The sequence below is a fragment of the Miscanthus floridulus genome, chromosome 9, assembly GCF_019320115.1.
Source record: "Miscanthus floridulus cultivar M001 chromosome 9, ASM1932011v1, whole genome shotgun sequence".
Classification (NCBI taxonomy): Eukaryota; Viridiplantae; Streptophyta; class Magnoliopsida; order Poales; family Poaceae; genus Miscanthus; species Miscanthus floridulus.
In genome coordinates this window covers 2,589,181-2,661,269 of record NC_089588.1, presented here as the reverse complement: position 1 = coordinate 2,661,269, position 72,089 = coordinate 2,589,181, and the positions used below count along the sequence as shown (strand labels likewise).

The 72,089-nt window shown below is 47.1% G+C and overlaps 3 protein-coding genes across 3 annotated transcripts; 2 read left to right on the top strand and 1 right to left on the bottom strand.

Annotated features, from left to right (window-relative positions):
* The first annotated feature begins 40,549 nt into the window (after positions 1-40,549).
* LOC136481202 (chitinase-like protein PB1E7.04c) lies at positions 40,550-42,349 on the top strand. The gene has a single exon (XM_066478559.1). It carries the CDS (start codon positions 40,991-40,993, stop codon positions 42,236-42,238), a length of 1,248 nt encoding a protein of 415 aa, XP_066334656.1. The 5' UTR covers positions 40,550-40,990; the 3' UTR covers positions 42,239-42,349.
* A 12,692-nt stretch (positions 42,350-55,041) lies between these two features.
* On the bottom strand, positions 55,042-56,323 carry LOC136481201 (transcription repressor OFP8-like). Its single transcript, XM_066478558.1, has one exon. The coding sequence runs from the start codon at positions 56,155-56,157 to the stop codon at positions 55,345-55,347; it is 813 nt and encodes a 270-aa protein (XP_066334655.1). The 5' UTR covers positions 56,158-56,323; the 3' UTR covers positions 55,042-55,344.
* Positions 56,324-68,359: 12,036 nt separating this feature from the next.
* LOC136479051 (uncharacterized) lies at positions 68,360-69,493 on the top strand. The gene has a single exon (XM_066477040.1). It carries the CDS (start codon positions 68,360-68,362, stop codon positions 69,491-69,493), a length of 1,134 nt encoding a protein of 377 aa, XP_066333137.1.
* The last annotated feature ends 2,596 nt before the right edge of the window (positions 69,494-72,089 follow it).

Below are 72,089 nucleotides of genomic sequence, written 5' to 3'. Positions count from 1 at the left end.
TCGAGATAAAACAACCAATCTAGTAGAATTAATCATCAAAATAATAACCAATCGTGATGTACCAAAAAGACGATGAATTAATATGATGAGGTGCTGATCTATCTCGGTCTTGATCAGGTAAATTGGTGTGATATTGCTATAATTGGTAAAAAGATACTAACAATAGCAAGATCCGTAACTGGTGAATCTACTAAAAACAGCAAGGAAGCCTTACTAATCTCTAATAGATTCGATAACTTATGATTTGATCTAAACCAAGCAGTGAGGTCGTAAAGATGCAGCTTTACTTGATATAGATACAAATCAATAACTAACTTATATCAAACTCACAGTGGAGGTCAATGATGATGCAGCCGTACGAGGTAAGATATAAGTCATGACGGTACTCACAAACAAACCGGAGGTTGGCTCAACCGATGCAGCCCCACTAGTTGAAAAACTCACCGAGATCTACCTTACTCCTACTCCTAAGGGTGGCGTGAAAGCCAAAAAGTAACTGAATGGGTTTGTGATTGATTGATTGTTCTGTGGATTACAATAGCTGGGGTGTACTATTTGTACCCAAGGCCTAAAACGTCCTAGTCGAACAAGACTCTTTTATAAACTTGGAATAGAAAAAAACATCCTAAATTAAGATAACTTGGACTCCAACCTTTCCTTTTCGTGAAGTCCGACACATCTCTTGCTTCAATTACTGCCATCTTCTCGTCGGCAGAGTCCAACCTCAACTCGATGATTCCGATGGCAATCCAAGTTAGCCAATTCCGCAGATATCACGGCTTCATAACAAATCCCCCAAATCTCGGTTCCCGCATACCCATTCCAAAATTTGGTGTCAACACCTTGCAAAATTAGCTACTTGAGCATAAGAAAGACCAACAGTGTCAGGATTAATCAACAACAGTATTAATGACATGCCCAAGTGTATGAAAACTTTTTCCTGCTTCTCAAGTTAAACCCTACAATAGATGGCTAAAAATGCTAAGTATATATTGCTCACTACTGCATCTTGGTCATGGTATTTAACCAAGGGGTATGAACAAAACTAGAGGTGCATTTAAGTGTTGGAGAATGCTACCCTCTGTTGTGGGGTGTGACGATTGCATGTTAATCGTCTATACCTAAATAGAAGAACCCCGGCCCACCACATGATTTTTCTAGCTTCTCATGAAGCCACGTCATCATCATCCATGCCAAAAATTATATCTCGCGTCTTGCCGTTTCTCCTTCCCCACATGTGCATGCGCTAGCCGATTCTCCTTCACGTCTTAACGTTTCTCCTTCCCTGCATGTGCATGCTTGCCATTTCTTCTTCACAATCGCATGCATATGCAAACCGCCTGCACGAAATCCACTCCCAGCAATTGATGCACCAGGAACTGCCAAGCAATTGAGGGGCCGACTGATTGTTGTATTTATATCCCCTTCATTCATCTCTTGGTCGCAATTTGCATGGCATGAGCCATTCGTGTCTCCTCTCCAACCTCTCCTTTTCACGTCTCGATTACTTTGCTTTACTACATATTTAGTAAACTTTGTTTGCTTGGGTGATATGCATGATCCAGATGCAGATGGTGTTGAACTTCAATTCGGTGATGGATTCAGCATGATGATCCCCATACAGGGCATTGGTGCAGAAGGCCATATATATGTTGCGGCAAAGTTCCGGTGCCTCAAGGATGGCATCGCATCGCAGCTGCAGAATATGTCCGAGAGCTGCTGGAAAAGGACGCCGGCAGCCTGGCACCATCTCCGGGGCTCAAGGGTGAGACCTCGCGTCTGTGCATCATCGACCAAAGCCTTCGGCGGCAGCGTGCGGCATCCTCGAGCACTCCGTCAACATCCTCCGCTCCTGGCTCCTCGAGCACTTCTTCCACCCGTGCATGTTGGTTGTAATTCGCATGGCACGTGTACAGGGTGGGTGTATATAGGATTGGCATCATCACTGCGACCTGTACGCAAGTGAGCGTCCTCGGCATGAAATTATTTGCATCGACATCCATGTAGGCCATGGTACGGTGGAGGTGTATGGAGGGCTGCATGTGTGGTGCGGTGTGGCAGTGGCCACTATGCCAGATTTGCTCATCACTGCCGGTCTTATCACTATCGGATTTGTGAGAACCGGTAGTAATGTACCTTCACTGTCGAGCTTAAAAATGTAAAAATAATTGGGACTGGGCTAAAACCGACAGTGAAGGACCACATCACTGCCGATTTTTGGATCGAACCAGCAGTATTTTGGCGGGCACTCATCACTGCCGGTTTAAGCCAAGAGCCAACAGTGATTGGGCTTTATCACTGTCGGTTCTAGCCAAGAACCGACGGTGATAAGCCTACAACACAATAAGGCTGCAGCCGTCCTCTCCTTCCTCCTCTCTTCCATCCTGAGAACAGAGGCGCGCGTTTGGACCCTTCCCTCCATTGTTGCGGCTGCTCTTCACCATGAAGCTAGTGCTTCGATTTTGAAGAATGGCTTGATCTTTTTGCTTTAAGGTTAGTAACAAACTTTCACTCTTTTGATTTTGTTGCTTAATTAGCCTCGTTTTGATGGCTACATTGCTTGATTCTCATTCTAGTTCTTTTTCCATTCTAGAGAACACTTTTCCAATTGGACATTTGTGCAACGCTCAAATTGTGGTGAATCCATCATCCAAAAAGTTGGTGTCTATGAACACATTTAAATTCCTAGCTAATTATTCCATGGTGGTCAAGATCATCATTGTTAGTATGTGATGCTATAATTAGTTCTTAGAAGTAGAGTAGAATAGTTGTTCTTCAATAATGTGCAATAATTATTTTTTACTACAATTTTCAATTTACAGGGCCGGGGCTACCAATTTTAATTTTTTAATAATTAGTGTACAATAATGTTTTCCAAAAATGGTACTTTCGAGCTACAATTGTTGTTCATGAAGCTCGATTTCTTATTAATTCTTTGTAATTACTGTCTCAATATTTTTTGTGCAGAGATGGATCGAGAGTGGATTCATCTGTCCTGAACAGACAAGCGGTACATGCATGGCGTCAGCCAGTTTATCACCAATGCCAAAGCACATGCTGGGAATAGAAACCCTGTCTTATGCCCATGCAAAGATTGCAAGAATCATAGGAACTTTTGTCGAATTGAGTCTATACGATCGCACTTGATTATCAGGGGGTTCATGCCAAACTATACGATATGGACTATGCATGGCGAGGTTGGTGTGAATGTTCTGTGGGGAAACGATGATGATGTGGACATGCCTGACGTAGCCAGGCACGGAGCCAGCGGTGGGGCTAGGGGGGCTCTAGCCCCCCCCTACCGCTCGCGAGCAAGTGAAGCCCCGTAGAGCCGCCGTCTGAAATTTCAGCTGTAGATGTACAGGTAGGAGGGGCTGAGATTTGCTGAACCTCTTTTCTTGTTAATTGCCGTTGTTTAGCCCCTCCTAAATTTTTTCCTAGCTTCGTCCCTGGACGTAGCCATCCACGATGCTGACGAGGAACCCGGTGTCAACACGGAATCTATGGCCACAGTTAATAATGTGTTTAGGAACACGCTAGCTGACGACACCGAGGATAATGATGGCATTTCTCAGCTGCTACATAATGTAGAGACCATGTCTTAGTAAAAGACAGTTGAGAAAGCTAGAGAAAATGAGACAAGATGGCAAAACACCATTGTATAGGAATTGTCCAATGAGCAAACTAGAAGCCGACATCATGCTGTTAGAGTTCAAATCGACAAACGGATTGAGCGATAAAGGCTTCGGTCTGTTGTTAGGTATAATAAGGAAAATGCTCCCAGAAAAAAAATGAGTTGCCAGAAAAGACATACTTGGCCAAGCAAATGATCTGCCCCATCGGCCTCGAGGTTGAAAAAATCCACGCGTATTCCAATAATTGCATATTGTACCGTGGAGAAAAATACAAAGACTTGGACAAGTGCCCCAAGTGTGAAGCTCCACGGTACAAGGAAGGGCCGTCAGATGAGGGTACCAAGACCAGGGGAGGCCCCGTAAAGGTCGTTTGGTATTTCCCTATAGCTCCCTGGGTGCATAGGCTGTTTGCATGTGTAAAGTCAGCCAAGCTGTTGCGCTGGCATGGCGAAGAGCGTAAGAAAGAAACAATGATGAGGCACCCCGCCGATGGGCATGACTGGAGGACTGTCAATACTATGTTCTATATGGACATCGGTGGAGAGGTAAGGCACCTTTGGTTGGCTTTGAGCATAGATGGGATGAATCCTTTCGACCAGGTAAGAAGCAATCATAGCACCTAGCCAGTGACGCTCTATATATACAACCTTCCACCTTAGGTCTGTATGAAGCGGTCATACATCCAGATGCCACTACTGATCCAAGGGCCAAGACAATCTGGGAATGACATCGATGTGTTTCTGGAACCAGTGATCGATAAACTAGTAGAGATGTTTGAAAACGGTGTGCCGGATGTTTGGGACGAGTACAAAAAGGAACATGTCACGATCAAGGGAGTACTTATCGCTACAATCACCGATCTGCCAGGTCAAGGTTCGTTGTCCAGAGAGAAGACAAAAGGCTATACTAGATGTGTCGAGTGCTTGGATGACACCGATGCGGTAAATCTACCAAATAACTCAAAGACAGTTTATATGGGACACCGTAGGTTCCTACCTAAGGATCACCCTTACCGCGGGAACAGAAAAGATTTCAACGTTACTATTGAAAAACGCTTAGCTCCAAAATATTGAGACGGGCCTGCGATACTTCGAGAACTCAACAAACTAGAGGTTGTCCTTGGGAAGGGGGACAATACAGTAGCAGCGCCTGATGGGAGCGTTTGGAAGAAAAAATCAGTTTTCTGGAAACTACCTTACTGGCCATTTCTGAGTGTACGCCACTGTCTTGATCCTAAGCACATCACTAAAAATGTGTGCGCTAACACTCTTAACACCTTGATGGACACCGGGGGAACATCAAAGGATTCACTAGCCACACGCCTGAACATGCCACACTTGGGAATAAGGAAGGAGCTACATCCCGTGGAGTTAGAGAATGGCCAGTTCGAACTTTTGGTTGCGTCATCGACATTGAAGAAGGAAGAAAAGCGTGCGCTTATTTCTTTCTTCAATGAACTCAAAGTCCCGATGGGCTACTGTGCGAACCCGAAGAGGCTAGTGAACATGAGAGAACTCAAGTTCAACTATGGCCCTATGAGGGTCCATGACTGTCATGTCATTATGACTCAGCTGCTCCCTGTTGCCCTGCGTGGTATCCTCCCCCCAAAGGTCCGCGCACCAATCATAAAGCTTTGCTCGTTCTTCAATGCGATCTCAAAAAAGGTCATTGATGTGTCCACGCTAGAGCAGCTGCAGCAGGACATAGCCAAAACTCTCGTTAGGCTTGAGATGCATTTCCCGCCGACTTACTTTGATATCTCATTGCATCTGCTCATTCATCTTGTTGACCAAATTAGAGCCCTTGGCCCAATGTACCTGCATCAAATGTTCCCTTTCAAAAGATTGATGAAAGTTTTCAGGAGGTATGTTAGGAACATATTCAGGCCAGAAGAGGGCATGGTTGAAGGATGGTCAACGGAGGAGGCCATTGAGTTCTGCACATATTATCTAGACATCAAAAGGGTCGGAGTTCCAGAATCTTGTCACAAGGGAAGACTACGTGGCAAAGGATCGATTGGTGAGAAATCTGTTACAGTAGATGACCCTGTTTCTTTCAGACAGGCACAGTTCGCTGTTCTCCAACAAGCCGAGGTTGTGATGCCATACATTGACGAGCAACGGCAATCACTACAAACTCTATATCCGAGCAGGTTACAGGCTTGGTTGGATAAAAAATATAAGGAGGAATTTGTCAGCTGGTTGCGACATCGCTTGCTTGGAATAAAGTTGGGTAATCAACTGGATGCCTTAGCCAAGGGACCTTCGAGTACATATCTTAAGTACCAAGGGTATGAGATCAATGGATTCATATTTTACACAAAAAAGCAAGATGGAAAGAGCATATACCAAAATTGTGGTGTTCGTTTTGATGCTCACGATGAAAACGTCAACGTGCAGGCGACATAGTATGGTTTCATAGAGGAGATATGGGATCTAGCCTAGGGTCCATTGAAGACAGCTCTTTTTCTCTACCAGTGGGTCCGGCTCGAGGAAATCAACACTATCACCGAAGAGTTCACTACCGTTGATCTCACTAAGACCGCATACAGAGACGACCCCTTCATCCTTGCAAGAGATGTTATGCAAGTCTTCTATGCAAGGGACAACAAGACAAAAGGAAGGCTAAAAGTAGTCCTAGAAGGGAAAAGGAAGATTATCGGTGTCAATAGAGTGACGGACAAAGAAGACTATAGGGACTATCAGGAAATGCCTCCATTCGGGACGAACGTACCCCTACCTATCCTTCAAGAGGGTGACGAACCTACTTACGTACGAATTGATCACAATGAGGCCCTCATTGTTGATGAACCTAAATATAGTTAGATTATTGTTAACTATGTAATCATTATGTAGACGTTGTTTCAGCAATTCGCACTGAATATTTAATTTATATTTTGTGCGTATCTCTGCAATTTAATTATTGACTATGTAATAAAATATAAAGATGATGTTCACAAACACTATTATTTGATAATTATAGACCATTAATTAATTATCATAGAATTAAATAATCAAGACACAAATTTTTGTGTTATTTTAAAATATAAACTAACTGCATTATTTCAATTAATAAATAAATAAATAAAAGCAAACTAAGCGAACTCCCTACCCTAGCTCAGCAATTAAGGCCGTGCACTCTATACTCTGAGACCCGCGCTCGAATCCCAGGTGGGCCAAACTTTTTTGATTTTGCATTTATTATTTAGTAGTTTATTACGATGGAATAAAAGAAAAAAATAAAACCATTCTACCGAACTCCCTATCCTAACTCAGCGGTTAAGGCCGCGCACTCTCGACCCCGCGACCTGCGCTCGAATCTCAGGCGGGCCAAACTTTTTAATATTTTTTACAAAAAGGCTGCGATGGCAGGCTCCAAACCGATAGTGTTTTTTTTATATTTTTTACTAAAAGTTGGCGGCAGGGCCCTTCACTGCCAGTTTTGGTTTTAAAACCAGCAGTGGTAGCTTCTATCACAGTCGGTTGCTCAAACCGACACAGAAGGCCCAATTCACTATCGGTTTTTAAACTAAAACCGACAGTGATGTGTAGATGCTCCTCACATGACAACAGTACTCCCATGACCACAACAGTTGGAACACTGCTCCCACCTACCCCGACAACTTTAGTTCAGAAATAAAAATGTACCACCATTGCTAGTCCTTATAAAATGGGCCTCGGCGAGCAGCTAGCCTCTCCATGCATATTGGTTTTAGCCAGGCCTTATCAGCCATGATACAATGTTTTCCTCTCACAACAAACCATAGTAACTTATTTCTAATTTTTTGTAATTTTTTAATGTATCTCATTACTATCTAAATAAATATATCGTTCTTGTTAAAACTTTACCACTGTAGTATCTAAACAAATATATCATTTACATATATGCACCTTCACTGTCGGTTCTATTTAGAAACCGACAGTGATAGCCACCTTCACTGTCGGTTTTATTTAAAAACCGGCAGTGATGTCCATGCCCCTCTATATAAAATAAACTGCCAGCCACATACATCGATCCCACCCACCCATGAACTCTCTCAGTCTCATTTCTTACGTTTCACTCTCACTTCTCAAGACATCTACTCTCTCTACATGATTTGGTCATGGCTCCTGCATTTTTTAATGATATTGATATGTTGTCTTCTCCAATATTCTATCTATATTCATTTGATCTATATTTATATTCATGTTTCTTTGCATTCTACATTTATATATATTCTTATTCCTTGCATTCGATCTATATTTAATTATGTTGCCACATTTTACTTGGAAGAATTTTTTTGTGCATATATTTTATGTTCTTTTGTTTGCATTTTATCGATCAGGTGGTATGAACAACGGACCTCCCCCACCACAAGAACCAGGTTTCCACCCTGGCGATGAGCCATTCGCTCCTAATGTGGCCATTCCACGGTTCCCTGTTCCAGTTATTATATAAAATATTTTCCAACATCTTTTGCTTTTTGATGCTAACAAATAAGTGTAACTAGTTTAATATCATTGTTGCATGCATATATGTCGCAGAATATATCCCCAATAGATTGGCTGTGAACAGCACTTAGCTGGTTCTTTATCTCGGACATCGTCGAGAACACGGCATCTAATGTAAGCGGTCGGCTATGGACGTGTGAACTTAGTTTTTTCATCCCTGTGAGGGGTTCAAATCATTGGAACCATATCCACAGGACGGGAATACAGAGCCCGGACATGATAAGCGCCCAATTAAGTGACGTGCGCATCTGTTTAGAGGCACTTTGACGTATTTGCTATGTTGTGCCTGATTTCTCGCACTTCAAGGCACTTTCTTTGAATGCTGGTGATATCCCCATCCCGCAAGCAAGCGAATGGTTTGCGAGCTACAACCATGCGGATGTGGTAAAATGGTCACTTATACCTGAGTCGTGGTTATTTATTGTTTATTATTGTAATAACATTCTCTAATTTTTTTTCTTTTTCTCCGTATGCAGATTGCACTATAGGACCTTACCTATGCTGCATGTGGCTTGTGGGCCATTTTAGACCAAGCTACGGAGCAACTCGGGTATGATTGGGAGTTCTGCAGTGGAAACCTCGGCCAGCTCACTATAGAAGGACGCCAGTACTGCATAAGGATTACTAATAGGGGCAGTGGTCGTTTAGTAGGTTACATCTATGGCCAACCATTCTTTCGGTATTGTGAGGCAAGAGAGAGTGCACTCATACGGACATTGGACTTCATCGATATAAGCGGATACATAATCTATGACATCAATTACCATATATGGCTACAGAGCACTGTTAGTGTGCGTGGCCCGATCGATCCCGATAGTGATTCTGATAGTAATTAATGTTTATTTAGCTAGGTTTTCAAGGTCGTAGTTTAATTAGGTTCTAATTTTAATATGTACGACTTTGTGTGTTTAATTATTGTCATGCATGTAATTCGTGTAATATTTGTTGGGCAACTAGAAATATATATTCTGGTGTCATATTGGTCTCAAAATTATTCTCAGGCTTGCATGTGCCACGTGTGAAGGAAACACCAAGTTTGGGATTTTCCGGAGATGGTTTGCTACTTTCTGAGGTTTAATTGAATTTCCGCGTGACGACACCTATTAATTATACTTTGAACTGAGTCTACCCACGAAAAGATCTGGAATGGTGCCAAACTTTTACACAGGCTCTAATGTGCCCTAGGGATAAGAATTTTGTGGAGGTGGATGAAAAAATCTATTGGGTCCAAGATTAAATTCACCCTCTTTTGTCTCATTTGGCATAGAGAAAAATATAATAAATAAAAAATGATCAGAAAAACCTAAGATCATGTGTGGGGTCTTAATTTAGGTGTACATGTTTGCCAAAAAAATTTCAAGCCATTTCGACATAGGCGTAGTATACATGCTTGACAGAGGTACATTTGCCTCTTCACTGAACCATGACTATACACATAGGTTATCAAGATTTCTGTGGTTCATAGGCATTCTAGTGTCGTATTGATCTCAAAATTATTTTCAGGTTTGCCCGTGCCACGTGTGAAGGAAACACCAAGTTTGAGATTTTTCGGAGATGGTTTGCTACTTTTTGAGGTTTAATTGAATTTCTACGCGACGACACCATTTAATTATAGGTTGAACTGAGTCTACCCATAAAAAGATCCAGAATGGTGCCAAACTTTTACACGGACTCTAATGTGCCCTAGGGATAAGAATTTATTGGAGGTGGATGAAAAAATCTATTGGGTCCAAGATGAAATTCACCCTCTTTTGTCTCATTCGGCACAGAGAAAAATATAATAAAAAATGATGAGAAAAACCTCAGATCCTGTGTGGGGTCTTAATTTCGGTGTACATACTTGTCAAAAAAAATTCAAGCCATTTCGAAATAGGCTAAGTATACATGCTTCACAGAGGTACATGTGCCCTTTCATCGAACCATGACTATACACATAGGTTATCAAGGTTTCCATGGTTCATACGCATTCCGGTGTTGTATTGGTCTCAAACTTTTTCTTAGGCTTTTACGTGCCACGTGCGAAGGAAACACCAAGTTTGGGATTTTTCGGAGATGGTTTGCTACTTTCTGAGGTTTAATTAAATTTCCGCGCGACGACACCGATTAATTATAGGTTGAACTGAGTCTACCCACGAAAAGATCCAGAATGGTGCCAAACTTTTATATAGGCTCTAATGTACCCTAGGGATAAGAATTTTGTGGAGGTGGATGAAAGAAATCTATAGGGTCCAAGATGAAATTCACCCTCTTTTGTCTCATTCAGCACACAGAAAAATATAATAAATAAAAAAATAATTAGAAAAACCTAAGATCCTTTGTGAGATCTTAATTTGGGTGTACAAGCTTGCCAAAAAAATTTCAAGTCATTTCGACATAGGAATACATATGCTTCTATTTATTCACTATATAAAAGAATTTTTTTAATATTTATAAACATCACTGTCGGTTTCAAAAAAACCGGCAGTGATGAGAAGAAACCGACAGTGATGCTGGTTATCACTATCGGTTTATTTTGAAAACCGGCAGTGATATATAAAAAATTAAAAAAATTGTGCCAGCCCTCGGATTTGAGCTTGGGTCTCGGGGTGCAGAGTTCAGAGACTTAACCGCTGCGCTAGTATAGGATGTGTGCCAAGGTTTATTTATTTTTTCTTTTTTGATCTTTAGACCGCTTAATAAATTATAAAATTAAACCAAAAAAATTGGGCCGTCCGGGATTCGAACACGGGCATCGGGGGCTAAGTTGTGGGGTCTTAACCGTTGAACCCGTCCACCGCCCCTCGCGCCGCCGTTCCCAGCCCCACGCTCCTCTTCTTCGACGCCGATGCCCGTGCACCGCCCCATGCCAGAGCACCCATCCACCGCCCCCCGCACCGCCGTTCCTAGCCCCGCGCTCCTCTTCTTCGACGCCGACGCCCGTGCACCGCCCCATGCCGGAGCACTCCCCACGCCGTCCACCGCCCCACGCCGGAGCACCGCCAAGGCCTTTAGGAGCGCGCAGACAGCTGCTTCCTACCCCCATGGTGAGTGCGTGGATCACCGCCAGCTAAGTGTTTGATGAAATGCCCCATGGTTGTTGTCTTCCCAATAGCAGTCGATTCCTATTCGATTGAGTTACATGTGTTACTCCTTGGTTTAGCTATCCTTGTATGTACATGATGTTACATAAACCAGTTAGTTTTTCCCTAAAGAGATTATGCTACCTACTGATTTGTTGAGGACCTAGTAATCATGGCCCTAAACTTTTAAGAACCATTGGTGTTATTTGTATGTTGTCGCAACAAGTTATTCCCTCGAGTCACAGCTAAGTGACCTTTTGCGCTGTGTGCAGTCTAAATATTTAAACATTGATCATCAACACCTCTTGACATAGTTAGATTGAATATGTGACAATGATATGAGCATATCTATCTCGAATAGTAGTTGCATAATGTTATGATATCTCTGTACTTTATAATTATTGCAAGCAATGGAAACTAGCAGTTAAAGGTACACGTTAATGACTGTGGACGTCTTATTTGTGACGGTAGGGAGTGTTCTGTTTGTATAAGAGTTAGACAAGAATTTCTGCTCTTACTTAAGCAATGATGGATTCTTGTCAAATGTGTACAGGTATAATCTCTATAGGTAGAGTGTCAATTGATTTTGATGGAATGTATAGCATGCTTAAAAAAGGCATCTATAGATGTTTGTTCCAGAAAAAAAAGTTAAAAACAACTTTTAAAATTGGCTCGGCAGCAGCAACAAGTATGATTACTAAACCACATTGATCTCCGAATAATAAACAGTCCAACTATTGAGGTAATTTTTTATCATGTCAAGGATAAAGAACATTAAATAGATTTAGTTTGGCCATATAACTTGAATAATAACTCTTGTTCAGTGAGTTACCATTACCACTTACCACATGCCTAATTTACTTAAATGTATAGGCAACCATGGCATGGTATGTAGTGCATGTTGGTCACATGCCTGGGATTTATCAAACCTAGGAAGATTGCTATGCTCAAGTCAATCGCTACCCTGGTAATTTGCACAAAAAATACAACACATAAGTTGAAGCTTTGAGGGCCTACTATAGTCATCCGGCCTACCTTGCAAACCATGGGCAACCGGCCTACTATGGTCCAATGAATGCAAACTATGGCCATCCGCTGGCACTGGAGATCGAAGAGAAGCCACCCGCCGGAGATGTGAAGATTAGGAGAATTGCTTCTTGGTCTTGGAAAGATGTCATGCTTTTATTTATGGCTATGGTCATCGCTTTTCATATTTGGAAGTTGATGTAGGCTTAGTTTCATAGAACAGTAGGTGGACTTTGTTGTATGTGGCCAATCAAACAATAAATTTGTTCTAGGTGAACATATGCTATTATTTGACTTTGTTGTATGTGGACTTATTATTAGACTTTGCATTAAACATATTATATATATATATATATGAACATATGCTATTAGTAGTTGTCCGCGGCCAAACTAACCATGATTGTGCCATAGCCATGACTCATCGTCGCCTGTTACTCCGTCGCCGAAGAACAGATCGGCAACAAGAAGCAGCTGATATCGCTAGGATGGGAGAGCCGCATGATCCAACAAATGGTGACGGTGTCAATCATATCGGTGAGAACGAGCAGCCATGGACCCTATCTGGCCTGCTCGATCTGGGTCAAAATGACCAAGATGGCTAGGTAACTTTGGTATCATGTGACTATGTAGTCACACACGCTAATCAATTCAGAGGGTCATAGCTTACTTGGTGTCTCTAGCAGGAGCCTCCGCCAGCCGAGGAGCCAGAGGGTTCGGGTAGCAGGAAGGCCAGATCCAAGCGAGGCGTGTCAAAGATTCCTGTTGGTAGGAATGCACACTGGCTCATTACTGAGTTTGATGAATTTGGGGATCCACTCTCACCGCCTATAGCTTTAACCAAATACAAGACTATCCTCGGGTTACTTGTTAGGGACTTCATCCCGATTAAGTACAGGAAGTGGATTGGGAAAGATGATGACGGGAGGAGGGTTCCCAAAAGCGATAAGGATTACATATGGGATGTCAAGATCCTAGAGTATTTCACTTTCCCAGTCGAGTATGACAGGGAGTTAGTCAAGAAAAAAGCAAAAGAAATCATGGGGACATGCTTCAAGAATTTCAAGGGGACATTGTATAAGAATTTTGTCCTCCAAAATAAAGAACCAGATTTCGATGGTGGACAGTTTAGCAAGCAGAAGGACTTCTGGCAAGATTTCAAGGAATATAGGTTATCTGAGGAGTACTTAGAACTGTGCAGGAAGAATAAGGAGAATTCACAGAAAGCGATGAATTCTCATCATCTCGGCTCTCGTGGCTACGCCAAAAAGATGCTAGAATTTGAAGCAGAACTTCAAAAGATGGATCACCTTGCTGAGGAAGGCATTGAGGTTGAGACCGCCGATTGGGAGCCCAGATCGGTATTGTACTGTATGGGGAGAAATGTATGGCACGCCGAGGATGAGAGCTTTAGCACCTCAAATCAACCCATGAGCGAACTCATCCAGAGGATCTCCTAGGTAACTGAGGAGGTGAGGCAAGGGACTCACACTTCTAATAGAGAGAAAGACATGCTCATCCAAGCACTCGAAACTAAGGAGCACCCTGGTCGCACTAGAGGAACCGGTGTTGTTCCTTAGAAACTAGCATTCCCTCAAGAATCTAACACTTATCAGAGCCGCTCGAGGGGTAGATTGGAATAGGAGGCAGAGAATTTGAGGAGACTAAAAGAGATGGAAGACAGAATGGAAGCACGGATTGAGGTGACCATTGAAGCGCGAGTCGAGCAAATTTTGCTGTCCAAAGGGTCAGTAGTACCACAAAACCCTACACCTAATGCCTTTAGCCCATAGTTTAGGGGTCGCAGCAGCTGCGGATCGACCCCGCTCGACGAAGAAGAGGCGAATGTGCCTCATTAGGTGGACGACATCACTGAACCCGTCAATGTCAGGTTGTACATCCATCAGGAATGGATAAAGGACAAGGTGACGCTCGGTCAGGCCTGGCCTATGGGAGACGAGACAATTAATGGCCGCCCAATTCCACTGGGGTACACTCGCGTCACCATTGATAGAATACTTGATAAGAAGTTTAATAAGATACCCATTGAGTACCCCCATAGTGGAAGACAGGCCGAAACTTGGTCAAAACAAGGGCTCTCAAGTGGCCTGGCCAAGCGCTTTATTAAGCTTGACCATCAATTGTCCTCTGATGATGAGGACGACTGCGAGTCTTCGTTCACCCACGATGATCACTCACCATCTCCCAACAGAGATCACTCCCCTCCTCATCTAGAGCCATCACCCTCGAGAAGACAGAGATCTCCTTCTATTCCTCCTCGTCCGACTCCATCTTCATCAGCCCCGAGAAAAGAGACTCCTCCTCCTCCATATTCATCAGCACCAGGAAAACAGAATTATCGTCGTCATCCTCCTCCTCCTCCCCCACCTCAGCCCAAAACAAGATCAAGGACATCCTCACAGTCGTAGAAAAGGTCCTTGGATTCGGTCGATAATGCTCCCAAAGTGGACCAACAAAAAAGAAAAAGGTCGTTCAGTGGCAACGTTACCACCTTGATGAAAGAAAAATTTATAGCACACATCTCGAAGGAAGATTGTGTTAGTTTCTTCAATCTTTGTGCCTCACTGCCTTCGTATTTGTTGAAGTCCAAATTCGAAAGGCAAACACAAAATAAATACGCTACAACAAGAGACGAAGAAATACACAATAAAGATTTAAGGAACATATAGAAGTCCGTCGAAGACAACCCAGGATTAACCATGGAAGAGGTCGCGGCCATCTATTATGATGTACAAGGGACGGCAACACCGGCAATGAAGTATGAAAGGGGCAATCTTTTGGTTCCCGATGAGGAGTATAAAAATCTGACAACATATATGCACCAGTTCCATGAATATTACATGGCTCAAGCAACAGAGACGGACGACTTTGGTTTTGAGGTTATTATCCGTTCGTCACATGTTTTCCATTATCCTGAAGAAGAGAAGTTCGATGTCGAGTGGGAGTGCTTGTTTCAGCTATACCAGAAACGCTCTCTCAATGTTTAAATGTTGACGTTGTGGACTATGTAAGTACCCTACACGCACGATATTATAATTAACTACTCTCTCGAGACAAATTGTTAACTTTTGAGCACTTCCCATGATTTTATGTAGGTGTATAGCAAAATTCTGCATTCTAAAAAGCAAATAGGATTACATAGGCTTCTTGGACCCCTTGCGAGTCAATGAGAGGACATGTCTAGGCCTCTATGGATGTGACGTGGAAGACCTAAAACAGAGATTGATTGTTGTTTTCTACGAATTCACGATGAAGAAGAAAACCCACATACTTCTAGCCTACAACTACGAGTATGTGTTCTCGGCTTTTAATTTTATGCTTCTTTTTTCGTTAAGATTATTCGATAATTAGGATTATGTGATTGTAGCAACCATTTCGTCTTCATTTGTGTCAATCTTGCCAAAAATCTGATCAAGGTGTGGGACTCGAAGAAAAAACCATTTCATCATCTTGATGCACTGGTGGCAGTGCTAAATTAGTAAGCGATCCTAATAACATATTATTTTCTAATCACACATACCGCTTTCTAATGTTTCTCCCTTTAATGTTGCTCAGTGTCCGAAGAAGACATATCGGTGGGACGTCGGTCCTATTCAAGGTTGTCGAAATAGAGGGGAAGTACCTGTCACAGCCGGCGGGAAACAATGAATGCGGGTTTTGTGTAATGTGGGCAATGCTTCGCTACATCGGCGGAAAATCGGAAGAAGCCGATAAGTTGGTGTGTATAATCCCCATTTTATTTATGTCTGTTAATAATTCAATAAAATGATTTAATGTTCCTCTTTGGATATCATCTTTTTTGAATGACGGCACAAGAAATATAACCACCAAAGGCTGTTAGACATGGAGATCGTCGCATTGCAATCAGAGCTCACAAAATTCATCTTAGCCGAGGTATTGGAAAAAGATGGAGTATTTTCCATTGCACAATCCGTGAGGTACAAGGACCAATATGGCCCAGAGCGGCTCGCCAGATTATTGTAAGAAGTCCGAGAAGCATTGCACAATCTGTGAAGTCCGAGAATTTTTTTTTGAGGGATCGAGATCAGGATAAGAACATTTGAACTGTAACCGTAACATTTGTAATGTTTAATATTGATGGACCTGTCGTCTACATAGCGTATATAAAGCGAAATCCAATTCCATGAAAAAATATAAATTAAAATCAATTATAAAACAATAAAATGCGAATAGATCATCACTGTCGGTTAGCCATGAACCGATAGTGTTGTCTTGTAAAACACTACCGGTTATCAACAAACCAACAGTGTGTCTTGCAAAACACTGCCGGCTTGAGCCATGAACCGACAGTGTTGTCTTGTTCAACACTGTCGGCTTGAGCCATCAACCGACAGTGTTGTCTAGATCAACACTATTGGCTTGAGCCATGAACCGACAGTGTAGGCTTGCTCAACACTGTTGGCTTGAGCCAAGAACCGACACTCTTGAAGCAACCATCACTGTCGGTTGGGACTATAAACCGACAGTGTTGTTCAACTAGACACTGTCGGGTGGAGCCAGAAACCGACACTGTTTCCTGCAGATCAGTGTCGGTTTTTAAGAACCGACACTGATGTCAACCCCTCATCACTGCCGGTATGCCACTGTCGGTTCAAAATCCGGCAGTGAAGGGGGTTTTTGAACCGACAGTGATGCCCAGATCTGGGGTAGTAGGCATGAATGGCGAATGGGAGCCGGTGTGTGTGTGTGGTACGGTTATGGCGACTGGGAGATGTATGTGGATATGCTGGTGCCTGGGCGGAACGCAGCTACAACAAATACGAGAGATGAGGTCTTTGGTGCCAGAAAAGTCGCTAGTGCCGAGATTTGTTGTCGATGGATTATCTTTTGATGCAACTTACAACTAATTACTAGTTTTGAGGCATCAGTGTATGTGTTTTATGAATTTAGAACTTTTGTAATTAATTTCTCCCCTCAAACATTTTTAACTAATCAAACTTTTGTTGTCCTTCCAATTTAGTAAGATTGCACTACCATGTTATAACATAATTTTTAACACAAAATCTTATCTTCCTGACCATATGAATTTTCATCCTAAAACACCTATAAAATTCCTGCAGCAGCGCGGGGTAAGGCAATAATGCACGCGAACGGGGTCACTAATGGATTCTAAGCATGCATTTTAGTCATGTATGTAAGTATCGAAAAATATTGCTGAGGGCTTAAGGCCGTCTCTTAGGCTGGGAATTATGCCCAGAGTTGTGAATTGTGAATTTGTGATGCAGGCCAAATAAGGCGGTGGTGTGACCAGAGAGCCTACCAACTGGATGGACAGTACAATTATTTCCTTGTTTCTCTACGTGGAAGATACCAACACATTGCCTTTACAAATAGATGGAAGCAACCTACACTACAAAAGATATGGCATCTTTTGACATTTCATTTATATCATAATAATATCAGGAACTTATGTCATAGTTCACCATTTGTGACATCCGAGGCACAAAAATCCTTATGTCAGCAGACACGCATCACAAATTTATTTTGTTACATCTGTTTATCCCGTGTCACAAAAATTGTGCCATTGATTTTACTATCGCAATGATTTATGACATTTGTTTTACTTCATAGGTTCTACCCCATGCCACATAGGATCAAATGTTAATGTGGCGCTGAGTTGGCAGCTCATAAAAATGTCATAAAACTAAAATGTGGCATGTTAAAGCCTATGTAGCAGGCAGACCTATAATGAGCCAAGCCCATTGCTGGTTTTATTTTTTTCTACTCTAATCCATTATAATATTTTATAGTTGTATAACCCATTTCAATATATACATATAGCACAAAGATTATGCTAGCCCATTAAACAACACATAAAGGCCCAAATGTATATATCAAATCAACCAGTTTAAATAAACTGATTTCCATAACTGATCACATTCCATATGACAAAAACTAGTAACAATAAATATATGACAATAAACTATTAGCACCACTTCCTATAATGAACATGTCGTCAATGCTTACCACTTCCTATAATAACCTATTAGCAAAAAGATATATGTCTTCTACTGTGTAATTTCTTGGCATGTATTCAATAATGCTTACCAAAAATTATCGACGACTGAACATAGTCCTAGAAATATATATAGGGTAGTAATCAATCCATTCCTAGCCCATTATCAGGTAGAAGGCCATGGCGACAAATCCTATGTAACCAACCAGTAGCTTTGATTTGATACTCTCCATTCACAAGTGTTTATTTATTTCATGCCTTACAAATGCATAGAGCAATTATGCACTGCCATCAAATCCAAGTCATATATTATAAATAACTTAATTATCATTTACAAGCCATTCCAATTTTGAATTGGATGGTGAGATCAAGTCCACTAATGGATGGCACTGATCCCTAGGCCATTTGACTACGATGAACTTATCACTGGTTGCATAATTTTTTCTCTTTTCTACATTGTTACACAGAGGCCCTAAGAAACATACAAATTAATGTATAAGCTCGGAAAAGATCCTTGACACAACAATCTCTGTCTCCAATCTATATATCCTGCCACCAGTGAACAAAACGAAGATGGTAGAAGTGAGAATTCTTTCAAACCTAAAAACATGACTTAGAACCTTAGCAATACAAAAAGACAACATCATATGATTTCAAGTAAGAATCACAGAACCCTATCAATGATGAATACAAAAACTCCAACACTAGCTAGCTCATATAAGTGATGAACCAAAAGGGCGCTCAAAATCAAGTCTCCAAAAGTATTCAGTGGATGAAGGAATAACATTCTAGCTTGTTAGATATACCTCGTTTTAGCTAAGAATACCTAGAAACATGCATATAACCTTAATCGTCCACCAAACTATAATACCCATGGAAAGAAACCTCTTAAAGGGGGATTATTTGGAGACGCTCTATAGATCGATGGTGAATATGGCAAATCCCCTTGCCTCCCTATCGCTGGTGAGGTCACCAAATCTAGAGAAGAATGAAGACTGATATGAGGTGGCTAGGACTTGAGTCACAACAGCCATCGCGTGAACGAGTGGAACAAAGCTGACATATAGGTCGATTCTTATTAGCCGTTATGTTTTATCAATTTGTGCCTGTAATGGCTATGGTCTTAGCAATAGCCCCAACATTAACAAAGGTGGTGCAAAAACCACAAATGCAAATATGGAACAAAAATATCCAACGTAGTTGGACAAAGACATATCTACCTAGCTTGTTATGCATATATCATTAGATGTGATGCAACCACTTCAAGAAAATTTGGAAACTTAATGATTTGCCACATCTTAACCATGGAAGAAAAATTCACAATGAGGAGATTACTTGAATAATGAGAATAGTAAAGCTTTCACCACTAGCAATGTCATGAGAGGTGGTTGAGACCCGAGTCATGAGAGCCACATCAAGAAGTATGTCAACAGAATATCGTCGGTAGTCCTCCGAGGGGTATCCCACGAAGGTAGATTGATCGGTAGAGGAGCATGAGATCAAGAACAAGAAGGCAACAGAGACACATGAGTTAGACAGGTTCAGGCCGTTAGTATGACGTAATACCCTGATCACGTGGTCTGTTGGTTTGTATTAGCTATTGTATGATATTGCGTGAGTTTGGAGGGGGTCCCTGCCCGCCTTATATAGTCCGGGGAGCAGGGTTACAAGTCGGTAAGATCTGAGAGATAACCGGAAAGTAATAACTGATTACAGGAATCTTAGGATCATACATATCCTAGCAGATCTCGTAGTATCTTCAGGATATCTTCCAGATGTCTTGCGAGAGGCACCGAGCAGAGTCATGCCCCGCAAGGCTTCATCTTGTGGGCTGGGCCACCCCTGGGGGTGTAGCCCATGTGGTCTATCGTGGGTATCCGGGGTCATACCCCCCATAGCTAGTCCCCGAGCGCCTTGTACCCATTGTGCAATGCCGTCTTGAGCTTATCCGAGCAGGTGCGAACGAAGCCGAGCAGTCAAACTCATGGTCCGACCACCATGATGAGTTGCCAAGCAATTGTGAGCAGTTGCCGAGCAGCATGTACTATCACCGAGCAGTGTGAGGCTATCACCGAGCAGCGCGAACCATAGCCGAGCAGCATAACCCAAGCATGGCTTGCCATAAGGGTGTAAGGAGCCCAAGTTCATAATCGAAAATTTCTTCGCAGTGGACCAAGTGTGCCTACTTAGAGTTCGACCACGAGAAAAGGACATAGTCTTCTTCATCTTCAAGAGGCATGGAGTCTTCTAGAATAAAGCAAGCACATTCACCGCGAGGTGAAGTGTACCCACTTAGTCCCTGAGCCTAACAGTAGATGATGTAGTCAGGGTCCAAAGTAGAAAAACAGTAAAAGACCAGCCAAGCAGGTAGCCAGTCCCCGGGCGTAGCCCCGGAATGAGAAAGAGCACATTCACCGTAAGGTGAAGTGTGCCCACTTAGTCCCCGAGCCTGACAGTAGGTGACACAGTCACGTGGTGCCAGGGTCAGAAATGGAAAAATAGTAAAAGACTAGCCGAGCAGGCAACCAGTTCCCAGGCGTAGCCCCAGAATGAGAAAGAGCACATTCACCGCAAGGTGAAGTGTACCACCTTAGTCCCCGAGCCTGACAGTAGGTGATGCAGTCACATGGTGCCAGGGTTAGAAATAGAAAAATAATAAAAGACCAGCCAAGCAGGCAGCCAGTCCCCAAGACGCATGTAGAGATATCTGAAAAATCCAACCGTGGAGAAAAAACCAGAGTAACGGTTGTACAGTAACTATTACCGAGCCTCAATAAATGGTGAAGAAGTCGGGGATTATTCGGCGAGTGATAAACAATGGCGACGATAAATGAGCGACATGGGCTATGGTTGCCTGAAAGTCCAGGTTACGTCCCATTAAGCCGCGTCGAACATTTCATAGAAGCGCAAATTGAGGGAACGGTTTCCCAAAACCCCTCGAATGCGAAAGGGTGGGGAAAGTGCTTTATAACCGCACCGCCGCATCCCGCGTTCCCACCTTTGCCACTTTGCCATTTTGTCTTCGTCCTTAGTCCTCGCGTTTCTAGATTCGCATCCACATTTGCTTCCACCACCAATCTCAAACCAGATCTGAGAAATGGCACTGAAGAAGGGAGCCGTGAAACCAAAGAAGGCGGCCACCGGAGCCAGCCGCGATGAGGAATGGGTGTCGTCGAAGATGGGGTAGGCGGAGCTCAATAGGATGGTGGCGGCGGGTGTTCTTCCAGACCACGTCACCGCTGAATGGCGGCCAGCCAGCGGTGAGCCCTTCCCGATGCCTAACACTGATGAAGCTGTAGTCTTTGAGGATTATTTCTAGCGTGGGTTGGGGTTCCCTATTCATCCTTTCCTACGGGATCTGCCGGAGTTCTGGACGATTAGTCTATGCAATCTCCATCCAAACACCATACTGTACATCTCAGTCTTTATCCATTTTTGTGAGACGTATCTGGGGGTTCTACCGCACTTCAACCTCTTCAGACACCTATTCTTGTTGAAGAAGAAAGGCGGCGGTGGTTCCAAGGTGGTCGGTGGCATATATCTGCAACTCTAGGATGCGATGGCCAGCGAGTACATTAACGTACCGCTGAACACTTCTCTGAAAAGGTGGAACTCCAGGTGGTTCTACAAGAAGCAGAGCCACCCTACAATTCCCTGCGACGTCCACCGCATCCTGGAGAGCTAGAAGAGCTGGTCGGAGAAACTGAATAGCGCTGACATGGAGTAGGTGAGGGAGCTCCTCAACTTGATTAAAGGCGTGGAGACTAACGGTGAACTGGTGGTGGCAAGCTTCATAGTGCGTCGCATCTAGCCCTGCAAGGAGAGGGCCCACCCGAGCTTTGACTTCAAGGGTGATGATGATGGGACCTGAGAGAGGCCAGAGCGACTGACAAGGAAAGATGTGCTAGAGCGGGCCACAGAGCTATTCGCTCCCAACGCCTCGTTCAGCATGTCAAGGCAAACGAAGGCCTTCAACTGTTTAAATCCGCCTCCTCAGGTAACCATCCCAAATGTTTTGCTCATGCTGCTTTTATCCATGATTGTAGCCGAGCAGTGAACTAATTCACTTATGCAAAGATCAATTCGTAGGAAAGAGTGGTGTACTTCTCAGGCGTGCGGAGGAGCGATTGGCCAAAGGGGGTAGATGCCCGGCCACTGCCGTAGCCTGAGGAGGGAGAAGTCAGCATCTCATCGGAGAGTCTGTCCTCAGTGTCAGAGAAAATCCGGGGGAAGAGGGCAGCAGTAGATGTGCCAGCCCAAAAGAAGAGGAAGACGGCGGCCGCCAGTCCCCTCAAACCGAGCAGCATCTCGCTTGGTGGCGACCAGACCACTCGAACGCGAAGGACCGTGGTACTCGAGTGGTCAGATGACGACAAAACTTCGGTGGCTCCTCCACCGAACACTGAATCGCCTACACGCAGCACGCGCATGGAGGAACAAGCGAAGAAAGGTGAAAAAGTCCCCGAGCAGCGGGCTATGGGAGTCCCTACACAGCAGGCGACGGAAGCCCTCGAGCAGTAGGCGACGGGAGTCCCTGAGCAGTAGGCGGAGGAAGTCCTAGAGCGACAGGCGGAGCAGAGGCCGACAATGGAGGAGACGAGACTTCCACCCCAGAGCACGAAAGTCTACCCCGTGGCCGCGCTTGGGTGCTCGGGTAGGCGTCACCGGTTCAAGAAATTGTACCGACAGACCAAACCATAAGTATCCTTGCCTTGGAATTACTTTGTTGTCATTTCTTAGCTTTTTGGTGCTTGACGAACTGATCTGATGTAGTGCAAAGCGTGCGGAGGGTCTGACCCCACCATTCTAGACTACCAAAACACCAAGGGATGATCCCATGGTGGAGGCAACGCCGGCGGCTATTGTCCTAGAGTCCCTAAGAGCTCGATAGCTGGAGGAGGAGTCAACCGCCGCTGCTGGTGAACTTGGCGACAATGAACGAGCGGCGTTGACAATGGACGAATCAGCGGCAATGCCCGAGGCAATGGCAGGAATCGTCGGGTCTTCGAGAGCAGAGGCTGGAGTTGCCGGCGATGCGCTGGAGTCTAGGGCGGTGAAGTTAGTGGTGCCCGAGGGGCAAATGGCGCTTCCTGAGGTGTCATAGGGCATGGTCAGACCCGCTGTCCGACCATGGAGCCCCCTGGTGGTGCCTCGAGCTATGGCGAAAGAGGACGAGGTGGAAGAGATCGAACGCGCTGAACCTCGACCCCAATCTATCTGAATCCTCCATAAGCGCGGCGAGGAGGTGGTGGTTATCGAGGAGGAAGACACCACCAGGGAGATAAGGAGATTGAAGACCGCCCTTGCCGGAGTGATGAAACAAATCGAGGTCAGTACTGCATCTGGAATGCTCATCTTTGATGTTGGAGATCGGAGGTCATCATTATAATTGTGCATTTGCAGGGGATAACTCGAACTACCGAGCAGCGGCACCAACTGATAAAGAGGATGGAACCCCTCGCCGAAGAGAACAAAAAACTCAAAGAGGTGATGAACCTGATGGAGAGAAACATCCAAAGGGCCCGGCGCGAGCGAGACCTTGCTAAGTCCAACGCGCGGGACCTAGAACACCAAAAGGGGGTCCTGTCCGAGCAGCTGGCGGCTGCGTCCGAGCGGCTGTGGTGCAAGTCTGAAGAGCTAGCGAGTGCCTCCACACAACTGGAATAGAAATCCGAGCGGCTCAGAAGTGTACCCAAGCAAAAAGCAGGTACGGTATATCGGCGAATGTGCTTTGTATTGCTGAACAACCATATTTTTGGCGATGACTGTTGTGCTTGTAGAGCAAAACATGGAGCTCAGCCAGCTACGCCAGGCCCTCAAACAACTCCGAGAGGAGAAGGCAAAGGAGATAGGGCGAGCAGACAAACTGGCCAAGGAGTTGAACGGTGAGTACTCCCTAGTCGGAGTTAAAGCTGAAGTAGTTTCCTTGCTTGATGGAACTTTGTAATGCTTGCAGACTACCGTCGAAGGGTCAAGGCATAGTTCGATGTGCTGGAGTAGGACGCCCGAACCCAGAGAGACAAGTTTGATGCCATAGTTGTCGAAGTCAAACCAGTGCTCCACTGCGTTGACCTAGAGGAGGCTCCTCAATCCAACAGCAGGCTGCCGCTCCAGACATCGTCATCGAAAGGTGCAAGACGACGTGGGAGAGCTTCAACCATGATGCCGTTGTTATCAGCATTACTCATGCCCTTGCGGTGGTTTGATCCCACTATCAATCCATTGACCTTTAGGCGATAGGGGACGGATTCACCGAAGGGCTGAGCGAGGCGGAGACCCAGCAGCTAGAGGATGAGGTGGAGGATGCGGCGAAAAAGCTAGTCAGTGACATCGACCTGTTTGGTGAGACGAGCGGCGATGGCGAAGCTCAGTGATCTGCTCAGAGATTATCATCTGTAATATCTGGACAGTGTAGTTAGAATGCACGAAAGTGCAAAAAACACTTATGTATGTGATAAATGTTATAAGGTGCATGTGTATGCAGTTTGCTTGTATTTTGGTGACAAAATCTTCGTAGTTTTAACCATAACGCAATTATACATAGTATAAGTAGCGTCCAAGCAGTTATTTTGCTACTAACCCCCATGGCCTCGGCTAGCCCATAGTCCATAACATCGAGCGTGGAACCCGTGCGCGTGTAGGAGGAACAGGCGTGACCAAAGAACCATAGCCGACCACCCATAACGCAGAGCGCGGAGCCCATGGCATGTGTAGGGAGAGACCGAAGACTGGGTCTTCTCCATAGAGAACAGAGCGGAACGTGTGTTCCTCGGCGGTTGTCAAAATAACTTGGAGATATACGTAATATAAGTGACGTCCGAGCAATTAGTTCTGTGTTGAGCTCTCGGCCTTGGCTAGCCCAAAGTCCATAACATCGAGCGCGGAGCACATGGACGTGAAGGAGGAATAGGCGTAACCAAGGAACCGCAGCCGACCACCCATAACGCAGAGCACGGAGCCCGTGGCATGTGTAGGGAGAGATCGGAGACTGGGTCTTCTCCGAAGAGAACAGAAAAGAACGTATGATGCTCGCTTATCGGCAAAATATCTTGGAGATTTGGAGCAAAATGTTTGGCAATTTGGAGAAACATGTTTGGTGAAATACGTTGGCGATTTGGAGAAAACGTGTTCGGTGATTTGGAGAAAACGTGTTCGGCGACTTGGAGAAAATGTGTTCGACGACTTGGAGAAAATGTGTTCGGTGACTTGGAGAAAACGTGTTCGACGCTATTATGGCAATTTTGTATTGGAGTTCATTATGGAGTAGCATAGAGCTCAGCGACCATAAGCAGAGTACATATCTGGGGCATTTCAAGGATAGAAACGTATGAGGTGCTCGATGTGCCATGAGTTGGGGACATCGATTCCATCTAAGTCACATAGGCGATAAGACCCTGGTCGGGTAACCTCTTTGACGACATAAGGCCCTTCCTAGGGGGAGGAGAGCTTGTGCATCCCTTTGGTTTTTTGTTTTCTGTGGAATACGAGATCACCGACAGCAAATGAACGACCTTTAATGTTGCTGTTGTAGTACCTCTGCAAACCTTCTAGATATTTGGTTGTGCAAACGCAAGTGATTAGGCGCTCTTCCTCGGCCCTGTCGATGTCCTCTATTCGAACAGCTACGACTTGCTCTTCATCATAATTTTCCACCCTAGGTGCTTGGAAGGCAATATCCGCTGGTAGTATGGCTTCTGAACCGTAGACCAAGAAATATGGAGAGACACCGGTGCTATGACTGGCTCGAGTGCGCAGTCCCCAGACTATAGCTGGTAGCTCCTTGAGCCATCTGCCCGGATGCTTTTCTTCTTTCTGATATAGCCTCTTTTTGAGAGCATCAAGGATCATGTTGTTCGCCCGTTCAACCTAGCCGTTGGCTCTAGGATGGGCAACGGAGACGTACTTGATGGAGATGCACTGGTCTTCGCAGATGTCCCAAAAGTGATGGCTAGTAAATGTAGTTCTGAGGTCGGTGATGATGCTGTTTGGGAGACCAAATCTATGGATGATGTCTTCAAAGAGCTCGATTGCTTTCTTTGCAGTAGCCGAGACGAGCGATTTATACTCGATCCACTTGGAGAACTTGTCAATGGTCACGTATACATACCGAAAACCACCTGGCGCTGGCTTGAAAGGCCCAATCATATTCGGTCCCCAGCATGCGAAGGGCCAGGAAGCTAGGATCGTCTGTAGCTCTTGTGCCAGCACGTGTATTTGCTTGGCGAAAAATTAGCATCCTTCACAACGTCGGACGAGGTCTTCTGCATCAAAGATGGTCGTGGGCTAGTAGAAACCAGCTCGGAAAGCCTTGCCGACTAGTGTTCTTGAGGCCGCATGGTTGCCACAAGAACCAGAGTGAATTTCGAGAAGTAGCTTCACTCTGTTTTCTTAGGTGATGCATTTTTGCAGTATCCCTTCCTTGGCACTTTTCCTCATCAAGTTGCCATCCACCAGCACGTAATGCTTGCTTCGATGAATTAGGCATTCAGTTTTAGTCTTATCGGCGGGTACTTCGGCGCTGGAGAGGCACTTGATGAATTGTTCCCTCCAATTGGCGACCAGCGAAAGTACCGTAAGTACCAACTGCTCGGCGGGAGGAACTTTCTAAATTTCCTTATCTTCCTTAATGGATGGCGCCAGAAGATTTTGAACAAAGACCCCTGGTGGAATCGCGACGCGAGAGGAGCCTAACTTGGATAGGTGATTGGTGAGCTGATTTTGATCGCGTACCATGTGGTGGTACTCGATACCATAGAACTTTCCTTCAAGCTTCCTGATTGCGGTGCAATATGCATCCATCTTCTCGCTAGAGCAAGACCAGTCTTTGTTAAGCTGGTTGATGACCAGCGTGAAGTCCCCTATACCATGCATTTGACGCTGAGCTCAACAGCTATATGGAGTCCGTGGAGACATGCTTCATATTCGACGGCGTTGTTGGAGGCTAGAAAGTGTATCCAAAGAACGTATCGGAGTTTATCCTTGGTCGGCGTAATGAACAGAATGCCCGCACCAGCACCGTTGATGTTAAGGGCACCGTCGATGTACATCACCCAGTGCTCAGGCTAGGTGGCGGCGATGGGCTCTTGGATCTCAGTCCATTCGGTGATGAAATCAGCGAGCGCCTGAGACTTGATGGTAGGCCTGTCTCTGAATTCAATGGAGTAAGTGCTAAGCTCGACAGCCCACTTGATGATACGGTCATTGGCCTCTTTGTTGCGGAGGATGTCCCCTAGAGGGAACTCGATGACCACGGCGATCCTGTAATACTCGAAGTAGTGATGGAGCTTGCGTGACATGATTAGGACGGCGTACAGTAGCTTATGAACCTGATGATAACAAGTCTTGGGCTCGTTAAAAACCTCGCTGATGAAATATACCAGACGTTGCACCTTATAGGCGTGCCTGGCCTCCTCGTGTTCGACCACAATGGCTGTGCTGACGACACGAGAAGTAGCAGCGATGTAGAGCATGAGGGTTTCATCAGGCCATGGCGCCATCATGATTGGAGGATTTGTTAGGAATGACTTGAGTTGCTCGAAAGCTATGTCTGCCTCCTCCGACTAGGAAAAGCTCTCGGAGGCCTTGAGGAGTTCGAAGAAAGGTAGCCCTTTTTCGCCAAGGCACGATATGAAGCGGCTTAAGTCAGCCATGTAGCCTGTAAGCTTCTGTATATCCTTGACGCATGTTGGTCGTTTCATGTTGGTGATGGTGGAGACCTTGTCAGGATTGGGCTCGATGCCTCGTGCGCTGACAATGTAGCCTAGGAGTATACCGGATGGAACTCCAAAGATGCACTTTGCGGGGTTTAGCTTCCATCGGTACCTTTTTAGGTTGGTGAATGTTTCTTCAAGGTCGACGATAAGATCATCGGTGGTCTTGGACTTGATGACCACATCATCGATGTAAGCTTCGACGTTGTGGCCAATCTGTTGATCGAGGCACATCTGGATAGCCCTTTGATAAGACACACCGGCGTTCTAGAGTCTGAAGGACATGGTGGTGTAACAATATGCACTGAAGGGCATGATGAATGACGTCTTGATCTAGTCTTCTTCCTTGAGGGAGATCTGGTGATAGCCAGAGTAACAGTCGAGGAAGGAGAGCAGTTCGCAGCTGGCGGTGGAGTCTACAACCTCGTCTATACGAAGCAAACCGAAGAGGTCTTTAGGGCAGTGTTTGTTAAGATCAGTGTAATCAACGCACATTCTCCATTCTTTATTCTTTTTTTCAACGAGAACAGGGTTTGCTAACCACTCAGGATGATACACTTCTTTTATAAATCCGGTAGCTAAGAGCCATTTTATTTCTATCCTAATAGCCTCCTTCTTGTCTGGCGCGAATCGGTAGAGTTTCTGTTTGATCGGTTTGGCGATCGGTGAGACATTCAAGGAGTGCTCGATCTTTTCCCGTGGTACCCCCGGCATGTCTGTAGATTTCTAAGCAAACACGTCGGCGTTGGCACGTAGGAAGGAGACGAGCATGCTTTTCTATTTGGGGTCAAGGTGAGCCCTAATCTTTACGGTCTTGGAGGGGTCGTCGAGGCCGAGGCCGATCTCCTTTATTTCCTTAGACTTGGCGGAGGCATGGGGAGGCTCCATCTCTGGGATCTCCATGTCGTCGGTGGGCAACGTCTTGGCTTCGGTGACCACGCTGGCCATCTAGACGGAGAGGTCGATGGCTTCGGCGAGGGCGAGACTCTGTCTTGCAGGAGTAGGTGATGGAGAGGTTGGCCCATAGGGCTAGAACTCCTACAAGCGAAGGCATCTTCAGCACCAGATACGCGTAGTGCGGTACAGCCATGAACTTGGCCAGAGCTGGCTGACCAAGTATGGCATGGGGCGGTGTTGAAATCAGCGACATAGAAGTTGATGTGCTCGACGCGGTAGTTGCTTGCCGTGCTGAACTGTACTGGTAGGGTGATCACCCCAAGTGATTTGGAGGCCCTGCCAGGTACCACACCCCAAAAGAAGGAGTCAGAGGGTGTGAGATCTGCTAATCCGAGGCCTAGCTCCTTTAGGGCTCCGATGAAGAGGAGATTCAGAGCGCTCCCACCATCGACGAGCACTTTTTTGAAAAGCACCTTCTGGACGGTTGCGTCGACGACGAGGGGAAAACACCCTGTGTAGGGAATGGCCGCCCACTGGTTGGCTCTGTTGAAGGTGATGGGGACCTCGGACCATGGGCGATGATTTTGACCAGTCTTGGGTCCTTCTGGCCATTCACGGCCGTTGTCATGATGGTAACCGCGGTCGTTGTGGCGGCGGTCGTCGGGGCGGTCGTCATAGCGGCGTGTTGGGCGATGAGTGCCTGCATCCTCATTGAAGCGCACCTCGGTGTCCTCGGCGTCGGCATACTGGTTGGCGGTTGTGATCATCTCACCGATCCCAGTGGGCGGCTTGCGGTTGAACTTGGAGCGAAGCTCGCGGTGATAGAGTCCTCGGATAAAGGCGGTGATGACCTCGGCTTATGTGATGTTTAGAATAGAATTCCTCATCTTAGAAAAGCGTCGGATGTAGCTACGGAGGAGCTCGGATGGCTTCTGGTTGATGCGGTTGAGATCACGCTTGGTCCCCGGTCACGTACACGTAGCCATATAATTGTCGGTGAAGACTTTTTTCAGCTCTTCCAAGGATCCGATGGAGTCTAGGGCAAGGCTAGTGAACCAGTTCATGACGGTTGGCGCGAGCATGATGGGAAGATAGTTCGCCATGACATTGGTGTCTCCTCCGACAGCGCAAACAGCAATGGCGTAAGCCTGTAACCACTGTGTTGGATTCATCCTCCCCTCGTAGGGCTCGACCCTAGTGATTTTGAAACCACGGGGCCACTGAAGTGTTCGGAACGCCCTTGTGAATGTCGGGGGGGCCCTCGGGGTTGTCGGCACCATCGTCTACAGTGTTGCCGCGCGGTGAGTTGCTCAAGAGCTGAGTCCGGATTACCGTACTCTTGCTCGTACACCTGGTGGCGGCGTACTTCATCTTTGTGGCGACTGAAGCGGCGTTCGTCGATACGTTGTCGTGCATCACAGAGATTGTTGAGGTGCACCCGAACATCCTGGTCGACCTCCTGGTCATGTTGGCGGTGATGTTCGGCGTGGTTGCCCCTAGCTCCACCCTAGATGGGTTGCCTAACGTCGCGGTGCTGGTCGGTGAAGCGACTTTGGCAGCGATCGGTTCTTGTGGCGACTGATCGGCGAATCGAAGTGGTGGAGTATGAAGGTCTCTGATCCTAGCGGATCTCATTGACCTAGCAGTGCGCCGCTTTAAGCATGGCGGCGACCTTGGCGAGCTCGGGCGTTTGTGGGAGGCGGGCGAGCTCATTGGCGGCCACTGCCAGATTGGCGCTTGGAGTCTTGAAGACGTCGTGGCCGTCAACGCAGAGAAACACTTCGTCGAGGTTGTGTTGGAGTGGTACTCCTTGCGAGTTAAGCAGCTGCTCAGCCCTCGCAAGGACATTCTCATTTGCTCGGCGTTGTGCGTGGTTGACGTTCCGGTTCTCACGAGCGGCGCTTTCCTCCTCGGTCTCACCATTCCAAGGGGGGCTGTCGACGCTGACGTTGAAGATCGTGCCACCCCAGAAAGGAGGGAGAGGAGGTTGCTCAGTGAAGGTTTCAGCAAGGGTCTCCGTTGAGCCTTGGGACTCGGAGTCTGGATTCTCTTCTGGGATGGTCTGGAGGGACGCTCCAGAGCGTCGACTGACGTGGAGCATGTTGACGACCGGCGGAGGCTGGTCGACGATCTGGTCGGCGAGACGATGGATGTCTCCCACCTGGTCGGCAAATTTACCCCTTAGGGCGTCTTGGAAGGTGGCGGCGGTGTTGGCGAGCCCGAAGGGCAGAGCCACAACTCCTAGAGTCTTTTGAGCAGCCTCCGATAGATCTGGATCGATGGTTGGTCGGCGTTGGACTAGAGTGTCCAGAGCCGATTCGGCGATGGAGAGGCAATCGGCGAGCTTCAAACCAACCCGATCGATAGATGCGATCAGATCTTCATTGTTAATCTGTCTCCTCTAGTAGCGAGGAAGCGAGCAGCGAGTCATCGATGAAGGCGACCTCGGAGGCGGTTCCGAGATCGGATCTGCTATCACAGGTGCGGGGGTGATCGGCGCAGAATCGATCTGTGTCGGCTCAAGGAGCTCTCCGACTCCGTCGGCGTTGATGATCCACGAGATCGATCCGACCGTAAAGATCTGGTCGGACTGCGGGAGGGGCGAAGAGCCTGCAGAAAAAGCCATCTTGTTCGACAGGGAGTCAGCACGCAATCCCCTACCTGGCGCACCAACTATCGAAAGAATATCGTAGACAGTCCTCCGAGGGGTATCCCATGAAGATAGATTGATCGGTAGAGGAGCGTGAGATCAAGAACAAGAAGGCAACAGAGACACACGAGTTAGACAGGTTTAGGCCGTCAGTATGACGTAATACCCTACTCATGTGGTTTGTTGGTTTGTATTAGCTATCGTATGATATTACGTGAGTTTGGAGGAGATCCCTGCCCGCCTTATATAGTCCGGAGAGTAGGGTTACAAGTCGGTTAGATCTAAGAGATAACCGGAAAGTAATAACTGATTACATGAAACTTGGGATCATACATATCCTAACAGATCTCGTAGTATCTTCATAATATCTTCTAGATGTCTTGCGAGAGGCACCGAGCAGAGTCGTGCCCCGCAAGGCTTCGTCTCGTCGGCTGGGCCGCCCCTGGGGGCGTAGCCCATGTGGTCTGTCATAGGTATCCGGGGTCATACCCCCACAAAGTAGAATTATATTTTGTGTTCGACTAGCTAAAGTAGAATGCATCTCAACGTCTTTAGGTAGAAGTTACGTAACTGACCACCTCTAAAAAAACACTCGAGACTTTTGGAGACATGAACACTTTTTTGCTCATATATGTAAATAAAAGAACTTATCTTGTACAATTATTTTTTTGAGCGAATCAAGTGGCAGAGATAATGGAGGAAGTTAATGTGAGATTAGTCATCATGTTTAAGGAGCACACGACCACGCTGGTGTTGTCCTCGCCCTGTCCCTGCCCCTAAATTTCACCACCTGCAGCCAACAGCTCCTGTCGTCTCGCCGCGCCATCGTCCTCCCGGTCCCGGCCCTCAACCCCACCCCACCCCCCCTCTCTTATCACCCGCATCACGACTCCCCCGCCACCAGCCCCGCCTGGCCGCTGTCTCCCACCGCCCCCAAAGCACCTTCTACAAGGATTCTCTAAGTTCGAAACCTTAACTCTTTCTTCTTCCTCCTGACAAGCGGCGAACGGATGGGTCGCGCTGAGTGTACCAACACGTGGCCCGTCGCGTGATGGAGTTTGCCAGAGATAATACGAGGACGGACAGGGGCGACGATGTCGTCCCGACGGACTCTCGCGCGATGTGCACAAGTTAGTTTGTGAGGCCCGAAGGGCCCCTACGCTATCGGGGCTCTGTTGGGCTGGATAGCAGCTTTAGGTTGGTCTTGTTTGGGTCTCTCTGTCCACGACACATGCCTTTTTCCCGGCCCAATTAGTCTATGCAGAATCCTCTTCTCTGCGCCGTGTATTGGGCCGATCGGTCATCGGGCAGAAATGAAATGAAAGGGTCTTGGCGCTTGACACCGGCCAGGTTCGACGTAGTGTTTGTGTAGCAGCGTATAGGAGTACTACTACGCGCGTACATACTGCAGCTCCAGTTTCTCGTGCGCGCGTCTCTCTGGTGTACCGACCATGCGACGGCGACCCGAGAACGAATCGCGTCGAACATCATATCCCACAAAGGCACCGGTTTGTCCTGTAGCCACCGTGCGATATGATGGGCCCACAAACATATGGAAATCGATGATGCGCACTATTCGTTTTGGCTTATTTCACTAATAAGCCATGGCTGAAAGTACTATTGGCTGATTTTATGTGAGAGAAAAATATTATTCGTTAACTGATAAACTATGACTTATAAGCCAAACACGACTAGATGGGCGCCACGCCACGGCGAACTTACTAATTTGTCTTGTCTGCCCGTCGTTCCTCCGTCCAAATTTTGATCCCGGATGGATGGATGGATGGATGGATCCTTCTGCGAACTCATATATAATAATAATCCATATATTATATATATAGTCTACGGTCAACTGTCCATGTGAGCATGCATGTGGCGTCGGTTAGCACGAGTACGAGCATCATGCATGCATGGTCTCATGGGTCATGGCACCGCGGCAGCCGGCAGGTCTCCTTGCTAAGGCTCCGAAGCAAGCAAGCCCTCTACGAGTTGTGATCGATGCATCCGCGGATGGAGCGGTGGCATGGCATGGACGACACACGCCGTCTGCTTGTATATATCATCATCATCGTCACCCGATCAGGGGAATCTCGATCGGATCATCATTCAGACTCGCGCGCACACGGCTTTGTTGCAGCAATCAGAGTGGCTTCATTCCCACGGCAGATTGGCAGAGGACGACGACGCGGCACTTAATTCAATACTGCTAGCTATTAGTAGGAGTACTAATCAAGCATCGAGCACCGATATTAGCTAGTAGAGCACTACTAATTAATCATCAATGAGTTTTCTTTTAATTCCCCTGTCAATCGAAGACTAATTAGAGGCTACACTGTAATGAACAATGAAGGGGTGTGTGTCCTGGGGATCAAGACTCTCTCTAGAGAGATTCCATTAACTTTGTGATGCTCAAGTAGCACCTAACAGTGAGTGGAGTTGTCTATCAGCTTGTTCAGCTGGTATGAACCGGCTGGTGCTGGAAACCAGCTGGTATAGGAAAAAACAGCCAGCACAGTTCCATCCAGCCAAGACCAAACAGCCAACAGCACATCCAGCTCAATTTAAGAAAAGGCGCCGACACCACATCCGGCACAATTCAAAAAAATGGCGCCAACACATCCATTCAATAGCGCCAAAAGCAGGATACATTCAAATAACAATACAACAGCTCAAGGTGCTAACCATTAGCATAAAACACAGCACTGCATACTACAAACTTTCCAGGCCATATTGCAATCCGATGACCCAGATTGAGGGCGGAACAAGTATATCAGAATAACAGGTGCAAGAATCCTTATGCTTACTAGTTATTAGAACAAAGATGCATAAGGAAAATGCTTAGCCAGTACTTTGACTACTAAACAACATGCCATGAAGGATCTTAATTCTCCATGAATCTTAATTCTCTACGGTTACCATCTGCAATACACTGAGCACTACAGCTGCAAACAACAGCAATGAGTGTAACCTGTCAAGAAGAGAAAGGATATCAGGCCACATTCAGCACAAACATAACAGTAAGAAAAATAACTACTACGTATTACATAATTCATACATAAGATGCTTTGCATGCCAATAAAGCAATATGATGAAGTTAGTAGCCATAATTTTTTTAACTAGAAGCTAAAGGATACAATCAAAGAACCCTATGTTTATGTTCTCCACAAAGGTGACTAGGATACATTCCTTTTCTGTGGTCACCATACCACTAATTGGCCAAGTGCCACCACTACAGAATGATGTCAAACTTGACGCCATGGCCGTTAACAGGACACTGGAATCCCAGCACACGATGGTCACAATGTAAACAAGCACACGATTCACTCAAATCCACACACCATGACAGCTAGAACGATAAACACGGCGCTAGCTAGTAGATGCAGAATTTTTCACTCATAGTTACTAGAAGCAAAAGCAGTTTCAATTATCAGCTAGCGAGAGTATCAAGGAGTCTAAGCCATTTGCAGCCATTAACCTACATCACCATCTAGTACAGATGATATGTCCAGGCTCCTATTTATTTTGACAAGGAAATCACAGACAATACTTCCGCTCATAAACCTATGCCAACCAATCTTCACAACATTTTCCTTTAATAACAGCAATGCAATGCCCACTTCCCATTGCTGGAAAGAGGTATACAAATAACCAGGACCACTAATACTGTAAATCTAATATAAACTAAGCAGGATCACTGTAAATACTTAAAAACTTGAACTCTTTGTATACAACTGTAAATGTAAGAAACTTTTCACAGAATGCAGGATCACCTTTGGAAAGAAGCCTATGCACCACCACTAGTGTCTCCAGGGCAACCTATATAACAAAATAAGAACACATTCTATATTAATGGCCACTAAGGGAAGCATAACCCAGTCTATATTATTAGCACAACTACAAGGGACAGCTAACTTTAATTGAAGTACTTGCCACCTTAATTTTAATCACCTTTGTTGCATCATTGTCCCCAGAGAGCCACAGATATGTACTCCCTCACTAATGACATAGTGTAATTAGCATTGATCTGAACCCAATCCGACGGTGGGTATGTAGGCGAACCAACTCCAATCTCACGATTGCGTAAAAAATTGTGCAATGCAAAGCATGACATAATAATCATCTTTTGCTTTTCCCTATGACAGAACGGTACCCCATTTAATATGTGCCAACAGGCTTTGAGAACCCCAAATGTCCTTTCGACGACATTGCGGAGGCTTGAATGAGTGAAGTTAAATTTCTCTTGTCTAGATAATGTGTCCATGTCTACCCCCCTAAAATCGTCCAGATAGTACCTTGTATTTTTTTAATGGAGCCAAGTAGCCAGTGTCCAGCGCATATCCAGCGTCCACCAAATAGTAGTGTCCTACAACACATGCAACATTTCAGTTTTAAACAGTTTCGGTTTCCTCAAAGGCAAGTAAGAAAAATGGGACAAGTATTGCATGGCACTACTCACTAACCTACTGGTGGATGCGGGAACGATGGTTGCTGCCAACATTCTCTTAGTACGGCCATGTCATGCACTGACCCCGCCATCCCACCCCCCACAAACGTGAAGCGCATATCCATGTCCACAATGGCACATACATTAATTGTTACATCTCATTTCCTGTTTATGTAGTCAAGTTTGGCCTCCTTGTTCACCGACACTTTAATATGAGTTCCATCCAACGCCCCAATGCACCCATCAAAAAATGGTGCATATGTAGAAAACTGAGCGTGCACTCCAGCATAACTTCTATCAACTGGAACTAGAATACTGTTTGCCCATCTACTAATAATCTCCGCCACATGAGTAACCTTTCTTCTAACAGTATCTAAAGACCGCTCAAATCTATCACTGCTCCTTCTAGCTGCCCTGTTGTGAGCACAAGTCCACACATACAAACCTAAAGTTTCTATGGATCCAGTCTGTTGTGTACCCTTCAATCCATACTCAACTAAAATATTGTGCAAATGCAGGAAAGCATCAAGAGACATACGCAGGTTTTCTTTGCACCTTCGTTTGTTTTGCAGATTGAGTTGAATCCACTGCTGCCCGCTCATCTTTGGGAAGGGGGCGGCGGGGTTGACCACTGGAGCCGCATTGTCCACTGCTGCTTTTGACCTTGCAAGGAGGACAGCAGCAGCCGCTACATTGTAAGTTGTCGTTCCTTCGCTGGAGGTGTCGCTGATGTAGGAGTCCTCAGAGCTGCTCATCTGCAAGAGCATAATATACAAATTAGATATGGATGACAAACAAAATAGCAGTTTTGGCTAAGTTGGACACCACAAGCCTTCTATTGCTAAGCTGTGCAGTTTAGTAAAATCTAGGTTCAATCTTGTCATCATGAATAACAGACAGTGATGACACCACACACTGAGACTAATAAATTATACTAAAATCAATAAATAGATATACTGATATGCAACTCAACAAGCTTTGAGAAAATATTAAGATGTGCCTGCACTGGAAGTGCTGTTATGTTGGGTAGATCTGTCATTTCCAATGAGGATAGAGAAGGCAAAGCCTGGAGAAACAAGCTAAAGTCATGCAAGAATCCATGGTAAGCACAACAAAACTTGTAGAAAATTGGGCAAGTTTCAAACGCCTGATGGAACATATATGCTCAACTATAACTTCGGTGATACTAGCTGGGAGTGAAGGAATTTGCTTGAGTTCTGGACAGATACTGAAAAATGAGATGTTCTTAAAATAATTAATCAAACTAAGAAAGCACTCAAGCTCCATAGCTTTGAGTTGATGACCTAAAAAGAGAGCAACCACACTGAAACTGACCTAAAAGACAATGAAAACAATGAAACTAAACTGAAATACTTTGGAGTTGCTTAAGAATGGCACAAATACCTCTAGTGTTTGAAAGTGCACCACTACAGCCGATGGGATGGCCTAGAGAAACAACACCACCACCTAAAACTAGAAATGTAGGACAGTGTCATAAGTCACAATAAGAGAGTTATTAAGGTGACATAGAACTCCAAATAATAGAGTCTTGTCTTGTTACGAGTTGTAGGTCAACCTACAACCAACATATGTACATCACAGAACACAATTTATTTCGATTAGGGAAAAACAACAAGTATACAAAGTTCAGGCCACAGGCCACAACACATCGATGCAACTAACCAAACAATGTCCAAGGAATATTACATGGGGCAAACATACATCCTCAACATGCACAATTCGAACATAAAACTAGATAGACTACCGTAGAAGGAACGTTCGTTGGGATAACGACTACTTGGATCTAGCTCTCAGAGCCTCCCAGCAGGCCTCAATCAAGTTTATGCGGCCCTCTTTCATTTCCATGGTCAGAAAAGTTCCTACGGTCAACTGTGTTCTTGAAAACAACTAAAGCATGAGCAAACGCAGGATCAGACTCGGGCACCCCATCTTGTTTCATAAGTTGCTTCACTTTGGCCATCTCCTCGTCGTGCTTGCTTGACCCCGCCTTCTGCTGCTGTTGGTTCTTAATGAACTGGGTCAGGTCTTCAAGGCACTCTTCAATGGAAACAGTCTTCTTACTGGGAGGGCTGCTGATGGAATGTTCTCTATTGGTTCGTTTGGAGGACTGGCCGACACTATGTGTACCTACAGGTTCCTGGGACATGTTGTGTGGACTTTCATTGGTAGGAGTACTCGGTGTCCTCTCGCGATGATGTCCACCAGCAGTGAGCAACGTGCCTCTTTCACGGGGGGTGCGTCCCCAAAGAGTGACTAGTAGGCCAAGGCATTTGGGAACTTTGGTCCGTTGCGCAGCCGATTGGCTATTTTCCTGCACACGTGCCATGGTTCCACAAGTTAGGCCGAATAGAATAGGACCATCCCTAGTACTTGGTAGTCAGTGGGTTAGAAAGAAAATAGGTGGCCCTATTGCCATCCTCAAAAAATGAGGGGTCAACTGCGACGCCTCCTGTGATCGGGTCACGGCCCAGGCCAGTGTGGGTTTGAAGGTCGCGCCAAGCGAAATATGACCGCTTTAGGTCATTCAACTTGTTCTGAAGCTGTTTCTTTTCATAACCCAACTGCGTTTTGTTTTCGAATTGTGGATATAGATTTGACCACCCGACGGTCGTGAGGCCTCGTTTATTCCAGTGCAAAGAGGTTTTTCTGTTCTATGACTGATTCGAGAAAGGTCCTCAAGGTGGCTTCATCCCAGTTAGCACGGTAATTGGACATCTGTTGGCATTTGCAAAATGTATGGTATGATGATTGCAGCATATAAGAAATTTTGCAGCACTTGTAAGAGTAACAAACAGGGGATTTTGGTCGTAATACAAGGGGACTTGCCTTGCCAGAAGTCTTCGCGCATTTTGAACGGCGGATGCAGTGACTGCCTTCAGGAGAGGAGCAGGACGAAGCGAACGACGCTGCTAGTGTGGCGGATCCGGCGAGAAGGCTGGCGAATCCGGCGAACTGAGAGGCGGATCCGTTGGCAGCGGGCGGGCTCAGTTACAATAGGAGCACGTGGGGGTCAGATCCAGTGGGGGTGGGGGAGGGGGCACGATGGCGGCGTTAGATCCGGAAGGCGGGTACGACAGTGGTGTCTGAACAGGTGGGGAGGGAGGGAGGTGAACTCGGATCCGAGTGTACCTGCGTGCCGTCGGAAGAGCGGCGACGTCGGCGGGTTGAAGGGGGGATGCGGCGCTCTACTTCAACAAACTTGATGGTTTCGACGGTGCCGGGGAAGGAATGGAGAAGCGGAGCTCACACCGGCGGCGACCCACGCGGCGGAAACCCTAGGCGTGGGGGGCGCGGGGGACGGAGTGAGGGAGGGAGGACGACGCTGCCGTTCGGAGTGAATGAGCGAGCGACTAAGGGACGCGGCGGAAAGCTAGCTTTATAGCCGTTCGGCTGGACTTGGGCCAGCCAAACGGCTGGGCTGATAACAGCGGCCCAGCCAGCCGATTTTGCCCAGCCGAACAAGCGGTATGTTCACAAAACCCAGTCCTCTGTACATACACAAGCTGTCTCATCAAGTTTGACGAAGGAACGTGCAGTTCGTGTTTCTGCTGCAACATGTATAATAGACACACACTCTCTCTCTCCTACTAGTCGTGGTCAGTGCTCGTTTAGTTCTCAAAAAGTTTTTTAAAAAGTGCTACAGTAGATATCACATCGCATCTTGCGATACGTGTATGGAGCATTAAATGTAGACGAAAAAAAACTAATTGCACAGTTTGATTGGAAATTGCGAGGCGAACGTTTTGAGCCTAATTAGTTCATGATTTAACATTAATTGCTAAATAAAAACGAAAATGCTATAATAGCCAAATTCTCGAAATTTGCGAACTAAACACGCAGTCAGACGCAAGTACGGGATTCAAACAAGAATGGATGCCGTCTGCTTTGCACAGTACCTTGTCCATAAATGCTCATGTCCTCCTCTTACTAGCCGTTGGTTGCCCTGATCGCAGCTGCAGGTTTGTTTCGTCAAGGTTTCTGCACCATCTCATAAACAGTGGCAGTCAAAAACCAAAGTTTTCAGTTGTGGCGAAGGGTTGAGAAGGACAACCGACATGGAATTTCTCAGAGTTAGCGAAGAGTGCATAGGGGGGCAAGGGCAAGTCAGCCCTTTTAAAAAATTCCTCATCCACTTCACTTGCTGACAAAACCCATCGCACTCGGAATCACAAAAAAACAAAAGAAAACCGATCGATCGCACTCCAAAATAAGCATGCATGCATATGGGCGATGCCACTTCATCGAATGGTGGAGCATCAGCGTATAAACAAACAAATAGTGCAGAAACAATCTGCATGTTCGCTGGTTGGTTTCTGGGCTGATTTAGGTTAGCTGATGCTAATGTATTATGGGAGAAAAATACTGTTAGCTAGTTGATTTGGGCTGACTAAAACCAACCAGCAAACAGGCTGAACAGCAGCAGCATTGCAGCAACACGCGCGCCTCTCGATGCACTTTTGGCTTGGCCATGCTTGCAGCTGCAGTCGCAACGACCCCCCAGCTCAGCTCGTCTCCTAGTCCTGGATGCACTCAAAAACGTCAAACAGTAGGGGAAGTAAACCTTCAGTTAGACGTTGTTGCATGCTGCATTGCTTCCAGTTTCAGACTGTTCCTTGCAGCTGCAGACTGCTGGTGGCCAAGATTTTCGTTTTCCTTTTTTTTCACCGTCTTTACCGTTCTGTTGCAAAAGGAGCCAGGCAACCAGCGCTAGTTTAACCACAGCTGCATTCGCTCGTCGAAAATAACACAAGTACGTCTGTCATTTCAGGCCAGTTACGTGATGATGGAGCTGCTGCGTCGCGTGACGCGATCGCGATAATGGCGTCCGTCGACACCTGCTGCTCCCCATCGTCCCCCTGCCCTTGCGAGGTGGCAAGCAGGAATACATAAATACGGGCGGGGGGCACATGACCCACGGCAAGCTCTGCTCGGAGTAATTGCTGCCATCCGGGGCCTCTCGTTTCAGCTCGCTGGGCTCATTCACTGACCAGTCACCTCTGATCCATCCATCCATTCAATATCCACGGGCGGCGCGCGGTGGTCCGAGCCGAGTCCGGCCGGCGATGGGCAGGAAGGGAGGCCTAACCTCCATCTTCTCCACCTCCAGGCACTCCAAGCCCGGCGCCGCCACCTCGCCAATCTTGCCCTCCTCGCCGTGGCCATGGCCGTCGTGCGCGACCAAGCCGCAGACGGCGTCCTTCCGCGGGCAGGGCGGCGGCGACGACGACCGGCAGCCGTGCACCACAGCCGCCGCCGGGCGCCGCCGCTTCGACCAAGCAGCAGCCGCACCCGGCGGCGGCGGGAGGCTGCGGCCGCCGCGCGGGGCCGCGCCGGGCGACGAGATGTACAGGACCGTCAACTCCGTCTACTTCGACGCCGCCGACTCCTGCCGCTTCTTCTTCGACGACGACGGCGGGGACGCGGCGGAAGACGACGTCATTGACGACGGGAGCTTCTCCACGACCACGGCCTCCGAGGAGTGGTCGGAGGCTGTCATCCGCAGCCTCGGCCGGACCTCCACCGACCGCTTCTTCTTCGACGCGGGCCCCCCGGCGCCAACTGCGGCGTCCAACTCCATCCTCGCCGCCTCGCCGTCGCCGGGTCGGACACTGGCGCCGCCGGCGCCGCCTGTTGAGGCGCCCGGGCTGCTGCAGGCGGCGCTGGCGCCGTACGCGGCGGGAGCGATGCTGTCCGACGCCGCCCCCGTTGGCTCTGGCTCCGACGACGACGAGGCGAGCGATGCCGAGACAGAGACCGAGGTGCCGTCGACGTCGTCGCTGGTGGAGGAGAGCGTGGCGGTGGCGCTGGACTCGGAGGACCCGTTCCGCGACTTCCGCGCGTCCATGCACGAGATGGTGGCCGCGCACGGCCTCCGCGACTGGCCCGCGCTGCAGGAGATGCTGCTCTGGTACCTCCGCATCAACGGCAAGCACAACCACGCGCTCATCGTCGGCGCCTTCGTGGACCTCCTCGTCGGCCTCGCCACGAGCACCAGCAGCGGCAGCAGCAGCGCCTCTCCCTCCGCCACCACTACCGGAACCACGACCGCGACAATGACGACGACCACAACGACCGCCTGCTGCTGCTCCAGCACCAGCAGCAGCTCCAGTACTAGCAGCGGTGGCGGTGGCGCTACCAATACCACTACCGCAGCTGCAGCTCCAGCTGCAACCATGGATGAGCAATGTGGAATAAGTGCCGGTGCGTCGTGCTCCTCTCCTGCTTCGTCTGATCTGGAAGAGGAGGCTGCTGCCGGAGAGAGATCAGGCCATTGCACAAGCAGCGATGCACTCGATTCTTCCTGTTCTTGATGCTCTGCTCGGTTTGCTGTATACTACTTACAAAGTTACAAGTTGTTACTAGTAGTAGCTAGCAAGGTTTCGCATAAATCAGGAGCTAGCAAATACAAGTGTTCGATTTTAGATCTGGAATGTGCGTCAATTTAGTTCTGCATTCCACCGGCTCACCATGTATTACTGTACCACGCAGTCGCCATGTCGTGGTCCCAAACACGCCCTTAGCCTCGTCAATCTAGCCTGTGAAGCAACATGTGGGCCCCACCTCTCATCTCCCACATCTTCCTCGGGCCTGTTTGGCTGGTGATAAAGCCTCCTCATAAGCCGGCTGAAGCTGTTTTTGTTGTGAGAGAAAAATACCGTAGATTCTAGCTGATAAGTTCAAGCGAACACTCCTTCTCCTCTCTCACACTACGCAGTAGCGGGTGTGCTCGCCTCCCTTCACACTGCAGCCGCCAGCTACACCCTCGCCACTCTCACCGCCCACACCCTTGTCAATCGTGGCCACATAGCCCACACCCCTTGTCACTCGCGGCCACGCCGCCCACACCCACAGTGGCAGGCTTACCTCGGATGAACTCAATCCACAGAAAAGTTGGGGACCCAAGCCGCGAGGTAGAGCAGCAAGCTAAAGACGACAAGGCTAGGTGCGGGCCTCGTGAAGCTGGTGGCAATGTGAGTGATAGCCGAGGAGTAGGTCCTTGCTTCTCCAACGTCATGGTTGTTGCCTAGATCACCATCGACATACGTCGGACGTCCCCAACCCACGTGCAGCCTTTCCTCCCCACATCTAGTCGGGCCCTTCTCCTCCCCATACTCATGTGTTGTAGCAATGCCTCCCCCCTCCTTCACCGGCAGCCAGCACTTCCGTTGGGAGAGGCAACACTCGCTCGCCCTAGCCGGAGATGGTGGCGAACTGGCGATGGAACGATGAGCCATGGTTTGTACAGGGTGTTCCTCGAGGAGAATGACCTGGAAATTGGCCTCTTCTCGGTGGCTAGGGTCGGGGTGGAGGCTACCGTGTTGCTCATGTCGCATTGTCCAGAGGAGGTGTGTTGCCTCATCCGCCTCACCTTCGATCCATCGAGTGCGCCATAGGCGGCGGCGGCACACCTAACGAGCACGGCGTTGGCGGCCTTCGCAACATGGGCGGTGTTGGCACGGGTAGGGGTTTCGGCGGCCTTTGTGGCGTGGCTAGCATCGGTGAAGGTGGCGTGTGGAAGAGACGAGCAACGTAGAGAAGATTGAGGGGGGAGAGGTTCCATTGACATGTAGTTAGGTCCTATATAAACAGATCCATATCACATCCCAATCGGTACGACACGTAGGATAACAGGACGGGTGACCACACATATGGACCAGTGATGAGACCCAAAAGAAGTTTAATAATGACTCATAAATACAACAATTGGAATTTGGAACCGAGAAGGCGCCGCCCCATATTGTTTAGACTGCTAGTGAAATTTGTTCTATATATTTTCATCAATAAATAATTCTTTTGTTCATACTATAAGTACAGTAATTTATTTCCCCTAGGATCGGAGCTGGTGGCCCGGTGGGTAGTGGTCTAGTATAGTGGACGAGCTTTGTTTGCAGGCAAATCTCTACTGCTACTCGTTCTATGGCCCTGTTTGGATCCATGGGTTAGAGCTAGTTTAGGCTAGTTGGAGCTCAACTAGTCTTAAAGTAGCCAAATAGGAGGGCTAGAGTGGGTTATTTGCAACTAGCCCATTCTAAAAAACTATCCTCCCAAAGAGATGATTATTTGGGCTAGTTGGGGCTATTTGAGGTGGGATCCACTGTTTTCTCTCTACTTTTACCCGCACCAATGATTTGGAAAGCACATTTATTATCATTTTAACCCTTGTATTTAAACATCTCTTAGGCTAGAGTTAGTTCAGGGCTAGTCCTGAGCTAGAAACTAACTCTAACCTCTAGCTGTGGTTAAACAGGGCCTATATGTGGTTTTCCTTCTGATCGATTCGTGGAAGCGTGCGTCTGGTGTCCGAATGTACCAAAACCGTACCACGTCACTCTCAGAAGCGATCATCACCATCGTCCATGTCGCCGTCGGTCGTTGTCACCCAGACCCAGGCCCCGCCCCCCGGCCCCGGTGCTGTTAACTGCGCCTGTCTCCACGACGACGACGTACCACGGCACCCGCTCCACGGCCGGCTCCAGCAGCTCGTGCCTCGTATACATACACATCACCGCACCGATCGGCTCGTTAAGTTTGCGTCCACCTTAAACAACCTTGACGCCTGCGCGCAGGCAGGCCAAGCACACACGACGACGACGGCGACGTACCGGCCGGCTGGTTGGTGGCGGCGTGTCGGGCCGTCGTCGTCCGTCCATCTGTTTCCGACGAGACATGCTCTCCGCTCCATTTATTACTCTCTCCGAGAGCTGCTCGCACGCGTATTCATCATGTGCCTGTATGTACTGCGTACAGTGCTTCGATCGTACTCGCGCGGACGACCGCGTTGCCTTTGCATTGCGCGGCCGGCCGGACGAGCGAGCGAGCCACGTCCATGTCCATCGACGGTCGACGCATGGCTTCCCGGCCGGCCGGCCGGCGATCCCCTCAGCTCGGACTCCGATTTGATCTGCTCCACCGCCATAAATGCTGCTGGCCGCAGTCGATCCAGCACTTTTGTTTCTTGCTGCTCATGGAAGCCTCCTTGTATACGTCTGTCGGTGTGTGGCGCTAGCGTCCGCCGTCCGGCCGGGGGCCTCGGCTCCATGTCTCCATGGCCATTTGTATTGTGTACCACCGTCGCGTATTATGCCACAGGCGCCGTGCTGTTCCTACTAACTTGCTAGTACGACAAAGTACCATCAACACATCATGATGCCCTTGATATGAACGGGTCGTCCCAACATTTTTCAAATTCGAAAATTTGAAAAGTTAAACAAGAGAATCCTTGCATTCATGCGCCCAGTGGTGATGTACGACAACCCTTTTTATGCACCATCGTCTCTGTAAAAGGTCAATGCAAACTGGTGCTGAGAACCTCTGTTTAGAAATATAAGTAGCGTTTTGGGTTCTGAACTTTTGACTACTCACATCGTCCCAAAAATATACTCTCCGGCTTGACCCCAAAACGCCCACACTGAGTACTTTTAAGCCTGTTACGGTCTTACGGACTATAATTCAAACTATGTGTGGGATCAATTTTTACAGGAGAAAATATTAGTCTAATACTAGTTTCACAAAAAAAACATATATGTTCTACAACTAAAATGTCTTGAACAATACATTTTTGGAGTTTACTAATTAAAACCAAAAGTTTGAAAACGTTGGTTGAGTCTAGAGACAAACATAAAATGCCACTTATCTCATATTACCTGTGAGTAGAAGAAGCATGCAAACATGTTACATGTCGCCATGACAAGTTCGGATTTTTAAACTAGAGAAACCACGCGTTGGTGTTGTTCGAAAACCCATACCAGACATGCTGTACAGTGTACAACAATACTACAAGAGTTGCTGTAGGAGGGGCAGAGGAGTAATTGCCCGTCTAGTACTAGCACGTACTACTAGGCTGCGTGTTTAAGTGAGTGCAACTGCCTGCCTGCGTTGCATCGGAATTAGGTCGTTGAGCCTTCCAATGCAAGAGCGGCTGACATCAAAATATTTTGCTCAGGGAAGCAAAGCATCATCGGTTCCGGTGGCGCATTTAAGACCCTCCAGCCCAAACCGGAAGAACTGGGCGCGCTCCAAGCCAGATCTGAAAATGCTTGGGCCGGCGGTTGTTGCACGGGCTGTGCGTTCGCTATAGGATGGAATTTACCGACACGGGCCGGGCCGAATTCAAATTGTTCTGGGCCCGTCCCAGGCCGGCAAAAGCTCTCACCTGCTCCTCTGCGTTAATAGTACAGAAGAGCACAAGTTTGAGGGGGGGGGGGGGGGGGGGGGGGGGGGGGGGGGGAATGAAAAATCAATAATACGAACCATCCATGCTTCTGATAATACGACACGGGCCAGGCCGAATTCAAATTGTTCTGATAAGATTAGTATTGATCAGTTAATAAACTGTGTGTTTAAGGCCGTCTTTGGATCCTTTAGATCTAATTGTTAGATACGGCTAAAAATAAGTCCAACTAAACATTAGCTAACTGAAATTTAGTTGGCGTTGTTTGGATCCCTGACTAATAGCTACATGAATTGCACCACACTCACAAAAGTGGCCTTGCTTTTTATCTTTTCTCACCTCTCACTCACCCCACTTGGTGTGTCTCTCTCTCAATCCAAAATACTCGTTTCTCCATTTCTCTCACTTGCCCGGTCTCCATGCCCCGATCAATGGGCAGCACTATTCCCCGCGCGGATAGTGGTGCTAGCTCTTCTCGGTAGTAGGATGTCGGGGGAGGCGGATGCATGATGGCACACGGGCGCGAGGATCCGTCAGTGAGCGAGGCGAGGATCCGAAAGCGGTCCTAGGTTTGGTGGTGTGCCAAGTAGAGGAGGCGAGCCATCATGACCTTTGAAGTAGAGGTCCTCCCAGCGCAGACGAATTCGACGACGAGCAAAGCAAGCGGATCAAATCCGACAGCACACTTAGGAGTGACAAGCCAAGGAGGCGGGCCATTGTGACCTTCGCATTAGTGCCACAGCGGGCTTGGCAGCGAAGGCACCACCCCCAGCTTCTCAGCGATGCCATGATGACACCACATCGAGCTCGAATTGTAACAGCAAGGGGAGGGAGGGAGAGGAGAGAGAAAGGGGACATGGTTGGTGGGATAGCAGAAAGTCAGATACGACTTTGTAGCAATCTATAACACCTTTATCCCTTGTAAAGTCTGGTTTAGCTAATGGACTAACAATAAATTAGTACCTTGGCTAAAAGACAGCTCTACATTTAATCCTTCTATTTTGGATCCACAGGGGCTACAAATTAGCTATTACTCCCTCTCTCCTTGAATAAATTGATTTCTAGAGTTATCTTAAGTCAAACTTTTTAAATTTTGACCAAATTTCTAGAAAAAAGATGATAAAAATTATGGTATCAAATTAGTATTATTAGATTTACTGTGAAATATGTTTTCATATGGTCCTCATTTTATGTCATAGATGTTGTTACTATTTTCTATAAATTTAGTCGGATTCTATAAATTGATTTATGTGGGGACATAGGGAGTAATAACTATTAGCCCATAGGATCCAAACAAGCACTAAGAGTACTCAAAATGGTTTTAAAAAAAAAGCAATGCCTGAATGGGAAATAGAAAATTCAAGCACTAAGGCCTGGTTTAGATTGTAAATTTTTGCAATCTGGACACTGTAACACGTTTCGTTTGTATTTGACAAACTTTGTCCGATCATGAACTAACTAGGCTCAAAAGATTCGTCTCGTGATTTACAACCAAACTGTGCAATTAGTTATTTTTTTACCTACATTTAATACTCCATGTATGCATCCAAAAATTGATGTGATGAAGAGAGAGTGAAAAAACTTAGAATTTGGAGGTGATCTAAACAAGGCCTAAGTTTGCGCGTTGCAGTGCTTGAGTTGTTGGCCCATTTTAATTGTTCATGCGCACACATTGCAACATGCCAACATTTGCTGACCGACATGTGTGAGTTAGGCCCTGTTTAGTTTCCTCCCAAAATACTAAATTTTTCAAGATTCTTCGTCACATCGAATCTTTGGACGCATGCATGAAGCATTAAATATAAATAAAAAATAAAACTAATTACACAGTTTAGACGAAATCCACGAGACGAATCTTTTAAGCCTAATTAGACTATGATTGAACACTAATTGTCAAATAACAACGAAAACACTAAATGTCATTTTGCCAAAAATTTCGGCAACAAACTGGCCCTTACTTCTGCTCTCGACGCCGATGCTCGACAACTGTGGGTAGTCTTTTGCCTTGCCTTGGGATTAGTGTAGTGAGTCTGTTGCCTTGCCTTGGAATTAGGGCGTGGAGCCTTCCAATTAATGCGAGGGGTGACATCAAGTTGCTGATTAGACTGCCCACAACGTTGGCAAAAACCGATGCTGAGTTATGAAAGAGAGGGTTCAAGCATCGGCTCATCCCATTGTATTAAGTGATGCTAATGCCTTGTTTAGTTTCTCCGTATAAAGTTTCTGATGTCACATCAGATGTTATATGAGGTGTTGTGTGAGGTATTCGGATACTAATAAAAAAATAAATTACAGAATTCATCTGTAAACTACGAGACGAATTTATTAAGTCTAATTAATCCGTCATTGGCATATGTGTACTGTACCACTTTATTATCAAATTATAGACTAATTAGGCTTAAAAGATTCGTCTCGCAAATTACTCGCAAACTATGTAATTAGTTATTTTTTAAGTCTATATTTAATACTCTATGCAGGTGTTAAATATTTGATATTATAGGATCTAAAGTTTTTTTAGAGAAACTAAACAGGCCTGAGTTAAAAAAAAGCAGGCACCGTGTAAAGTAGATGCACCGATGCTTGATCAAATAAAATATATTTTCACAGCTGTTTGAAGTAGATAACGTACTGACAAAATGGTCCTGCATGTACTTTTGGTACCGATGCTGGTTTTGACGCACGCTGTGTAAGAACCCGTGCTCTCGGCATCGGAGGATGTGGCGTACGGGTATTTTTTTTTAGCCTCGACTACACTACACTATGGGCAGTCTTAGGGGATGTTGGGATCCGAATACTAAAATTTAGGAGATGTGTTGGGAGGATGTTGCATGGAGTATTCGAATACTGATAAAAAAATAAATTACATAATCCGTCAGTACTTCACGAGATAAATTTTTTAAACCTAATTAATCCATCATTAGCACATGTTCACTGTAGCAAAATATTATCAAATCATGAACTAATTAGGCTTAAAAGATTCGTCTCACAAATTAGTCGCAAATTATGTAATTAGTTTTGTAATTAGTCTATATTTAATACTCCATATATATGGTCAAATATCTAATGAGACAACGACTAAAATTTAAAATTTAGGAGACCAAACACCCCTTTAGCTACCTGCCCTTGAGTTTTGCGATGCCCATGGATCCATGGCAAGCAAAACATCATCGATTTCAGTGGCACATTTAAGAACTGTACGATAAGAGCAAGGCTAATAATACAGCCGGCTTGTTGACTGTAAGGTTTCTTGTAGTCTTCTCTCAGCCCACTTATACAGTAATTAGCTCTTTACAGTTAATACATGGCCCACTTGTCTCTCTCACAGATTTTCTTGGTTCTTGTGCCCAAGCCGGCTGTAAGCTTACAGCCCGCTTCTCCTCTCTCTCCTCCCCTCTCTCCTCTACCTTAGCATTTAGTCGACTTACAGCCTGCTATTATACTTGCTGTGGAGAAGAAAGGTGGACGCTGAAGCACAAGAACCAAGAAATTTATGAGAGAAAGGAGTGTGCTATACGTGTATGAAGCTCTGAGAACAGAACGGCGCCATGCACCTGCGCTATGAGTGAACGAAGCTCTTGAAATCGAAGTCAAGTCGATACAATCATGTCGGCCATAATACAAGAGTTCGATTTGAAGACAACTTGGAAACACTTGTGCCGTCGGCCATAGGATGGGCTGCCAGATATATAGGCCGTTTATTGGTTGGTTGTACTGTGAGAGTGTTAGATGGTCTCCGGGAGCCCATAAGGCCATAATGATTGGACCAAACTACTTTGTGGGCTACAAAGCCTAAAAGGTTAACAGGCAAAATATCTACTCCCATGTGCAAAGGAAAAAATTACCCAAAAATGTGCAAAGGGAAAATATTTGTAAATCATTTTTTTCATTATAAAAGGAAGTCGGCAGCTCTCTCTGTAGACTCCGTTCGAGCACATATGACATGATACTCTCTCTTCTACCCACATTCTTTGAAGACCCGTAAAAATTATCTAAAGCATAGAAGAGTTATTTATTTGATTGAACAACATATTATTATTATAAGAAACATCAGCGTTGTTAAGAATTAATCACATCTTCTAAATCAAATTTTAGAGATAATCAAGGTCACCATCAGCAGAATTAGGCTATAAATAAATATTTTTTCATAATGTATAAGTCTAAAATTTAAAAGCGAAATATTTTTTATGCTAACACTTTCTTCATGAAAATAGATAGCTCGTGTTTTATGAATTCTTTTTACGTATATTCACCAACATGACCAACTAGTAGTGAGCTACATGCAATTTTTATTAAAAGTAACCATATCCACAAGGATGTAAAGCAGGAAGATGAGGTTGTAGCAGTAATGGGATCGAAAATTAGAATTATTACCTTCAGTTTGGTTTTAGTAGCAGTAAATTGGGGAGTATGTGTTCTAGCAGGATGTATGGCGGAATAGCCACCGAGACCGAGATGGATTTACTATTTTTCTGTTGAGATGATATCCATATGAGATTTCTATCACTGAATTCTTAGACCTTTTTTCAATCGCTGACATCTTCCTTTTAGTTGGCATACATGCGTGCATGTCCAACAAAAATTTCTGATCAAATGCTTAAATCCTAACTCATGACATAAAGAGGACATATTGAGAAAAATCAACATCAACACCTATAGAGGAGCGATATGTTTCTCTTAGGTGCTTATCTTTTGTTTCCCCTAAGTGCTTATCTTGTCAAATAAGTGATGTAAACCGTCCTTTCTTTCTCATTAGTTTTTCTCCGCATCTGTATGAACAACGGACACGGTGAAGATATTTTCTCTTTTCCTCTAATTATTTGACACTGGTATAATCAATCAAACAACGTGATATCGAAATCAAGCAGATTAAAGCAAGAAGAACATGGGTGATGGGATGAGGAAATAAAAAAGCAAAAAAATTCATATCCCTTTCCATCCATCCATCCACCCTAATTTATCACATTATTTTGTATATAGTACTTAGTTCTCAGTAGCAATTGCGTTATCATGTTGGCATTTTATCTAAATGGGCCTAGCCTAAATTTCTAGAGAAATAAATTAGAATGGGTCGCCTGTAGAAATAGCGGATAACTCTCATAAGTTGGATTAGCATTTTTAGAGACGGCACAATCATAAGCTATGAGGTGTTGCAGCCGTCCACAATCATGTTCGTGAGCAAGTGCCCATTGGAAGTGTTGCGTGGGTTCCTCTCCTTTCTGTGTACCTCGCTCACCAGGGCTGGTGAAAGATTCTAAATGGCTAGAGGGGTGAATATCCTAATTAAAATGCTACAAAATCACTAGAACAAAGTGTTAGACAATAAAATGACGTAAATGTTGTTTTGCTCTAACTCTACAATAATGTTGTGCAAGCCACCTACCGAATGCTAGTTGCTATGATCTCTAGAATAAGTCACACAATCAAACAAGCTATGTCACTACTACAACTAGTGAGAGCTAACAAGATACTAGAAACAACTAATAACTACTATGCTACTCAACTAGCAAGATGATCAACTACTACACAAGATGATATATGTATGTATGAGAAACAAGTGTAGTAGAGAGTGATATGGAACCGAGCAAATGTCCAAATTGAAATCTAATGAGACAATGAGACACAATATTTATGCCGTGGTTCGGTTGTTTGCCGGCAATGTAGTCCACGTTGTGAAGACATACTCACTTGGTGGTTCACGTGCTAATCGGCATCACACGCCTAGCCCTACACAAGGGCGCTGTAAGAACCAACCACAAATGAGGGTACACAAGTCATGCGCAATTTACTAGAGTTCCTTTCGCGGCTCCCATGGGGAATAGCCACAAAAATCCCTCACAATCACCGTTTGATGACATTGGTGTTTTTACCAAGGCACCGGTAAGCGCGCAAGCTTTCCTTTAGACCTCATTGGAGCCCCCTCGTAAGGAAGCCCTCGCAAGAGCCAAGCTCTTGGTTGGGTAACTTTGTGAATAGCCTCGGGCGTTCTCCACATGCAAGTGGGTCTCTGGAATAGCCTCTCTTGGACCGCTCCTCACTGTCTTCACTATCGAGCTTCCGGCCAAACCGCCACAGGCCTCGTTCCCTCCAGTACATGGTGGCAACCACACTAAAAACATGGTTGTTGTGGTCTTGCAAGACTACAAGCCCTCTAGTGTACAACAATGGTGCACGCAAGAACCGAGTGGTAAAGAGGCATGCAAACACTACTACAGAAACGAATTTGCGTTGCGTCACCAAAATAGCCTCCGTGGCGGGCACAATTTTTGCCCGCTGTGGTTAATGCCCATGATTTACCGAGGCGGATCTTTTTTATTTACCATGGCGGACGTTTTTGCCCGCCACGGTAAATCGATTTACCGTGGCGGGCGTCTTAAGATGTCCGCCACGGAAAATACCATATTTTTTGCGGCGGACATCTTAAGACGTCCACCACGGTAAATCGATTTACTGTGGCGGGCATCAAATAAGGCCCGCCACGATAAATTTTTGGCCCAGTTCGGCGCCCAGGCGCAGCCCATACCAGGCTCATATATAAATACCAGAGCTTAGGGTTTCTACACTCGTCCTCACCCTCTCTCTGTCTCCCACCGAGCAGCCCCGCGCCGCACTCCTCCTTCTCCTCGCGATAGCGCCGACGCACTCTCCCTCCCCTCTCCCCCTTCCCTCTCCACCTCTCTCCCGCTCTCGCGGCGGCGGAAGGGGACCACGCCTCCGGCGTGGGGTCGCCCTCCTCGACAGCGGTGGGTCGCGCCCCCGGCTTGCGGCGGCGGCGGGTTGCGCCCCCTGCTCTTGCGCGGCGGCTGGCCGTGCTCCCTTCGCGGGGTGGCGGGCCACGCTCCCTTCACGCGGTGGCAGGCCGTGCTCCCTTCGCGGCGGTGGTGGCAGAGCTTGGAGCTCGAGGTGGCGCAGCGGCTAGGGTTTCAGATCCATCAGACCGGCTCGGTGAAGGTGTTGCTCACTGTCCCTTCTTCCTCTCTCTTGCCCTCTTGATGTTGCTCACTCTTCTTCCTTCTTCAGATCCGGTGAAGGGAGCCGCCGCGAGCCAGATCCGGGAGGTGGAGGCCGGTCACACCCATCTCTGGCGGCGGTGGGACCGTGTCTCTCCCTCGATGCGGGGCCGACTGGATCCGACGCGAGGAGGTGGAGGCGATCGGATCCAGGGACGACTACGACGACGACGCGAAGATCCCGGCGGCGCTAGGGTTTCGGGCTCTGATTGGGCTCGCCGGCGGGCTCGGGAAACGGGCAGCCGTGGGAAGCCTGGATCCGTCGCCGGTGGGCTCGCCAGTGGGCTCGAGAACGGGCTCGCGCGGCGGGCTCCTGGTTTTTTTGTTTTTTTAATGATTAACCGCAGCGGGCATCCTAACGTGCCCGCCGTGGTAAAAGTATATTTACCGCGGCGGGCACGTTACACCGCCCGCCGTGGTAAATCGGTTAACCGCGGCGGGCAAGGCCGCCCGCCGCGGTTAAGCCATGATTTACCGTGGCCTCTAGGCCACGGCGGACGGCTTTGCCCACTGCGGAAAACCAAAAACGCCCGCCTCCAGTAAAGTTTGTGTAGTAGTGAAACCTCATTAAACACTAGGCCTAAACCTAGAGAAAGCGCTAAAGTAATGGTCTAACTAACCTAAGCACTTTGCAAAAACTCATACTCTAATCACTGAGTATATCACTAAGCACTTTGGTGCCTAGAGCAACTAGAGTGAACCTCAACTCACACAATAAGTCTTCATTGAGCTCTACGCCCCTTCTCTTGTCAGTTGGGGTCATATTTATTGCCCCAAATGGGGGACATAGCCATTGGGACTCAACAGGCTTTCTATGCACCGTCGTACTGTCCCATGTGTGATCGTCGGACTAATTCCCTCGGTTCGGTGTCTCACAACGGCTCCTGTGTCAGCACTAACCGTTACCGACTGTTGGGCGTGTCTTTGTAGTGTATGGTCCGACGCCCTATGTCGGACCAGTCCGATGTGCCAATCTCCTCTCTGGAACCTTTCTGCAGACCATCGAACAGGGTTACAATTGGTCTGACGCTTCTGCCTCCTCAATCTGACGCAACTACATTGTGAACAGTGGCGACACTTGGTCCGACGACCTTCTCCACTTTGGTCCAATGCTCGGTTCGACGCTGCTGCTGACACCCTAGCTAGGGTTTGTATTGGCGTATGGTTCGACTCTCCTCAGGGTCCGGTCCGACGCCTTGGTTTGATGCCCCTGAAACCATTTTTTCAACTTGTTTCTTCGCGATCTTGATGTCTGGCTTGGTATCATATTGTGCCTTTGACTCTTGCATATCTTGTAGGTCTTTTACTTCTAAGGTGCTTGCTTGATGTGTTGATCATCCAGATCACACCGTCGCCTATGTCCAAGTCTATTTTTCCACCCTTTGAACTATATCCAAAAAAACTAGAAAAAAAATGTTTGCCCAAATGGTCATGTTGATCCTCAAACAGCAAAATCTAAAATAAATGGCTTATGGGCCTATTTTCCTTACGGTAGAGACGGCCGTTGAAGTGGTATGTCCCTGTAAATGGCTTAAGGTTGGAGTCTCTAAAAATCGATTTTTATAGTAGCGTATATTTTGCAACATTAATTTATACTATGGCCCATTAGTGGTGAAAATAGTGTAATTTTTTATAAGGATCGAAATTTTGCATTACCATTTGTGTAGGACACACGTCCGTCTCCCTAGCATGTGCACGCGTTCGTGAACCGGGAGGCGACAATTCAACTACGCCATGTATAGCTTCCGTAGAAGAGTAGAGTTCTCATGTAATTAATCTCATTGACTAGAGCAGCATCTATCATACAGTTTGATCAAACCAGGACTAATTTTTAACATACAGCTACTGATCATACTCCCACGTCCCACCTCCATGGATCGATGGCCTTCATGTGAAATGGAAAGGCGCCATACAGAACACAAGCAAGCACAACCTCACACAATTCTAACTGCAAGACACTGAAATAAATAAACCAAGAGCAACAACTCATCAACTACCTGGGATCAAGAACATGGTGTGCTGGTCTAATAATGCTGCCCCACACCACTTTATTTATTACTACTATATATATATGTCCTTGATTAGCCTAATTTCCTGACTAACCACGGTTAAAAATTTGTACTTTGTTGCTGCAGCTGTCGTCCCTCTTCTCCTCTGCTCTGAGATCCTATTCCTGCAACCACCAGGTCCGTCACAGCAGCCGGCACGAGCGGGTAGTCTGGTAGGGTGGACGCTGTCATCAGCGCCGGTACTGGTACGAGTACGACGCTGGCGGCGACGGCGACGGCTGGGTAGGAGGAGGAGGAGGAGCGGCAGCGGCGGCGGCGCTGGCGATGTGCGTGCAGACCTCGGCGAAGGCGGTGAGGATGGCGGCGTGGTGGCGCGGCGCGTTGAGCGCGAGGAGGCGGCGGAGCATGCCGTGGAGGCCGTCCCAGTCGCACAGTCCCATCTCCACCACCATCTGAACCATGCTGTCCCGGAAGTCGGCGCGCGGGTCGGACGACTCCTTCTCCACCGCCACGCCCACGCCGTCGGCCTCCGCCGCCACCGTCTTCTCGGCCGCCCTCTTCTTCTTCTTAGCCTGCTTCTTGGCGACCACCGGCGGTGCGCGGGCAGGTGATGATGCCGGCGCGGCCTTGGCCTTGGTTGCCTGCTGCTGCTTGCGGACCGGCGGCAGCGGCAGCTCTTGGTGTTGCTTGGTGGTGCAGGCTCCGTACACGACGCGCGAGGGGTAGCAGTAGTAGTAGTCGGAGGAATAGGCCGACGCGTAGCCGCCGGTGCTGTGCGTGGCGGCCGACGAGGAGGAGAAGGAAGCAGTGGAGGCGGAGGCGCAGGAGTACTGCTCGCCGCCGCTCCGCTTCGTCGTCGAAGCCTTGCCACCACCGCCCATCATCAGCTGGCTGCAGGGCTTGAGGAAGGACGGCAGCCTGAGCAGCCTCGAGCGGCGCGGGCGGCACCCGCACCCGGCGTCGACCACCGGCGCGTACCGGCGCCGCCCCACCGGGAACTGCCTCCCGCCGCCACCGCCGCCGCGCGCTCTGGTTGACGACATCGCCGGCTCGCGTGGTGTGCTCTAGCTGTTTGTGTCGTCTGGTAGTAGTTGCTTGCACGGTGCCCTGGTACGATGGGACTGGGAGCTGGAAGGGGATGATCTCTACAAGTTGAGATGTGGCTGCTGCCTGTCTTGCATTGCATGCAACTATGCAAGTGTGTGGATGGTGATATAAGGAGCAAAGGAGGGGGGATGTGTGGTTTATATATATGTATGTAGTAGATTTCATTTGATTTGACAAGCTATAGGTGGATTAGGAGGGGATGTGGTTAAAAAAGGGATCTCTGGTTGGGTTTAGTTGGGGCATGTGGGGTGAGCTTGGGGGCTCATCATTACTCACCCTGCAAACCTCTCTTGACTTTGACCGTCCTTGCGGTCTAGACTTAACCGTTTCAATTAATCTTTGGTTGTGATTTATCAAAATTTTGGTTGTGTATACTTTCTAGTATGCTTAGGTTTAGCCATATGAAAATGATACTAGTAAACTACCAGAAAATAGAATTTCGTTGGCAGGCTTGCATTTCCTTGAGGGGTGAAATAAAACCACAAAGGAATATATTATATCTTCCTTGACGGTGTTATTAAACCATCACGAAAATGTGTAGTCCTTGAAGATTGATGTGGACTGCCAAGAAAGTTGTTTATTTCCTTGAAGGTTATTAGCCCACGAAAGACTTGATGGCTAAAAACATTTTATCATAGCTTTGGTGAATTTGAACTAAGGATTGAGCCTATTGCTCGAGGGTTTGATGCCAAAGAAATTGAATTTTCTTGTGCTCTATTCTTAGCGGATTTTGCTTGACAGTGGTTTATTTCTGGCCGCTAAGCAAATTTTACGTCCTAAAACTGTAGATTTATATGTCTCAGAAACAGAGACGGAGCCAGCGATTTTGATTAAGGAGGGCAGGACAAAAGAGATTGCATTTTTTTAGTGTGATAAAATATATGTAATTAAATGTTTCAACAACTTTTAAAAAAAATTACATTATTTCTAACCAAAATCATGACGTTTTAACAAAAAACAGGTGAAATTGATATTTTTTGTGCTATAAATACCAATATTTATATAGTTATTTAAATGAATCTACTGTGCTTCGGGGGGGGGGGGGGGGGGGGGGGCACGGCCCCTGCTAGACCCCTGGCTCCGCCTCTGCTCGGAAAGTAGTTTCACAAATATATGCTTTTTCTATGTGCATACAGTAAAATTAGTTACATAAGTATTATCGATTGTGTTTTAAAGACCGTGTTGATGTCAAAAAATTGCTCAAGCAGCAAGTTTACGCATAGGTGTGCTTCTGTTACACGCATGCACGTACGCTGCCAGCACATGGATAAATAGGTCGTCGGGAAAATTTAGTTATTGGTATATCTCCATTCATATTTAGTACTAGTAACAGGGTTCAAAATTTCGGCGAAATTTCGCGAAATTCGGTAATTTCGGTGGTGGCCGAAAGAAAAATCCGAAATTTTGTAATACACTAATACATGTGTTATATAACTTTAGACTCAATTTTTTATTGTTTATATTGCATATTTTTGTATTCAATAGATGTGTAGTCATAAAGCATACTAATATTTGTTTAGATTTAAATGTTTTTTTAGAAAAAGCATACTTCATGTGCTAGTCTCTAAAAAAATTTCGCCGAAATTTCGGCCGAATTTCACGAAATTCGGTAGTTTCGGTGGTGGCCGAAATTTTTGTAATACCGAAATTGAAAACCCTGACTAGTAAATATGAGATGTTAAAACAAACTTATTTACTGGTTTATAAGCTACGATATAGTATTTTTCTCTCTCAAAAAACCAACCATACATATCAGCACCAGCGGCTTTTCGACCAGCCGAACGCTCCCTAAGTCATGGTTCATAATTAATTAAAATATCATATATTTCGAATGGAGAGAGAAAGCATGTATATATATATTTAACGCGATAATATGATGTTCACTGGTCCTCAAATTAATGTGCACACATATGATTCACACATGTAGTACACAAATATATTCTCGTCAACCCTTGAGAAATCCCTTTCATATCTCAAAAAATCTCCAAGGCTTGTGTATGTAGCACATGGATCGGCCGGCCATTTAATTCTTCATTATATTCTTATTTTAATTTGTGCGCGCAACACGTGGCGGTGGTCGATCAATATATATCTATATCATGCTGTTCTTCATACGTCGTCGTACACATACAATGTGTCACATACTCACACATGTACTTACTAGTAGTACGCAGTACATAATAAATATATTCTCGATCGTCAAGTCTGCATGGAGACAATTCCTTGAATCAATTCCCTTAGGTCCGGTTCATTTAGCAGGGAATGAGTCCCTGGAAAAAATCCAGCCAGAACAGTAGGCTTAATTTGTATAAGGAAGCAAATCGGGAATGAATCCTAGGCCTGGAAGGAGCTAACCAAACGAGCCCTTAAAAATTTCCAACGTCAGGGTACATCAGATACGATCGAGATTGGAAGCTTGGGCAGAAAGATCACCACACTTGATTCAAAAAAAAAAACCACCACACATACGTGATCAAGATATAGACGTGTAAAAATATTAACTAGCAAGTCTAGACCACGCGTAGTCACTAGTCAGTACAGGGTGGTAGTTTATCGACGTGTCCGCGTCAACTGCTTATCTCTAGCGCTGCTACTTTATCTACGTGTCCGCGTCAAGTGCTTACGTGGCAACGATAGAGCCGACAGCCGAGGCATGCAGCGACAGCCATTAGCGCTCGTTTCTAATTCCTAATGGTCGTTGAGGTCTACACGTTACGGGCCCCAAACCCGCAAGCCAAGGAGGAATCGATCGATTGGTTTGGTAGAGCCCGTGGTACGCTACGTACAAATATACGGTGGAGATGGAGATGTGAGGTAGACGACGCCACGACGGACATGGAGTTTCTTGCAAGCCACTGATTGGACCGGACGTCGATGCATGATTCAACTACAGTACTGTACATTACGTTTGCCATGTTTATACGCAAAGCTAGGGCCTGGCCGCCGGGAGAGACCGGTACGTACGTACGACGCTTAACTATAGACCTGGATCTAATTTACTGCAAGAGCATTCAGTTCGTCCGTCAAAAAATAAATTGCACGGCAAGGTAAATGTTACTGCCACGGTCTCTTTTGTGTCATTTTCGCTTATCGAGGAGTCAATCACTTTTAATTTTGACAAAATTATATGTAAGAAAAATATTAATATTTATGGTGCATAATTAATATCATTAGATAAATCGTCGAATATATTTTTATAATAAACTTATTTAGAGATACAAATATTGTTATTATTTTTATAAATCTAGTCTAACTTAAACCGACACGAACCGTGTGGTGACACTCTTTTAGGGACGGAGAGGGAGGGAGTAGGTATGTTAGTTTGTCGGAGAACTTATTAATGTATATTTAGTTCAAGGGTCAGGATGGGCTGGACCTATTTTTTAAAACACTAGGTAGCGTATCCGTGTGTTGTTACGGGACAACTAAACTTTTTATACTAAAAATACACGGATTACACGATAAGATAATAATACTATAAAATTAAATACTGACGTTAAAAGTAACATTTAATTGAAAAAGCAAAGTTTGTGATATTAACAGTCATGGAGGAATTTTTTTAATTTTAATACTTTTTGAAAACTAATTTTAAATCTAACACGGTCGGTTTTTTTAAACTAACACTTTTGGCCGCGCCTATTGCCCTGTGTAAGGAAAATGGACCCTAGGCCCATTTACTTTGGATTTTGGTATTTGATGTCTAACACAACAAAATTGGACTAATGAATTTGTAAGTGTTTGTTTTGTAGTTCAATAGGATGCAAGACGTGACTTGGACGAAGGCGACATGATGATCAATACCTTAAGCAAGACCTTAGGAGCATAAGAAAAGGCACAAGATATCAAGCAAAGTCCAAGCATGAAGATAGGAACCAAGCCGTACGCAAGATCGCGAAGAAACGAGCTCGCAGAGGCTACCGGACGCTGGACCGGACGCCGGTGGCTCAGCAGTCGGGGCGACCGGACGCTGGACCGGTGGCTCGGTAGTCGGGGCGACCGGACGACTGGACTGGCTCTGCAGTCGGGGCGATCGGACGACTGGACCGGCTCTGCAATCGGGACGACCGGACGCGGGCGGCAAAACCGACCGGACGCAGGGAAGCAGCATCCGATAGAGTACAGTAAGGTTCCTGAGCGGCAAATCTGCGACCGGACGCGTCCGGTGGCAGGCGACCGGACGCTGGCCAGCGTCCGATCAGTATTGCTGGAGTTCGACCCCAACGGCTACTTTCTCGGTAGGGCTTATAAATACAAACCCCAACCGGCCATTTGAAAAGAGGAGGAGCTGAGGAAACATACCAAGGGTGTTGATACACCATTTTAGTGATCTCCACTTACATAGTGCTTAGTGATTCATGAGGTGATTAGCATAGGTGCTTTGCGAAGTGCTTAGGTTGATTAGACCACCGCTTATGCGCTTGCTCTAGGTTTAGGCCTAGTGTTTAGTGTGGTTTACATACCTCTTACCACTCGGTGCTTGCGAGCACCAGTGTTGTACATCGGAGGGGCTTGAAGTCTTGCGAGATCACACCAACCGCGTTTGTGGTGTGGCCACCACCGTGTACCGGAGGGAACAAGGCCCGCGGCGTTTCGGCCGGAAGCTTGATAGTGAAGACGGTGGGGAGCATCCGGGAGAGGCTTGCCGGAAGGCACGTCGGAAACCCACTTGCGTGTGGGGAAGGCCCGAGGCTATCCACGGAGTTACCCGACCGGGAGCTTGGCCCTTGCGAGGGATTCCTTGCGAGGGGCTCCAACAAGGACTAGGGGGAAGCTTGCGCGCTTCTCGATACCTCGGTAAAAATACCGGAGTCGTCGACGGGAGTTTGCATATCTCTACCTTGCTCTGTAGCTTCCGCATTTACATTGATTACTTTACTACGTTTGCGGTAGAGATAGCAACACATTAGCAAAACCGTAATTGCACATTTAGATAGTTTATCTTTTGCATAGGTTTTGCTAAGGTTAGAAAAAGAGGCCATAGTTTTAGAAGTTAGAATTTTAAGTTACCTAATTCACCCCCCTCTTAGGCGTCACGGTCCCTTCAATTGGTATAAGAGCCGGTTGGCTCAATTTGGACCCTTGGCTTAACTGCCGTTGAGCCGACGCTATTTAGAGTGGTTGGGATGGATACCGCTAGGCCTCCGCACTTTGACGGCACTAACTTCCCATACTATAAAGCTAGAATGGCTTACCATCTTGAGGCGGTTGATTTGGGTGTATGGAGAGTCACTCGTGACGGGATGAAACCCATCAAGAATCCCGAAAAACCCACAAAGAGTGATAAAAAAGAAATGCACTTCAATGTTAGAGCTAAAAATTGCTTGTTTGAATCACTTAGTATGGATGTTTTTAACCAAATATTCACTTTAAATACGGCACATGAAATTTGGTTAAAACTCCAAGAGCTCCATCACGGCACAAACAATGTCCGTGAGCAAAAACATTGTCTAGCAAAGCAAAACTATGATTCCTTTACTATGAATGATGATGAGCTTGTTCGTGATATGTATTGTCGATTGAATCTAATTATCAATGAGCTCCATTCAATAGGATTATTAAAGCTAGATGATGCAGACATCGTGAGGAAGATCATCTCCGTGCTACCACAAAAGAAATATGCAAGCATCATCACCATCCTTCACAACATGGAGGACTTGAGCAACATGACCCCGGGCATAGCCATTGGCAAGTTAGTGGCATTTGAAATGTCACGTAAGATGGGTCAAGAAGAAGCTTCTTCATCAAGCAAAGGCAAAGCTCTCGCTTGTAGCGAGAAGAAAAAGATGAAGGGCAAGAAAGTTGAGTCAAGCTCAAGCTCAAGCTCCTCAAGTGAAGAAGAAGATGAGGATGATGATGATGATGATGAAGATTCAAGTGATGATCAATCTTCCTCCTCCACCTCCGATCTTGATGAAGAATCAATCAAAGTGATCAACAAGATGGAGAAGATGATCCAAAGACTCAATGTCAAGGGTGTGCCCATCCAAATTCAAGATTTTATTTTCATAAATCAAAGAAAGGGGCAAAGAAAGAGAGGATGCTATGGATGCGGCGAGTTGGGGCACTTTGTGGAAGTTTGTCCAAACAAGCCCACACCCAAGACAAAGAAGAAGGCATGCAAGAACCAAGCCCTCACATCAATAAGATCATGGGATAATTCTTCAAGTGAAGAAGAACCCCATCACAAGAGGTGAGGCCACAAGCACTCATTATCAAGCTCTTCTCGTGTGTGCCTTATGGCATGAGGTAACAAAAGCTCTTCCTCTAGTGAGAGTGATAGTGATGATGATATGCCTTCTTATCATGAACTTGTGCAAGAAAATCTTAATTATGCTAAAACTTGCACTAGTCAACACAAGAAGCTCAAAAGTTTAAAAGAAAAGCTAGATAGTTCACAAAAAACATACAAAACCTTGCTTGAACAATATGAGAACTTTGCTAATCTCAATGTTGAACTATCTACTAAAATTGAGAAACTTGAGGCTAGTGCAACAACAAATGCATACACAATCAATGATGAGCAACTCTTAAAGAAAAATGAAAAATTAAAAGAAAAGTTAGCCAGCTCACAAGAAGCATATAATAGTTTGCTTGCTAAAATGAAAACCATGTGCAAACATTGTGATGAGCTAACTAATAAAGTTGCTAATCTTGAAGCCGTTAGCACAACTCCCACCAAGGCATCTAAAAAGAAAAGTTCTATCTTTAACATGTCTAAAAAGGATGTCTCTACTTCTTGTAATGATTTATGTTTAGACTCACCTTTGTGCAACCAAGTTTGTGTTGAGAAAGTTGTTGTAGATACATGCACACAAGAGGTTGCAAAGGAGAATGAGTAACTCAAGCAAGAAGTAGCTCGCCTCACCAAGGACCTGACTCAAGTGAAAGGCAAGGCGAAGCAAACCCAACTTCATCAAGATAACACCATCAAGGGAGTGAAGAAGCTTGATGAAGGACAAACTATGGTTTGCTACGTGTGCCACAAGGAAGGCCACAAGTCCTATGAGTGCAAGGTAAAGAATGGGGGAGAAGCAAAGAAGAAGGAGAAAAGCAAACAAGCAAGCTCTCCAACACCTACACCAACAAGGTGGACAAGAAGGCCTCCACACCTTATCTCTTGAAGAAGAAGAAAAATGATAAGGTGGTGGCCATCAAGGTGAACAAGCAAGCCAACAATGGGGTCAAACGCTTTTGGGTGCTGTTTGATGGATTTTTGTCAAAGTAAAATCCATATGTACACTTTTATTTGTATGTACCACCGAGCATATAAAAAAGGGAAAATACATACTTATACATATATATGCTTGTGTCACGTGCATTCAGGCAAGGAAGCTAATAACCACCGTGTGAGCTTCTGCGTGCTACAGGTCCATGCATGTAGTGTAGGTATGCTCGCGACAGGCAATGGGAGAGAGCTAAACAGGTGCAGTCATGATACGTATGTGCGCTTGTATATATACATCCGGAATCGGTCGTAGAGCTTGTATATATGCCGGTCTATACCATGTATTTTCCGCATAATTGTACACCAGCCGGGCCGATGCGACGCGGCGCTACTCGGTGCAAGGTCCAGAATATTCTAGAACGTTCAGGGGATATACAGCCGGCAGATCCGTGTACTGATCGCCAGCTAGCGTACATGCACGTTTATCAGCCGCAAGCCTCTCTGGACCAAATATACGTACGTATAGTAGGCTCTATAGTTAGCTAGGCCCATGCCTCAGTGACTGCATGTGAGAAGCTAATCCATATCAAGTGCTGGCCCACTGTTCAGCCTAGAAAGGAGATGTTTGTTTGGTATACGGAATAGAAGTGTCTAGGTTCTCGCCAGGATATACATGAGCCGAAGATAATATTGAACGGAAGACAAGTAAATCTCCAAATATCTCGCTCGGTGGCAACCAACAAAGGCGGCATGTGCGTGCAGCCCAACAGGCTCGGCATTACCCTAGCTGTTGCCTATATAAAGAGCCCCCAGGACTCTATGAAAGGGCTAATCAGACCTCACCTCCACGCCGTCAGGCTGTTCTTGGCAACAAGAGCTAGAAGCACATCACCATCCACCACTCCGACGTTCAGCCCCAGACCAGCAGCTAGCCAGCGGCCAGACGTCGTCTTCCTTCGTGAGTTCCTGAAGCCGAGAAGGCGAAAGCCACCAGTAGAAAGAGATGGCATACACGTTCTTCTCCATGGGTAAGAAACTAATCTAGTCAATCTATTTATTAGTTACTGTTTCTTTTGCAATCTTGCATGGATATGAGCACATCGGTCCAATGTCATGATTTGGGCCAAGAAGAGAGCGACGTGGCGGTCTGATGATCGAGACGACGCCAGACTTCGCGTCATAGGAATACGGAGCGCCGACGGCTGGCTTTGGTCCGCTGGCATCGAACACGCCTGAGTGAAGGCCGAACGCTACCATGACATGAACTTGAAGATGCAAGTTCTTTACCTACACACAAGCAACACCAAGATGCAAGCAAGGCAAGGCTACGTGCATGTGGGCGTGTACAGGGCCATGCATGGATGCATCTACACGTACATGCTCCAGATGTGCTGAAGCCAGGAGGCCACGCCGGCCTCCACAAGAACGCAGCGCCGCGATGCAGCTCTCCATCAACTACTTCAACAACTCCAAGTGAACAAGTTCCATGGCGTACCACGACGACGCGGCCGAGGAAGTCCGATCCGATCCAATATACACCAACCATGCAAGTGCGATCAAGATGACACCACGTGCTGTTCGACACTGACAAGGCGGACTACACGGGCGGGCATGGCTGATGTTCTAGCCATGTTGTACCGGCTCATGGACCGATGAGGCCCTTACGCCGACGCCACCCACATCTATACCAACACTCTGCATGGAGAAGTGAAGCGAAGATTGAAGACGACGACCACAGCAGCAGAATCAGAGGTACTCGGTGATTCAACTCATAGGGGTAATTAACTGGGAGCCTTCCGAGGCCCCAGGAACCATGGAGACCACATCGCCCAAGTTAGATAGCCATCAGCAGGCCATGGCGCACATTCTTTTCTTAGGAATTTGTACTTGTTACTCGTGATGATTAATAAGATACTATGTTCCTGTCTTTTATTTTTGTGTACTATTGTACACTGGCACGCCCGCACACTTCCCACATGAGAAGTCGCTGTAGGCGGGTTTTCTGGTGTCCAAACAAATTGGCACGCCCGGTGGGACCTGGTTCTCCTCCCATCTCTGCTGCAGTGTGTCGTCGGATTCGTCTTCGCCTCTCCTCCAACAAGCACAACATGCTGCATGACGGTACCCAAGGTGGAGCTATCCTAATGAATGGTCCCCTTCTTGCAGGAGGACCATCCGACACTGCAACCACCCAGGAGTCTGCCATGATTCAGATTGGGCAATTCCTAGTGCCAATCTCTGGACCGATGGGAGCACGACTGGAAGCTGCTGACGTCAAGCCGGCATTCCCCACGAAGGTCGAGAAGGTCCGCCCTATGGCGATCCAAGAAGGAGCAGGAGGAGTCCACGGCACCGCCAATGTTGAGACTCTGTTCTTGATCTCCTTCGGCACGCACCCTCCGATAGAGGTCTTCGAGCATCGCGAGAAGACCTACTTCCACCAAACACAAGACCCGGCCCTATTCCAAAAGGTCGAGTCCAAAAAGGCATAGAAGCGAGCCTTTGCTAAGGCTAAGAAGGAGCGTCGCAACCTCATGCTGGAAGCTCGCGCCCTCCTGAAGAAGTCCACCATCGAGGAGGTCAAAGGAGACGTCCATGCTGCACAACAACTACGCATCAAGGCAAACAACAGGCGTGCGAGTAGTGCGGCTCTCCAACCTCCCGCGTCGACTCCAGCCAAAGACGCACCCGTTCCACCTGTGGAATACGTGGAGGTGGAGTTGCTCGAAGCCTTGGAGGCTGTCTCGTGTGACCTGCGTCGACAAATGATGCATGCTCGCCACGCGTCGAGCCCACACCCGCTACGCAACTGTAGGAGGAAGTACCGCAAGGTACAACAACTCCACCAACAAGTCAGTGCTCGCATTGCGCGAAGCGCTGTTCCAGAGGAGGACTGGTCTCTAGACGTGAGAGACCTAAGTCACAAGGTGTTCATCTACCCCAGCACGGTGGAGCCTCCATACAACTTGTTCCCTGACGGGTGGGCATATGAACCTGCTAAGATCAAGGAGCTTGTGAGGCACACGATCATGCAGGAGTACTGGAAGATGCGCCACGCAAACAAGCAGCCCTACATCGCCGGACCAACCACCATCGTCGACAACAGCATCCCGATCCAACCAACTGGATGGGTGTCTTGCCTTCACGCGTCGGCGACTAACGGCGCCTCCTCTCGTAACGCCAACAGGTTTGCGCCTCTGCAAACTGAACAACCTACACCTCGCGATGGGAATGTGTAGGAGGAGATCCGTCAATTATGAGACCAAGTGGCCGAGCTTGGGAGAAGGCTTCAGGCTACGCCGGAATCTTCCTCGGCTCGATTCAGGACTGGGCCAGAAAGGCGTGCGCCGAGCCACCGTCCCCAACATGAGCGCCAAACCTTGGCACCGCGTCGCCGAACTCCACCACCCACGCATCGAGGATACATGGCTCCGCCTCCACGACGAAACACGTGGGCGAGGCGTACTGACTATGCCGCACCTCCTCGTGAAATGCAAGAATGACATGCTGCCTCTCCATCCATTGGAAGGCTTGCTCCACCTCCGCCTTCTCCAAGGCGCGGAGCCTCAGGATCGAGGCGGTGGGAAGAGAACGTCCCAAGCACAACTCCCCGACCAGTTGGGCCAGTGGTTCCTCCTGCACCACAAGGGCCGTCACAGGCTCGACATGTGCCAACGGAGAACCAATGCAAGCGTGAGAGGCGACGAAGGAACCACCATACACTCTACCGTGAGCTTGAGGAGTTGGTGCTTACGAACACTCAAGTGCGCGTTCGTGCTGATGGGGACATCCGCCAAGAAGATGGGAGAATCATATTCCGTATCTCCCCCACTCTGGAAAGCAACGAGAGGTACAAGTACCTCCTCAAAAGATTAACTCCAAAACCTCGCAAGGTGCGAGGTGGCGAGGCAGCAGGGAAAGGGGTCGCTCCTACTCAAGAGCGCCCTCCAATTATCTTGAAAAGAGAAGGATCGTGAGAAGCTACACCAAGCATAGCCTCTTCAGACAGCCTAGGAGAGTCCACCTCGACCTCGGCTTCACCAATGGATGGGATCAAGAAAGCGCCATCCATGCAAGATGGTGAGGTTCTTCCACAAGCTCAAGTTGACGATACGGTTGCGATGGATGAGGAAGCCTCTCCAACGACTGAAGCACCCAAGAAGGACGTAGCCATGTGCGTTGCATTGACAGCGCATCCAGAGCACATGTTCGAAGAGACATGGGTCCCTCTGTCGGTGACCCATGACTTCACTTATCCTTCTGATGAAGAGATCCCGGTGAATCCGAAAGTAGGGACATCAGCTCCTTGCTTCCCTATTAGCGAGAGAAGGAATGTGTTGTCCGATGGTGATGATATATTGACGTCGGACATATCTCCAAAACGATACGCCGACATCTCATCTCGGCTTCCACAAGACCAACAGGAATTGCAACACCTCGTTGATCGGGCTGGGGCTAGTACTCGGCTTAAGTCCATCGCGGAGCAAAAGGTGAACCAAGCCATGGTCGATGAAGAGAAGGAGTTTTCGAGCCCTTACACCTGTGATTCTAACTCCGACTTCGACTCTGACTCCTCTGCATCATTGGAGGTGCACTCCACATTGCCACTCTACCACAACCTCGCTCGCTCCATCCCTTCGGAAGGGGAGGAGTATATCGGCGACCTTAACACAGCGTCAGCACGCATGGCGGGAGAGAACAGCGCCCCAAGAAGCCTAGAAGATCAAGTACAAGCACAAGGCGAGGTGATCAGGGCGTTGTCAACAAAGTTTGACAATCTAGTTGAACTAATGATGACCCTAACACAAAACGTGCAACCTGGTGGTGCCCATCAACCTCCCAAGGATCCGCAGCTTGAGGAGGTAGAAGGCATTGCAAGTGCTCGTCCCCCTCCATTGTGAAATCCCTCTACGTCGGCAAGTGCAGGACCACAACCATCAGCGCTAAAAGACTATCATGACATAGTCGAGGACATGGTGACCAAGAAGTTGAGGCAGATCACGAACGAGAAGGCACCGCACTCACTAGAGGGTGACTTGGAGAAGCCATATGAAGCATGGCACGATCTTGTCCCCTTCCCTGCGGGATGGCGCCCACCTAAATTCCGTCAATTCGATGGGACTGGGGATGCGAGAGAGCATCTGGCCTACTTTGAGGCGGCATGCGGCGACACAGCCAACAACTCGTCGCTGCTATTGCGCCAATTCTCAGGATCTCTAACCGGCGCGGCGTTCCATTGGTACAGCCGGCTGCCGGTAGGAAAAATTACTAGCTGGACTGACATGAAGAGCGCCTTCAAAAAGCACTTTGTTGCTATGAAGAGGGACATCTCCATCGTCGAGCTGTCGCAAGTTAAGCAACGACGCGATGAAGCCATCGACGACTACATTATCCGGTTTCGGGATAGCTACGTGCGTCTGGCTAGAGACATGCACCTCGAGGATGCGATCGGAATGTGCATTCATGGGATGCTACAACACTGGTCGCTCGAAGTCTCTCGTCGTGAGCCTAGGACGTTCAGCGAACTAAGCTCCACGGTGGCCTCCACCAAGATCGAGTTCAAAAAGTCGCCTCAAATCATGGAGCTCTACAAGAACACGAGCGTCTTCGACCCTGCTAAGCGCTTCAGCTCGACAGCGAAGCCCAACAACGCTGGGGGCAAGATGAAGGCTCAAGCAGAGGCGAATACGGTGAGGGTTTTCTCCAACGTCCCTCCAGCCCAGGCGCCTTTCCTAGGCACAAGGAACGATCAAGAAGGAAGGAGGACGCGTCTCTTAGACCTCCTCCAGAAGCAATACATCTTCAGGCGGGAGTTGGTGAAAGCTATGTTCGAGCAGCTGATGGACAATCAAGTGCTCCGCCTTCCTGAACCACGTCGGCCACACCAGGTAAGCATGGCTAACAATCCTTTGTACTGCCCATACCACAGGTACATCGGTCACTTGATCGAGGATTGCATCGCCTTCAAGGAGTGGCTCCAAAAAGCCGTCATCGAGGGGAGAATCAACCTGGATCCCGATGCTGTTAATCCTGATTACCATGCTGTTAACATGGTGACGATGGGGGCACATTCTTCGGTGAGTCAAGAAGGAGAAAGAGACCAGTGATCATGGGTGCCGCTAGCGCAAGTCGAGGAGCAACTTGCCTCTGCAACGCTCAAGCAGCCCCAAACTACATCAACAGAGCCGACCAGGGTCCCTCAAGGGGAGACGTGGACCGAAGTACAGCATCGACGACGACCAAACGGGCGTCCCCCGCGACATCCTCGCACGGTTGTGTCTCCACATGCAACATCAACATCGACACCAGCACCAAGGCGGCCAGACCCAAGCCGGCGGCGCCTGCAACCTCGGTTTGTCCCCAGGGAGCAAGGAATTGCGCCCTTCCCTCGTACGGGTCGTGTTCTAGCTACCTTGGCAGAATACTGGCCCAAGGACTGGGGGTAGATTTCGACTGAAGAGGTAAGTGAAGAATCAAGCTCTTCGCCAACCTCAAATGTGGCAACATGTAACGCCACTTCCGCTAGCAGCAACGACGGTGGCGCAAACTCTAATGAGCTGCTCACGACTAGATAGCAGGAAATGCTCCATGATGGTGCTGAGCAAGGAGATGCCCCGCTGGAAGTCAACATGAACCTACGAAGTGGGAAGGCTTTACAAGAGCTGCCCCAAGTCAAGCAACCAAAAGGGAACAAGCCTACAAATGAAGGTACACCGTTAGCGGGAGTGCCCGAAACATCAAAGAAAAAGAACAGAATTGACGACATCGACTATAATGTTGTCTCTCACCTAAAGTGGGTCCCTGCGTTGCTGAGCGTCTATGATGCTCTCATGCTTGTGCCTGAGCTCCGAGAAGCCCTAGTGAAGGCGCTGCAAGAACCGGAGCTCTATGAAGTCATCATGGCCAAACACCGCCTTGTCAACAACCCGTTGTTTGTAAATGAGATCACGTTCGATGAAGAAGATGAGGTGGTAGAAGACGGCGATCACAACCGCCCACTCTACGTTGAAGGGAACGTAGGAGCCACGCACCTTCATCGAATCCTCATCGACCCAGGGTCCGCTATGAACATCCTTCCCCTACGGAGCTTGACGCGAGCTGGCTACACGGTGGCTGACTTGGAGCCTACGGACGTCATCATCTGTGGCTTCGACAACTCCGGGAAGGCGACTTTAGGAGCTCTTACCATTAAGATCCAGATGTCCACGTTCAGCTTCAAAGTGTGGTTCTACGTCATCGATGCCAACACGTCATACTCCACGCTTCTAGGGAGGCCATGGATTCACAAGTATCAGGTGGTGCCGTCTACGCTGCATCAATGCTTAAAGTTCCTTGATGGAAGCAAGACGCAACAACGCATCATCGGCAACATGTCCCCGTACACCGTGCAAGAGGCGTACCACGTGGATGCCAAGTATTACTTTCCGGTGGAGGAGTACAAGTATCAGCTTGGTCAAGTCGCTCCTGTAGCTGACATCGTGCTGAAGCCTAGCGCTTTGTCGACACCTGAGGTGAAGGCTCTCATCATGCCATGCTCCCCCTCCAAGAGGAGGACGTCCCCAAGGTCTAGAAGGACAAGGCAGGGGGCGGGTAGCATTCCCTCGACATCCACGGCCACTCCTCTATCGTTGAAAGTAGGAGTGTCCACATCGACACCCCTAACATTAAGGCCTACATGGAGACCCTTATTGACGGTTGTCTCCCAAGTTAAGGAGGTTCTATCAACTAAGGAGGATACAAAGCCTGGTGCTCTGACCCTCGGAGGTGGCACCAAACTACCAATAAGAATTGAAGATGCGTCATCAACGCCAACACCTCAAGTGTCTACAAGCCAACCCTCACTAACGTCGGAAGGAGTCGTAAAGAAGAGGGTCGCTGAAATAGAAGGAGTAGCGGAGAGTGCTGAATGCATGCAACCTCCATCATTGTACATATCGACAACCACCGAGTTGGAAGTATGGACAATTCCCGGTCACTCCTCTGCACCTAGCACCATCTTCTATAACATTGTGATTTTGTACTTGAATCCCCTAACCCTAATCATGATGCAGATGAGGCACTTACGACCATGAAGGCCGAGCCTAGAATGGTTCGCCTGCTAGAGAAGGCCGGGATCACGCTCGGTCCAAACAACAGGGTCCCACGACCACCATCCATATGCGAGCAATGGTGGAGCCAGGCAGAGATTCTCATCAAGAGGAAGAACAAAGCTCAGCCCAAGTTCGGGTTAGGTTACCACAACATCGACACCTCCGACGAAGGAGAAGATTCGGTCAACGCCAACATTGCCCACTACTTCACCATGTCGACTACCACGGGAGATGAAGTTGGCTGCTCCTACCAGCCTCGACGCCAACAACACCCCCTAGAGGTAGAAGCAGTGGAAGAAGATGGAGAGCCGGATGTCACATCGGCACCCCAATAGCTCAAAGATGGAGGGCAGCCCACCATCGATGAGCTTGTACAAATCAATCTCGGAACTGAAGATGATCCGCGTACGACCTTTGTGAGCGCTACACTCACGGAGGAGGAGCGAGAAGATTATCGAAGGTTCTTAATGGAGTACAAAGATTGCTTCGCATGGAGCTATAAAGAAATGCCAGGATTAGATCCTAGTGTCGCCACTCACAAGCTGGCAATTGACCCACAAGTTCGTCCTGTGAAGCAAGCACCTCGACGCCTCCAACCCGAGTTCCAAGACCA

Bases quoted from the DNA above. Each gene is read 5' to 3' on its own strand.
- LOC136481202 (XM_066478559.1), top strand. From the start codon at position 40,991: ATGGGCAGGAAGGGAGGCCTAACCTCCATCTTCTCCACCTCCAGGCAC.
- LOC136479051 (XM_066477040.1), top strand. From the start codon at position 68,360: ATGGTGACCAAGAAGTTGAGGCAGATCACGAACGAGAAGGCACCGCAC.
- LOC136481201 (XM_066478558.1), bottom strand. From the start codon at position 56,157: ATGTCGTCAACCAGAGCGCGCGGCGGCGGTGGCGGCGGGAGGCAGTTC.